The sequence below is a fragment of the Panthera uncia genome, chromosome B1, assembly GCF_023721935.1.
Source record: "Panthera uncia isolate 11264 chromosome B1, Puncia_PCG_1.0, whole genome shotgun sequence".
Taxonomy (NCBI): domain Eukaryota; kingdom Metazoa; phylum Chordata; class Mammalia; order Carnivora; family Felidae; genus Panthera; species Panthera uncia.
The window spans coordinates 13,829,128-13,901,216 of NC_064811.1; the positions used below are offsets into that span (position 1 = coordinate 13,829,128).

The following is a 72,089-nucleotide window of genomic DNA, read 5'->3' on the forward strand; positions in this document are numbered from 1 at the left end:
CAAATACCTTAGAATAAAATATTTCATCATTCAATATGGGTTAATCTCTTGTGTGGTAACAAAAATAGCATTTATTTTTCATTCATGTTGCATATCCACTGTGAGTCTGTACTGTGGACTGAACTGTGTCCCTCAAAATTCAGATGTTGAAGCCCTAAAGATGGGGCCTTTGAGAGGTAATTAGGTTTAGATGAAGGTCATGAAAATGAGACCCCATGATAAAATTAATAGCACTATAGGAAGAGACACCAGAGGGCTTGCTTCCTTTTTCTCTCCCCACCCACACCATTTGAGACACAGTGAGAAAGTGGCCATCTACAGGCCAGGAAGAGGGAGGGCTGTCAGTGGAAAACTTGATCTTAGACTTCGCAGCCTTCAGAATGCTGAGAAATAAATATCTGGTGTTTAAGTCACTCAGTGTATTCACTAGTCTGGTATTTTGTTATGGCAGACCAAGCAGATTAATACAGTCTGCTTAGGGGCTCTGGATATCAGAGGCCAATTGAGGCTCTATTTTATCCTAGGCTTCCATAATCACTGAGGCAAGGCAAACAGATGCATTGAATCCTATGCTGGTTCTTCAAATTTCCGTGGGGAAGTGACCCATATCTTTGGCCTCTCAGCTTTTATGGGTCAGAGCAAGTAATGGCCTTTCTTGCATTCAACTGGGTGGAGAACAGCTGTTGTATCACATGTCACTGAATGAGAGAACCAAACATTTCAAGCAGTCCCAATGACCACCACAGATAGAAACCTTTATTGGTATTGATAAGGTTTCATTTGATTTGATGCTCTTCACTTCTTGGATAGCATCTCCATTTATCATCTATCTTCTTGCTATGTGTTGAGGCATTTGCACAGCTCTTTCCTCTGCTTGGGTGCCCTTCTCCTTGGTTGTTTGCTTGACTGTCTCTCACTGCTCCTTAAAATATCAGTCAAAATGTTCATCTTTAGATCAATCTTAACAGAGGTTTCTTTCCTTTGTCTGAATTTTTGCCACTGTGTTAGTATATTTGTTTTCTTTCTATATCTTTCCTTTTAATTAACTCATGAATTAACTTATTTATGTATTTATGTATGTATTAGTTATTTTAGCAGCATGGCCTTTTGGAATTCCTCAAGTCTTATGTCTTTTTGTTAGTTTGTTCACTCATCTGTTTATTTCAGTTTCTGGGGATTCAAAGACAAACGACACTGTATTTACTCTTGAGGAACTCATAATGTAGGGGAGAGACAGACGTAAACACAAATCAATTTACAACCTGGAAAAGTAAGAAGTAAGCATGAACGCATCCAAAATGGTCCACATCATTAGCCATTAGGAAAATGTCAATCAGAGTCACAGCGAGATACCACTGCATACCCGCTAGCATGGCTGCAATAAAAACAATGGACAATACTATGGTTTGTGGGAATATGGCGAAATTAGAGCTCTCGTTACTGCTGGCGGAGATGGTGCAGCCAACTTAGCAAACAGTTTGACAGTTTCTCAAAAGGGTAAACAAAGAGTTACCATATGATCCAGGAATTCCACTCTTAGGTATATATCCGAGAGAAATAAAAACATACATTCACGCACAAACTTGTACATGAGCGTTCACAGCAACATTATTCATTGTAGCCCCAAAATGGAAACAAGCCACATGTCTACCAGCTGATAGATAGAAGAGCAAAATGTGGATATCTGTACAATGGAATGTTATTCAGCCATAAGAAGAGGTAAAGTGCTGACATAATCTACAGTATGGGGTGAACCTTGAAAACTGTATGCTAAGTGAAAGAAGTCAGACACAAAAAGTCACGTACTGTGTGGTCCCTTTGGTATGAAATATCCAGAAAAGGCACATCCATAGAAACAGAAACTAGATTAGTGATTGCCAGGAGGTGGGGTAAAGTAGGAATAGGGAGGGATTGCTAACAGGTATAAGGTTCTTTCTGGGCTGATGAAAGGTTTTGGAATTAGATAGTGGTGGTAGTTGCTGTTCGAGGAGGTCATTGAGAGGACGTGACCACCGGTTGACCCTGGAGCTGGACCCAGGCAAATCAGAAGCTTTTGACCCCCACCTTGTACTTAGAATATATGTTCTGTGCACCATTCCCACAGTGGGGTCCTTTTCAAGGATGCAGCCTTAAGAAAGTAAGGTGTTGTTGAGACCATCTGGATGATATACCTGACTAAGCCTCATTAAGGTCTCTATCAAATTTAAAGATTCTAGCCGTTGCGGCTGTCCAAAGCAAGCCGAGTAAGTTCCCATGGCTATTAAAACTGCTACCTGCCAATCTGGAGTAGCCTCTTTGTTTGGTCTCTCCTTGCTTTTCAAGTACAGGGACCAGTTTGCAAACAGTTGCAGAATTTGTGAAATACTAAAAACCACTAAGTTTTATGCTTTAAAAATGTGAATTTTTACATGTGAATTATGCCTCAGGAAGAAAGGAAAGAAAGGAGGGAAGGAAGGAAGGAAGGAAGGAAGGAAGGAAGGAAGGAAAGGAAGGAAGAAAAGAGGCAAGAGCAGAGTCGCTTATACACTGCAGACTGTAGTGTGAAGCATCTTGCACTTTGGGAAACCATTGGTGTTTACTTGTCCACACAGCATTTTCCTCTCCTGACAGTCCATCTGATAGCCATGCTTTGTAATGTGGATAAATAGTACTCTGCAAATGTTAGCTTCCTTTTAACTTAAAGCTGTATTTGCATAAGAGCAGTAGGAGGATTATATTTATATATTTTTTCATTTTTCTCAGTATTTTTTCAGGAGATTATAAAACTTTTATAATAAAAATGTACACAATTAAAAAGAAATCTCCAGAGCTCAGAATGGAGTATGAGGGCAGAGGTGGTCCTGGTCACAATCTTAGATGATAGGACTTGCCCAACAGGACAAAGAGAAGTAGGAAGTAGAGTGAGTGCTTCATGTAGAGTGAACAGCACGTGCAAAGAAAGGCCCAGAGGTGAGAAGGGCCAGCATATATCTAAGAGCTGGTGTCATCTTTGTGATGGAGACAGAGTGTGGGAGAGAAGTGCCAGCCAGGTGAATTGGAAAATTAAGTGACCTGGTCACTGGTTGGCTCACTGAGCTGGCAAGTGGTGGAGTAAGTAAGGGGAAGGAGAGTATGTCTGGGAGATTATCATAAAAAACATGAACAAATTCTGCTTAAGATCCTCCAGTGACTTCTCATTACTGTTGGAATAAAATCCAAGGACTTGAATAAATAGTGATGCGTCAGCATTTATTTTAAATTTATTTTAAATACATTAATAATATCAAAAAGGCCTCTGTGAATTTGTAAATTAAAGCCCAGTGATTGCAGGAGTTAGCTGACATATGGTGGCAATCATATTGCACTGTATAAGAGTATCGAGTCAACATGTTGTACACCTTACAGTTATAAGATGTTACATGCCAACTTTGTCTCAATAAAGTTGGGGGTGGGGCAGCAGGCAGAGGCTTACTTTAAGTTTTTAATAGTCCCCACATAACATAACTAATAGCTCAAGCCAAAACTGATTTACAGTGCTGAAAATGAAATTTTTTTTCTGACCTGAATATAAAAATATAACAATCATATCATACTGATATGCAGGCTAAATCCCTTATAAGGCGTTTGACGTAAATATCTTTTAATCTGTAACTCTTGGCAATGTTTGCATGAGGGTAGTGGGTTCTTTATGACCATATGTTTTACTTTTTACGTGACAGCATGTTGTCATGGGACTGGGTCCTGTCTGTCTCCAACCTCAACTCCCACCACGCTCCCCTTCCCATGCTGTGTTCCAGCTGCCCTGGCCTTGCTTCTGTTCTTCGGACCTCCCAGCAGGTCTCCTGGGCATGGCTTTTCAGAAGACTTCGCCTCCAGGCCTCTCTTGTCAGGTGACTTTCTTGTTCAGGACCTGGTTTCAATGTCACCTCTCCAGTGTGGGTTTTCAAGAACTGTGCATGGGAATTGTCAGCTGCCTTTATCTCTTACTCCTTGGCTCATCATCCTGTTCCTTATAGCACTTATCACCATCTGCAGTGATCTTGTTCATTAGTTCATGTATTGATTTTCCATCTGCTCCCAAAAGAATGTGTTTGAGGAGGGCAGAGATTTCGCCTTTCTTGCTTAGTCCTCTATCACCAGAATCTTGAACTCCACACAGCACTTCAGAGGTCTCAATAAATACTTGTGGATGAAATTACTGAATAAATACAGTCAGGAGTATGTAGTTTTGAAAACTTTCAGAGAGATAATGGGCTTAAGTTCTCTATTTTACCACTTACTTGAAGTGAGATTCTTACCGTTAGCCACTACCTTAATCTCTCTGCGACTCAGTTTCCTTTATTTAATGCAATTGTGCATTTAAGAAGGACCAGTGTACTGTAAAGGGCTTAGTACTATACTTGGCAAATAATAAACCTTTAGTGAGTGTTACCTATATGGCAAGTAATGTTAGGCTATTTCATCTCCCTATAACTTTTAGCCTGACCAATGGGACATCTTGTTCAACTTGTAAACAGTTCATGTATAACATATAATTTTGCCAAATGTCCTTCTGGGAGCCTAGAAACATGATTAGAAAATTAAATTAAATTGTAATATTTTGATTTTACCTTTTTATTATTACTTAAACCATAAAAAATTTAGTTTGAGTACAGGAATTTAATTTGATTTCTATTTTGATTAAATCAAAGCATATTAAAGATACTAGATACATGTGTTTACTAATTGGTTTCATCAAAGTTTTTTTTTAACACCTAAAATTTTTCAGCTTGAAATAAATCTCTGAGATCAGACCCATGCCAAGATAATGATAAATACCTTTTAACATATGGTTGTCTAATTGTACATATATGTTTTTTTTAATACTAGAAACATTCCTTGGAAGGAATTGTGAGATGGGGGATATTTTGAAGGTAAGTAGAAATTTATATTAGCACTTGTATTAATCATTTCCCTCTAAATAAATTATGGAGGGGATGTAATATATGTACAAAGAAGAATCAAGTTGTGAATGAATAAAAGAAAATGGAAGAGAAAACACATGGGACCTGAGTACCTGGGAGATTTGTCCAGGTGGAAATGTGTTCAAGTATAAAGTCAGAAAGACCTAGAGGAGGCTGAAAGGAGAATAGACGGGATATCAAAGGACGAGAATCTAGCTCAGCTTTGTCACCAGCTGGCTTGTGCCCTCGGGCGGCTCTAAATAACCTTTCTGCCTAGTTTTCCCATGTTAAATAGGCTTAATTTTATCTATCTACTTCACAGGATTGTGATGATAAAGTAAAATAATAATAATGAAAGGGTTTGGGAAAAGGTAATGCACGTCATAGATGCAAAATACATCCACTTTAAGTTCTAATATTTGGAATAAAAGTAACATTTATTGATTCAGAGTTGGTTTATGCTAATTTAATCTCTACACAATCCTGGGAGATAAGTGTAACTCTCTCCCTTTTACCCATGGCAAAACTGAGGCTCATGCAGACAAAGCAACCCCTGGCAGCTAGTAAACGGCTGAGTCAGAATTTAAGTGTAAGTCCGTCTGACCTCAAGGTCCCTGCACTTTGCAAGACACAATTCAGCCTCATAATATAAAACAGCAGCTGGGGGGAGTGGTCACCCGTGCATCAGAGAACCGGCCCTGCATGGGTGGGCTGGCATCCCTGAGACATTCTGCAGGGGATATACATTCCCCTCAGTAAACATGTATTTCCCACATTTATATATATATGTATATACATATATATTTATATTTATATGTGTGTGTGTATATATATATATATATATATATATATTAGAATTAATGATCTAATAATTTTTGACAATTTATAATCAAGTCACCTTCTAGTTTTCTCAGGGCTTACACCAGGTGTGGCTGGATTCTGGTGCAGTGTAAAAAGGGAGTATATTTTATTCTCCTTTATTTCAAACCCCTAATTCTGCCTGCATTTTGCCCATCTTGTGGGCTCATTCAGTAGTTGGATTGTTTTCCCACATGAAGACATAAACGTCCTCGATTTCTTAGGTGTGGCATTTGTGTCTCTTGGCTGAGCTTCTTTTCCTGTTACTTTCATGAATCTATGGGTCATGGTTATGTTTTGTACTTAGATGAAGAATCTCATGTTGGGTGACAGTAGCCCTTAGGCAAAGAAGTCCTTCCTCACCCAGCGAGGAGTAAACGTGAAGAATTCATGAACAAGGTCACACAGAAATAGAAATTTGAGAAGTTCTTAAATACAGACATTGGAAACACATCCCTAACAGAACACTAAGGAAGAGGACGATGCTAGAGATGTGCCCAGCTAAGGGTGGCTCTCATTGGAGGATAAGACCTATGACCAGTGTTCCCACTGCAAACCGGTTGGGCCCAGAGCAGAATCTCTTACCTTCTTTACTGATTATAGTAGATTCAAGAATAAATATGAAACAGCAAGAGTGTGTGTGTGTAAAAGCCAGCAGGAAGTTGGGCAGAAAATACAAGGTGCAATGGAAAATGATTCGTATTTGGAATCAAAAGACGATTTAAGTCTTTGTTGCTGCCTGTGATCTTGGCGGTTACTTTATTTCTTCAGGTTGTCCTTTGTAAAATGAAGATAATAATAATTATTCTTTATTTAACGTTTACTACATGGTAGGTACTGTGCTGAGTTCCCATAATAGCCTATGAAGTAGACACCATTATTATCCCCATTTTACAGATGGAGAAGATGAGGCTTAGAGAGGTTAAGTAACTTTCTCCAAGATATTCTGTTAATAGGTTGCTGAGCAAAGATTCTAGCCTGATTTTTTTTTTTTTTTTAATTTTTTTTTCAACATTTATTTATTTTTGGGACAGAGAGAGACAGAGCATGAACGGGGGAGGGGCAGAGAGAGAGGGAGACACAGAATCGGAAACAGGCTCCAGGCTCTGAGCCATCAGCCCAGAGCCCGACGCGGGGCTCGAACTCACGGAGTGCGAGATCGTGACCTGGCTGAAGTCGGACGCCCAACCGACTGCGCCACCCAGGCGCCCCTTCTTTTCTCTTTTTAACGTTTATGAGAGAGAGAGAAAGACAGAGCATGAGCAGGGGAGGGGCAGAGAGAGAGAGAGAGAGAGAGAAAGAGAGAGAGAGAGAGAGGGAGAGACAGAATCTGAAGCAGGCTTCAGGCTCTGAGCTATCAGCACAGAGCCCAATGTGGGGCTTGAACCCATGAACTGCAAGATCATGACCTGAGCCAAAGTTGGATGCTGACTGAGCCACCCAGGTGCCCCATAGCCTGGCTTTTATTTTTAATCTTTATACTTTATTATTCTACCCTGCGTGGAGGGTTGGAAAGAAAAAATATTTATAATTTTGTATGAAAGGTTTTAGACGTGAAATTCAAATTATTATTATTATTTACTCCATTGTCCAGCTCCATATGGATAAAAATCATTGAAATACTAAGAAATAAAACACACAATGAGTAATTTCTGTTATTGTTTTGAATGTCATTGGCTCGCAGGTATGAAAAATCTGCAAGGAGGGCACAAAGCCTTTTCTGATCAGCATCCTCCTCCGGTCAAGCTGGTCTCCATTGGTGCTTGGCAGATAGGAATCATAAATATTCATGGCACAGGGAGCTTTAGCATCTTGGGGCAGTGAGGTTCACACAGCACAGAGACAATAATGCAGAGCCTCCTCCTTCAAGGGTGGGGTACAGCTTCTGCAGCAGTGGGCAGTGTGCATGCATGCCCATGTGAGACAATGCTGTTTCCCACTTTTCCTCTGTGTGAGGCACAGGAGGAGACACCTTGCGTTGTTTTCACAGAAGAAAAAGGAGACCCTGATTTTATTTTTCATCAGTGTCTTCCTCTTACGTTGGTTTACAAGTTGTTTCGGTTTTTTTTTTTTTTTTTTTTTTTTTTAAATTTTTTTTTTCAACGTTTTTTATTTATTTTTGGGACAGAGAGAGACAGAGCATGAACGGGGGAGGGGCAGAGAGAGGGAGACACAGAATCGGAAACAGGCTCCAGGCTCCGAGCCATCAGTCCAGAGCCTGACGCGGGGCTCGAACTCACGGACCGCGAGATCGTGACCTGGCTGAAGTCGGACGCTTAACCGACTGCGCCACCCAGGCGCCCCGTTTTTTTTTTTTTTTTAGAGAGATAGCACAAGTTGGGGAGGGGAGCAGAGGGAGAGAGAATCTTAAGCAGGCACCACGCTCATGGCTCCAGCATGGAGCCCAACTCGGAGCTTGATCTCATGACCCTGGGATCATGACCTGAGCCGAAATTAAGAGTCAGACGCTCAAGGGCTGAGCCACCCAGGCGCCCTTACAAGTTCTTTTCTTATTTGCTATTTCATTCAGCCCTGGGCTCAGTGGTTAAATCAGTTTATATGGGAGCCAGCTGAATGGTGTGGAAAGATCAAGCCAGACAGACCTGGGTCATAGTACTTAGATGTATAATCTTTGAAAAAGGCACTGAATTTATCTGAGTCTCAGTTTCCTGATCTGTAACAGTGGGCATAACAACTCTTCACCTTCTCTGGCATATGGGCCACACCCAGTGGCTAGCAGCCACAGAATTAACATTTCTGGCTGCTCAGCATCTAATCCTTTCTATTTTGAAAACACCTTACCTGCTTCATCTCTGTCCACAGAATCTAGAGAGAAAGTGGTCTCTCTTTCCGTCACCTGGTGAAGCCAGAGCTTGGGCAGGGAACCTAGTCTGAGCCAATACATACATACATACCTGACTTCCATACAGGACTTTGCATACAGGACTTTGCAAGTGCTCCTAAGGCCAGGAGAAGTTGGGAGGTGTCATGGTGATACTCAGAGTGGGAGAGAAAACAATTCCTGTTCACAGGTGTTCGTATTCTTGATCCCATGCTGCCTCCTTCTTGCATGTATTAAAGTTATTGTCTGACACTTGTTAAAAGGTTAAGGAAGGCTCTATTCAAGATTATTGCAATAGAGGTCATGGCTGTTGAAATAGAAGGGAGAGATGGGGCCGGACTCTGAATACAACAAAGACAGCTGGGGATTTGTAGCCAAGGAGCAGGATCAGATGGGGTCAGTGGATGGAAAAATACAAAGCGAGACATCAAGGATCAGGAGTTTTTCTTGCTAAACTGACCTACCAGGATTCCTGATATAGGCAGGCCAAAGACGGGACAGGGACCAAGGTTGAGGACTACTTGACAACAGGACCGAGAGGAGCCTTATTAAAGTTTGGTCCAGAAGAGTCTGTTACCTGTCACATCTGAAGTCTGATTTTGACAATTTTAAATTTTGTGTTTCCTTGATAAACTTCTAGTACATCTTTTTGTTTTAAGAATAGCCAGTTTCTTTCTGCCAAAAACACAGATAGGTACGCTGTACTCTCTAATAGTATTATCTGGAGTGAACTGGGGATATTTAGTGAATTAAAATGTATTTTATCTAGTCTGTAGTCTGGCTTATTTTGAAGACAGGATTAATTTATGATACAAAAATCCCATTTCATGATTTTACATAATCGTTGTTATTATTTTTTAATGGGCTACCATCAGGGTAATCTTGGTTTGAGCATCCATTCAGTAAAGTATCAGTTTGCTTCATGCCTTCCAGTGTGTTTGAAATACACTGCTTAGGCTGATGCCTGTTCTACTCCTGTGAGGTAGGTCCTCTCCTCATTATCTCTATGTTTGGAGATAAGGTTCCATTGCTTGGGTGACTGGCCCAGAGTCATTCAGTTTGTGGTGGAACTGGGATTCAAACTCAGGTTTCCTGATAGCAAGCCCCAACTCATCTAGGAATATATTTAATGGCAAGTCTAGGACTCCGCCAAATTGAAATCATAAGCCTAAAATTTTATTTAATCAGGACTGTCTCTTCCCCTCAGGGAGCTGGTTTGTGGTGGGCCTTGTGGTTTTTTTTTTTTTTTTTTTTCAGATTTATTTTTAATGCCATCTACTGAGAAGTGCATCTAATACATTATGGAGATCGGGCCTAGGCCTAGATGGGGACCATCTAAGATTGCAGTTTGGAAGTGGCTCTTGTCCTACACTGTGTGACTGTCAGCTTAAACAAAATGAATCTGACTGGTGAAATGCTTGCTAAAGCTAATAGTTGACTGATGGCTTTCCACCCTCCTCCCCCAACCATTAACCCTGCCTAGGGGAGTTTGCTCATGGAGCTACAAGTAAGTGACTGGCAGGCTGGGGAATAGAATGGAGACATCCACAGAACCAGGCACCATGGGGTAATTTTTCTCATCACGACATGACTCTGACAGGTGCAGGGTGGATGTGTTTTTATCTCAATAATTTCCCAGTGACATTCTGCTCTGCAGAGAGAAAATGCCAGACGTACACACTCCTCCCATGGCATGCACACAGCGTTGCAAACCCAGGTTAACTGTTTCCTAAGATTTCTGTGTCAGGGTAACTCTGTTGTTTGAATTGATCTGGGAAGAAATCCCTAGTGGTGCTCTTGTTAATTCCAGCTAATCACCCTCTCCAGCAGGAGAACCGAAGGCCGGCTTGTTCCCTTGGTGTGTCTTAGATCTTTAAATGCTTGTGACTTCAAGTACTAACGAGCTAAAGGAAATCTTCCCCACACAGTTTAACCTACTGCTTCTTAAATGACAATCCTCGGGGTCTTTCCTTCACATTCAATCTCTGATAAGCTATTTTATAATTTCCTGATGACAGTTAAATTGAGTCTCGTTAGCGTAGTTACCCAATTTGCTTTCAATAATTCTGCCTTCAGAAACTTCTGATGAGGAGGTTGCAGAAGTGCCACCTCCAACAATCTCTGTGGGGAGGGTGGGGGTGGGGGCGGGGGCGTGCAGATGAAATAGTTGGTTTTTAAAACAAAACGGAAAGAAGTAGAGGAAATCATTAAAAAAAAAAAAAAAAAAAGAAGCATATCTGTAAATGCAGAGACCGTTTCCCAGGATTTTATATGGTTAATGAAAAGTCAGACAGCAGATGACATTTACCCTGCTAAATGTTGATGATTAAGAAGGAAAAGGTTATAGCCTGCTTTTTTCCTTCTGGAGCGTCTGTACGAGGGGGTCAACACAAATGTCTGCACAAAAGGAATTGCCTGTTTGTGAACAACCCGAGCCCAACTCCAGTATTGTTGCAATTGTTCTTGATGATGGTAATTACTTTGCATCCCTCCCTGGGTATTCCCTTTTCTGAATCTGGCCAGTTGAAAGCCTTGCTCCAGCCTCCCAGCCTCTGATAGCCAGCTCCCTCCTGGACACATGCCAGCAGCTGATAATTAAAGTGTTTTCTGGAGGGAGCGTCTCCTTGTACTACCCATTGTGAATGATGTCCTTGGAGTCTGGCTATAGTAATTGAAAAGAAATGAGACCTTTCCAATTTGTCCCTCTTTCTACAGCTCCTGCCCCACCCCTTTCCCAGGACAAAAACATTGTGAAATGCCACACAAGAAAGGAAGGATCCATTTCTGTGAATTTGAAAGCTGAAGCATAATACATCCCCTTCCCCCACCCACAGGACTGGATGTTTCAAGTGTAACCTTCCCATTACAATTATTCTTGCATGATTAAATAGAAACTGTCCTCTATTATGCTCTTTGTTGATAGATTAAATGTTCCAATGAGACATTAGACTGTATTATAATGAAACATTTCAGGAGCATCAAATTAAAAATTAGGTATGTCTTTGAAGATTACCTTCAATGATTATGTGATTGTTAATTCTAAATAATAAACATTATCAGCATTTTCATATATATATATATATATATATATATATATATATATAATCTCAGTTGATACTGATAATAATTTTATGAGGTATTCTGTACTGGTATTATAAATCCATTTTTTACCAGTCAGAAAACCTCAACTCAGAGGAATTAAATAGCTTCCCCTAGGTCCCCCAGCTAGTAAGTGGAACTGAGACATGAATCCAGGCTTTTGATTTCCAAAGTGAGGTTCTTTTCACCATACCATAAGATTATTTATAAAGTCAATGTTCAGAAAGTATATTTTGATTTTCTCAAAATTCTACAAATGTATCTCCAAATTTTAAGTAAATAAGATTGAAAAATTATAATGATTTTCAGAAGATAGAATTTTGATTGAGTTGTATTCTCTCCTACCAAGTGGCCCAAACACACAGAGGGAGAGCAATTATATTACCAACCTTGTTCTCAGCAATGCAACTCATATACAGAACTTGGAAAGGAATTAAAGAGGCTTGTTGGCTTCTGTTCCACAATAAACATGGGAAAAGAGATCAGTGTTTGCTTAATGGAAACCTTAATTCAAATTTCTAATTGAGTATAATGAACAAAGGAGAATGTCCCCAATGCTTGAGAACTGTAAACAGTACAGTGTTCTTTTAATGATCACACACTGATTATCTTAGTGAATCTAAATTACATGGGTCCAAATACTGCTGTGGGAGGCAGAGCTCCTCCTTTGTGTTTCCAATAAGCTCTGGGCTGTCATGGCAAGGGAATGTGGGGATGGGCAGGGTTCTTGCTTAGCTGTCATCATGATAGAGTTGCAGACAAGAGGACAATCACTTTTCAAAGAATTATAATAGAGGAAAACCTGAGCTATGACCTTGATTTCAGGATATTGGCTTTTGAAACTCATATATTGGAAATAAGTGTAGATCATGTTTAAATGAATAGGCTCCAGAGACTAGGCCACCTATACCAAAGATGCTCAGGAGTATTTTTGGAACCTATGGTATGGTTTGTCTACTTAGAGTTTATATTGACTTCCTTTAACTTCTTCAGGAGTTGCAAATCTTTGTCCACAAGAGACAATTTGATTTTGGAAAAAAAGTAATACTTTTTGGAATCAGAGCAGGTCTGGACAATTAAATGAAGGGATGAGTGGGGGCAAAGCCATGTGGGGTCAAAATGAAGTGTGACAAAGTATGGAGAATCATTTTCTTGTCTGCCTCTTTCACTATCTCTGAGTGCAATTCCAGAGGAGACATTCTTAAGTATTTTTGGTGGTAGAAGCATCATTGAAATAAGTCCATTCCTTAGATTTTTTAAAAATAAAATTTTTCTCATTATAAAAAATATATATACATACATATATGCACATAGATATACATATATATGTATGTACATGCATATATATATACATTCATATATAGACATATGTAAAATACTTATATCTATATTTTTTGGTAGAAAATTTAGAAAGTAGCTCTGTAGAAAGGAGAAAACAATCATTGGGATTACCAAGTAGCCATGACGGACCTACGGGTATCCACTCTCTGTTCTAATTCTCTTCACAGACATATGGTAGAACATAGTGATTAGAAGTTTAGGTGGGAGAATCAGAGACTTAGGTCTAAATACCAGCTTTATAATTTCCTAGCTCTGTGATTATTGCTAAGTTATCCAAACCCACTCAACTTCTTGTTTTTTCATCTATAAAATAGAGTTGAGTTGTGCCAAACTTATTGGGTTATTATTCATTTCCTTTTTATGTATTTATTCATTCATTAAACAAATGTTTACTGAGTACCTTTTATGTACTTGACTCTGTTTTAAGTCCTGGGAACAGTAGAGGAGTGGGCACAGTAAGCATCCTGGAACTCAAGAAATATACTGAGAAGGAGATGTAGACAAAAGCCTTATAAATAAATTAAAATACGTCATATATAAAGTGCTTATATCAGTCCCAGAGCCTTAATTCTCACAGGGCAATGGCAGGAGGGCCAGATAATGCCTGCACAAAAAGTGGTTGGCATTAAAGGAGAAGAATCATGAGCTTAAGGAATCCTGATCATTTATAATGGACAGTAAGTTTTCCTGAACTTTGCCCTGGAGAACAACATTGTTATCTTTATTAAACAGGATATAAATAAACCTGCCTTTTACTGTCTATCTCCTAAGGCTGCTCACTATACAAAATCCTTGGAAGGTAGTCCAGAAAAAAGGAAGCCAGTGACTCTGCTTGCGAGATGTGAGGAAACACTAGACTTGTGGAGAATTATCTCATAACACTTGCTAGAAATACAAATTCTTGGGTGAATGTAGACCTACTGAATCTGAAACTCTCGGGGTGGAGCTGAACAATTTGTGTTTTAACAGGCATCTAGGTGATTTTGATGCAACTGGAGTTGGAGATCACTGCCTGGGGAATGGACTGAGAACTGACCAGAGAATTTGGGTAGAGTGGATGGGAGTAGGACCTGAAGAGGCAATATCAATTAATGTGAATTGATCTAGAAATCAGGATACTGGGTTTCCACCATTACCTTTGCCATGGAAACCTGAGAAAATAATCTAGTTTTAATGACTTTTTTACATCTGAAAAAGATTTTGAAGATCACCTAGACCTAGGGTTCCAAATAGGGATTTTCTTATGTGACAAGTCTAATCTCCTGATCCGCAGGCTTTAGAGGGATTTATAGGTGTCTGCCAGGTTGACAGCTGGGATGTGGGGATACTTTTACAGCTGATATCACCGATCTATCCAAATTTCTTATTTTTCTTCAGGAAAAAAGAAGGCAATTATCTATCCTTTAGTAATTGCTAGTTCTCTGTTCTCTCTTTTCTTCAGGGATCATGCCAATGCTGGCTGTCTTTTACAAGCTTACTTTCTGTTACAATTTTGCATTGCTTTGGTGAATCATCATTGAGGTGGCTGGAGAAGTGTGGGGCACTTGGGTTCTTAGGCTGTGACTTTGTACTCAAATTCAGCCGAGATTGAGGATTTCTGGGGCAAAAGTCTTTGTCAGTTTACTTTTCTTTGAAGTATTGCTTGTTCGCAAACCAAATGGATTTTTTTTAGTGCTCCTGCAATCAGTAGCAACTAGAGAAAGAGAGAGAAAAATGCATTTGAAGTAGTTTCTTGGAAATCATTCAAAGGTTTCAACAAGTTGGATATATTATTTACCACCATGTGAGTTCTCAAAAACAGCTTTTGAACTCTTAGAATCTTATCTATTTTGACATTTAAAATTTTTTTTATTATTATTTTTAATGTTTATTTATTTTTGAGAGAGAGACAGAGAGACAGAGTGTGAGCAGGGGAGGGGCAGAGCGAGAGGGAGACACAGAATCCGAAGCAGGCTCCAGGCTCTGAGCTGTCGGCACAGAGCCCCATGCAAGGCTCAAACTCATGGACCGTAAGATCATGACCTGAGCGGAAGCTGGACACTTAACCAACTGAGCCACTCAGGCGCCCCTATTTTGACATTTTTTAATGAAATATTTTTAGTCAGCTAAGCACACTGGAAAAAATAAAATTTTCATTTGAATTATAGCCATTTCTTTAAGGTGAATCTTTAATTTTAAGTGCAACTAATACTTCAAAATGAATTTAAACAACATTGTGCGTAATGGTTTTGATCTGTTTCCAAGAAAAATGAATACTTCATAGCTGCAGATTTGTTACAGTACTAATTAGTTCCTGCACCAGCAAGGACAGTATTCAGAAGGATGAGGAAAAAAATGTGGAACAGCAATAGCAGTAGCCAGGGGAGACAGAACAAGAGAGGACATGAGAGAGGAGACAGGAGAGAGGAGAGGAGTAAGGAGAGAAAAAGGAGTGAGAGAAAGAGCGAGAAGGAAAGGAGACCAAGTAAGAGTGTATGAAAGGCAGTGGTCAGGCTCTCTCTACTCCACCCTTGTTAAAATTGTGTCATTTCCAAGGGATGAGAAGCTGCTCTTCAGTTTCAAGCTAATGCTTTCCCAGAAAATGTTTCCTTTGTTCCCTAAATTATTGATTGGGTGATTAGGGATCTAAAATGATATTGTAATTCATTGTAAGATTCTTCCCAAAGTGTGACCTCCTGGAACACACTGATTGAGTTGCTACACTGCCATCTGAGTAATTGAAGAGAGGGTAGAAGTGCCCGAGAGCAGGAAATAGATGTCCGTGGAAAATAGATAATTTCTGCAGGGTCCCCTGTTCAAGCCTGGCTCCAGGGGGGTTGAAGGGTCCAATGGAAGGTTGGAAATTGTTCTACACTGTCCTTTCTGAGAAAGAGTATAGGGTCTTCCTGCCAGTCCCTGTTCGCAGGGTGGAAATTGTCACTGGACTCTCTGTTTAGGAGTCAAGAGCACTCGCCCCTACCCATCTGTCACACCTGAACACAGAAATTGTTGACCCAGAAGCATGGGTTATCTAGTCATGAATCTGTCAAGGCACCGACAAGTTCTTAGAGTCTGGGAGGTGCAGTGGTATAGCTGTGGAAAGGGTGATATTTGGCATCATAAAGCCCTGAATTTAAATCCTTTCACCACCGCTTAATGGAAATCGTCTTGGAAAAGGTAATGTAATTGGTGTCTCTGTTTCTTAGTGTTCCCATCTGTAAAATGGAGATGATGAGAAAACAGTGGGGCCAATACATGGATAAAAAGATATAATATAAATAAAAGGCTTATTAGTATCATGCCGAGTAAGTATCTCCATAAATTTTAACTGTTAATTCATTTTGCAGTTATATTTATGTTGTCATCCTTTCTATTGTTGTCAGAGGCAGGATGATAAGGGGCAGATTGGGGTATTGGTTCACCAGATAAGGAGCAAATCAAAGGATCTGGGAACCAGTGATGTGTACTAGGACAGAAAGCAACCAGGTCTTGAGAAAAAGATAGAGTATGGAGACCAGAAACTTAAGCTAACACTTAACTTAGTATATTACCAATATTGGTATCCATCATTTACTGATTATCTGCCAAGTGCTACTCTTCTATTGTACTATTATATACAATACTATAGTGTTGTATAATCCTCATATCTACTCTCTGAAAAAGAGAGCATTATTTTCTTATTTGGACTAGTGAGAATAAAGGGCTCAGAACATTTACATAGCAATTGAGAACCCAAGTTCTCATTTCAAGGTCTGTAATTTTTCCATTGCACCCACACTTCAGGTGAATGCTCTTCAGGCCATTGTACATATCTGTGGGTTCTGATCTCTTTTCTACATTTTTCTTTTCTTTATCTTAATGGCTAGGATTTTTGGCCCCTGAGAAAGCTTCAGAAGTCTGCTCCTCCCCTCTATCTCTCTCCTCTCATCTCTTTAATTTCCTGGCTCCTGTTTTATTTTGTGTTATTGGTGGGTCTTATTGTTCCTCTGATTTTATTATGAGCAAAATACTTTGAAGGGGGACTATTTCAGTCAGACATTGTCTTTTCCCCCCCCATTACCTTCGATCAGGTCTTTATTCAAAATTAGCAGTCCAAAATGATTGGACTTTTATGGAATACACAAATTTAAGTTTTTATGCAGCAGGCTTGTTTAGTTCCATGGTGGGCTTCTATTTTTTTCTTTTCTTTTTCATGGCTAAATCTGTTTCTTTTCCAGGCAACTTTGACCATGTCACAACTCATCTGAGCCTTAATGTCTCCACCTACAAATGAAACAATAGATAATAAAGTATCACTGATTGTAATGAGACATGTAAAGTTAGAGCATTTTTCTTGACTGATATTGGAAGCTTTTTTGTAAAAAATTTACATACAAGTTAGCATATAGTGCAACAGTGATTTCAGGAGTAGATTCATTAATACTCCTTACCCATTTAGCCCCCCCCCCACAAACCCACCAGCAACCCTCTGTTTGTTCTCTGTATTTAAGAGTTTCTTATGTTTTTCCCCCTCCCTGTTTTTATATTATTTTTGTTTCCCTTCCCTTGTCTTCATCTGTTTTGTATCTTAAAGTCCTCATATGAGTGAAGTCATATGATAATTTGTCTTTCTCTAATTTCGCTTAGCATAATACCCTCTAGTTCTATCCACATAGTTGCAAATGGCAAGATTTCATACTTTTTGATTGCCGGGTAATACTCCATTGTGTGTGTGTGTGTGTGTGTGTGTGTGTGTGTGTGTGTGTGTATATATATATGGTGTGTATATATATATATATATATATATATATATATATATATATACACCACATCTTCTTTATCCAATCATCCATCGATGGACATTTGTGCTCTTTCCAAATGTCTTTGGCTATTGTCGATAGTGGTGCTATAAACATGGGGGTGCATATGCCCCTTCGAAACAGCATATACCTGTGTCCCTTGGATAAATACCTAGTAGTGCAACTGCTGGGTCTTAGGGTAGTTCTATTTTTAATTTTTTGAGGAACCTCCATATTGTTTTCCAGAGTGGCTGCACCAGTTTGCATTCCCACCAACAAGGCAAAAGAGATCCTCTTTCTCTGCATCCTCGCCATCACCTGTTGTTGCCTGAGTTGTTAATGTTAGCCATTCTGACAGGTGTGAGGTGGTATCTCACTGTGGTTTTGATTTGTATTTCCCTGATGATGAGCGATGTTGAACATTTTTTCATGTGTCGGTTGAAGAAGTGTCTATTCATGTCTTTTGCCCATTTCTTCACTGGATAATTTGTCTTTTGGGTGTTGAGTTTGATAAGTTCTTTATAGATTTTGGATATTAACCCTTTATTGGATATGTCATTTGTGAATATCTTCTCGCATTCCGTTGGTTGCCTTTTAGTTTTGCTGATTGTTTCCTTTGCTGCGCAGAAGCTTTTTATACTGATGAGGTCCCAGTAGTTACTTCACTGTGCAGAAGCTTTTTATACTGATGAGGTCCCAGTAGTTCATTTTTGCTTTTGTTTCCCTTGCCTCTGGAGACGTGTTGAGTAAGAAGTTGCTGTGGCCGAGGCCAAAGAGGTTTTTGCCTGCTTTCTCCTTGAGGATTTTGATGGTTTCCTGTCTTACATTTAGGTCTTTCATCCGTTTTGACTTTTTGTGTATGGTGTAAGAAAGTGGTCTGGGTTCATTCTTCTGCATGTCGCTGTCTGGTTTTCCCAGAACCACTTGCTGAAGAGATAGTCTTTATTCCATTGGATATTCTTTCCTGCTTTGTCAAAGATTAGTTGACCATATGTTTGTGGGCCCATTTCTGGGTTCTCTATTCTATTCCATTGATCCGAGTGTCTGTTTTTGTGCCAGTACCACACTGTCTTGATGATTACAGCTTTGTAGTACAGCTTGAAGTCTGGGATTGTGATATCTCCAGCTTTGTTTTGTTTTTGTTTTTGTTTTTCTCAATATTTCTGTGGCTATTCGAGGTCTTTACTGGTTCCATACAAATTTTAGGATTATTTGTTCTAGCTCTGTGAAGAATGCTGGTGTTATTTTGATAGATATTGTATTGAATATGTAGATTGCTTTGGGTAGTATTGACATTTTAACAATATTTATTCTTCCTATCCAGGAGCATGGAATATTTTTCCATTTTTTGTGTGTGTGTGTCTTCTTCAATTTCTTTCATGAGATTTCTATAGTTTTCAGTGTATAGATTTTTTTCCTCTTTGATTAGATTTATTCCTAGCTATTTTATGGTTTTGGGGACAATTGTAAATGGGACTGATTCCTTGATTTCTCTTTCTGTTGCTTCATTATTGGTGTATAGGAATGCAACCATATTCTGTGCATTGACTTTATATCCTGTGACTTTGCTGAAGTAATGGATCAGTTCTAGCAGTTTTTTGGTGTTCCATATAGAGTATCATGTCATCTGCGAAGAGTGAAAGTTTGACCTCTTCCTGGCTGATTTGGATGACATTTATTTCTTTGTTTTGTCTGATTGCTGAGACTGACTTCCAGTACTATGTTGAATAACAGTGGCAAGAGTGGACATCCTTGTCTTGTTCCTGACCTTAGAGGGAAACCTCTCAGTATTTCCCCATTGAGGAGGCTATTAGCATTGGGTTTTTCATACATGGCTTTCGTGATCTTGAGGTATGCTCCTTCTACCCCTACTTTCTTGAGGGTTTTTATCAAGAAAGGATGTTGTATTTTGTCAAATGCTTTCTCTGTGAGGGAGAATAGGAAGATGGCGGCATAGGAGGATGCTGGGCTCACCGCGGGTCCTGCTGATCACTTAGATTCCACCTACACCTGCCTAAATAACCCAGAAAACCACCAGAAGACTAGCAGAACGGAGTCTCCGGAGCCAAGAGCAGAGGAGAGGCCCACGGAAAAGGGTAGGAAGGGCGGCTAGGCGGTGCGCGCTCCACGGACTGGTGGGAGGGAGCCGGGGCGGAGGGGCGGCCCGCTGGCCAAGCAGAGCCCCTAAGTCTGGCTGGCAAAAGTGGAGGGGCCGAACGGAGTGTGTTCCGACAGCAAGCGCGACTTATCATCTGGGAGGTCATAAGTTAACAGCTCTGCTCAGAAAGTGGGAAGGCTGGAGGACAAAGGGAGGGAGAGTTGCTGAGCCTCAGGACAACAGAGCTCAGTTTGTTGGGGAACAAAGGTGCTCGCCAGCGCCATCTCCCTTGCCCATCCGCCAGCCAAAATCCCAAAGGGAACCAGTTCCTGCCAGGGAACTTGCTCGCTCCTCTGCGCAAACACCCAACGCTGTGCTTCTGCGGAGCCACCCCTCCGGCAGCGGGTCTGACTCCCTCCCGCTGCCACAGGGCCCCTCCTCAAGTGGATCACCTAAGGAGAAGTGAGCTAAGCCTGCCCCTCCTGCCCCTGTGCACCTTGCCTACCCACCCCAGCTAATATGCCAGATCCCCAGCACCACAAGCCTGGCAGTGTGCAAGTAGCCCAGATGGGCCACGCCACCCCACACTGAATCCCGCCCCTAGGAGAGGGGAAGAGAAGGCACACACCAGTCTGACTGTGGCCCCAGCGGTGGGCTGGGGGCAGACATCAGGTCAGAATGCGGCTCTGCCCACCAACTCCAATTATACACCACAGCACAGGGGAAGTGCCCTGCAGGTCCGCACCACTCCAGGGACTATACAAAATGACCAAACGGAAGAATTCCCCTCAGAAGAATCTCCAGGAAATAACAACAGTTAATGAACTGATCAAAAAGGATTTAAATAATATAACAGAAAGTGAATTTAGAATAATAGTCATAAAATTAATCGCTGGGCTTGAAAACAGTATAGAGGACAGCAGAGAATCTCTTGCTACAGAGATCAAGGGATTAAGGAACAGTCAGGAGGAGCTGAAAAACGCTTTAAACGAAATGCAAAACAAAATGGAAACGACAACGGCTCGGATTGAAGAGGCAGAGGAGAGAATAGGTGAACTAGAAGATAAAGTTATGGAAAAAGAGGAAGCTGAGAGAAAGAGAGATAAAAAAATCCAGGAGTATGAGGGGAAAATTAGAGAACTAAGTGATACACTAAAAAGAAATAATATACGTATAATTGGTATCCCAGAGGAGGAAGAGAGAGGGAAAGGTGCTGAGGGGTACTTGAAGAAATAATAGCCGAGAACTTCCCTGAACTGGGGAAGGAAAAAGGCATTGAAATCCAAGAGGCACAGAGAACTCCCTTCAGACGTAACTTGAATCGATCTTCTGCACGACATATCATAGTGAAACTGGCAAAATACAAGGATAAAGAGAAAATTCTGAAAGCAGCAAGGGATAAACGTGCCCTCACATATAAAGGGAGACCTATAAGACTCGTGACTGATCTCTTTTGAAACTTGGCAGGCCAGAAAGGACTGGCACGAGATCTTCAATGTGCTGAACAGAAAAAATATGCAGCCGAGAATCCTTTATCCAGCAAGTCTGTCATTTAGAATAGAAGGAGAGATAAAGGTCTTCCCAAACAAAGAAAAACTGAAGGAATTTGTCACCGCTAAACCAGCCCTACAAGAGATCCTAAGGGGGATCCTGTGAGACAAAGTACCAGAGACATCACTACAAGCATAAAACATACAGACATCACAATGACTCTAAACCCGTATCTTTCTATAATAACACTGAATGTAAATGGATTAAATGCGCCAACCAAAAGACATAGGGTATCAGAATGGATAAAAAAACAAAACCCATCTATTTGCTGTCTACAAGAGACTCATTTTAGATCTGAGGACACCTTTAGATTGAGAGTGAGGGGATGGAGAGCTATTTATCATGCTACTGGAAGCCGAAAGAAAGCTGGAGTAGCCATACTTATATCAGACAAACTAGACTTTAAATTAAAGGCTGTAACAAGAGATGAAGAAGGGCATTATATAATAATTACAGGGTCTATCCACCAGGAAGAGCTAACAATTATAAATGTCTATGCGCCGAATACCGGAGCCCCCAAGTATATAAAACAATTACTCATAAACATAAGCAACCTTATTGATACAAATGTGGTCATTGCAGGGGACTTTAACACTCCACTTACAGAAATGGATAGATCATCTAGACACATGGTCAATAAAGAAACAAGGGCCCTGAATGATACATTGGATCAGATGGACTTGACAGATATATTTAGAACTCTGCATCCCAAAGCAACAGAATATACTTTCTTCTCAAGTGCACATGGAACATTCTCCAAGATAGATCATATCCTGGGTCACAAAACAGCCCTTCATAAGTATACAAGAATTGAAATTATACCATGCATACTTTCAGACCACAATGCTATGAAGCTTGAAATCAACCACAGGAAAAAGTCTGGAAAACCTCCAAAAGCATGGAGGTTAAAGAACACCCTACTAACGAATGAGTGGGTCAACCAGGCAAGTAGAGAAGAAATTAAAAAATATATGGAAACAAACAAAAATGAAAATACAACAATCCAAATGCTTTGGGATGCAGCGAAGGCAGTCCTGAGAGGAAAATACATCGCAATCCAGGCCTATCTCAAGAAACAAGAAAGATCCCAAATACAAAATCTAACAGCACACCTAGAGGAAATAGAAGCAGAACAGCAAAGGCAGCCTAAACCCAGCAGAAGAAGAGAAATAATAAAGATCAGAGCAGAAATAAACAATATAGAATCTAAAAAAACTGTAGAGCAGATCAACGAAACCAAGAGTTGGTTTTTTGAAAAAATAAACAAAATTGACAAACCTCTAGCCAGGCTTCTCAAAAAGAAAAGGGAGATGACCCAAATAGATAAAATCATGAATGAAAATGGAATGATTACAACCAATCCCTCAGAGATACAAACAATTGTCAGGGAATACTATGAAAAATTATATGCCAACAAATTGGACAACCTGGAAGAAATGGACAAATTCCTAAACACCCACACTCTTCCAAAACTCAATCAGGAGGAAATAGAAAGCTTGAACAGACCCATAACCAGTGAAGAAATTGAATCGGTTATCAAAAATCTCCCAACAATAAGAGTCCAGGACCAGATGGCTTCCCAGGGGAGTTCTACCAGACGTTTAAAGCAGAGATAATACCTATCCTTCTCAAACTATTCCAAGAAATAGAAAGGGAAGGAAAACTTCCAGACTCATTCTATGAAGCCAGTATTACTTTGATTCCTAAACCAGACAGAGACCCAGTAAAAAAAAGAGAACTACAGGCCAATATCCCTGATGAATATGGATGCAAAAATTCTCAATAAGGTACTAGCAAATCGAATTCAACGGCATATAAAAAGAATTATTCACCATGATCAAGTGGGATTCATTCCTAGGATGCAGGGCTGGTTCAACATTCGCAAATCAATCAACGTGATACATCACATTAATAAAAGAAAAGATAAGAACCATATGATCCTGTCAATTGATGCAGAAAAGGCCTTTGACAAAATCCAGCACGCTTTCTTAATAAAAACCCTTGAGAAAGTCGGGATAGAAGGAACGTACTAACATCATAAAAGCCATTTATGAAAAGCCCACAGCTAACATCATCCTCAATGGGGAAAAACTGAGAGCTTTTTCCCTGAGATCAGGAACACGACAGGGATGCCCACTCTCACCGCTGTTGTTTAACGTAGTGTTGGAAGTTCTAGCGTTAGCAATCAGACAACAAAAGGAAATCAAAGGCATCAAAATTGGCAAAGATGAAGTCAAGCTTTCACTTTTTGCAGATGACATGATACTATACATGGAAAATCCGACAGACTCCACCAAAAGTCCGCTAAAACTGATACATGAATTCAGCAAAGTTGAAGGATACAAAATCAACGTACAGAAATCAGTTGCATTCTTATACACTAACAATGAAGCATCAGAAAGACAAATAAAGAAACTGATCCCATTCACAATTGCACCAAGAAGCATAAAATACCTAGGAATAAATCTAACCAAAGATGTAAAAGATCTGTATGCTGAAAACTATAGAAAGCTTATGAAGGTAATTGAAGAAGATATAAAGAAATGGAAAGACATTCCCTGCTCATGGATTGGAAGAATAAATATTGTCAAAATGTCAATACTACCCAAAGCTATCTACACATTCAATGCAATCCCAATCAAAATTGCACCAGCATTCTTCTTGAAACTAGAACAAGCAATTCTAAAATTCATATGGAACCACAAAAGGCCCCGAATAGCCAAAGTAATTTTGAAGAAGAAGACCAAAGCAGGAGGCATCACAATCCCAGACTTTAGCCTCTACTACAAAGCTGTCATCATCAAGACAGCATGGTATTGGCACAAAAACAGACACATAGACCAATGGAATAGAATAGAAACCCCAGAACTAGACCCACGAAGTTAGTATGGCCAACTAATCTTTGACAAAGCAGGAAAGAACATCCAATGGAAAAAAGACAGTCTCTTTAACAAATGGTGCTGGGAGAACTGGACAGCAACATGCAGAAGGTTGAAACTAGACCAGTTTCTCACACCATTCACAAAAATAAACTCAAAATGGATAAAGGACCTGAATGCAAGACAGGAAACCATCAAAACCCTAGAGGAAAAAGCAGGAAAAGACCTCTCTGACCTCAGCCGTAGCATTGTCTTACTTGACACATCCCCAAAGGCAAGGGAATTAAAAGCAAAAATGAATTACTGGGACCTTATGAAGATAAAAATCTGCACAGCAAAGGAAACAACCAACAAAACTAAAAGGCAACCAACGGAATGGGAAAAGATATTTGCAAATGACATATTGGACAAAGGGCTAGTATCCAAAATCTATAAAGAGCTCACCAAACTCCACACCCGAAAAACAAATAACCCAGTGAAGAAATGGGCAGAAAACATGAATAGACACTTCTCTAAAGAAGACATCTGGATGGCCAACAGGCACATGAAAAGATGCTCAGCCTCGCTCCTTATCAGGGAAATACAAATCAAAACCACACTCAGATATCACCTCATGCCAGTCAGAGTGGCCAAAATGAATAAATCAGGAGACTATAGATGCTGGAGAGGATGTGGAGAAACGGGAACCCTCTTGTACTGTTGGTGGGAATGCAAATTGGTGCAGCCACTCTGGAAAGCAGTGTGGAGGTTCCTCAGAAAATTAAAAATAGACCTACCTTATGACCCAGCAATAGCACTGCTAGGAATTTACCCAAGGGATACAGGAGTACTGATGCATAGGGGCACTTGTACCCCAATGTTTATAGCAGCACTCTCAACAATAGCCAAATGATGGAAAGAGCCTAAATGTCCATCAGCTGATGAATGGATAAAGAAATTGTGGTTTATATACACAATGGAGTACTACATGGCAATGAGAAAGAACGAAATATGGCCCTTTGTAGCAACGTGGATGGAACTGGAGAGTGTGATGCTAAGTGAAATAAGCCATACAGAGAAAGACAGATGCCATATGTTTTCACTCTTATGTGGATCCTGAGAAACTTAACAGAATCCCATGGGGGAGGGGAAGGAAAAAAAAAAGGTTAGAGTGGGAGAGAGCCAAAGCATAAGAGACTGTTAAAAACTGAGAACAAACTGAGGGTTGATGAGGGGTGGGAGGGAGGGGAGGGTGGGTGATGGGTATTGAGGAGGGCACCTTTTGGGATGAGCACTGGGTGTTGTATGGAAACCAATTTGACAATAAATTTCATATATTGAAAAAAAATGCTTTCTCTGCATCTATTAAGAGGATCATATGGTTCTTGTTCTTTCTTTTATTGATGTGATGAATCACAGATATTGAACCAGCCCTGCATTCCAAGTGTAAATCCCACTTGGTCGTGGTGAATAACTTTTTTAATGTATTGTTGGAGCTGGTTGGCTAATATCTTGTTAAGGATTTTTGCATCCATGTTCATCAGGGAAATTGGTCTATAGTTCTCCTTTTTTGTGGGGTCTCTGTCTGTTTTTGGAATCAAGGTAATGCTGGCTTCATAGAAAAAGTTTGGAAGTTTTCCTTCCATATCTATTTTTTGGAACACCTTCAAGAGAATAGGTGCTTAGTCTTCCTTAAACATTTGGTAGAATTCCCCTGGAAAGCCATCTGGCCCTGGACTCTTGTTTTTTGGCAGATTTTTGATTGCTAATTTGATTTCTTTCCTGGTTATGGGTCTGTTCAAATTTTCTCTTTCTTCCTGTTTCAGTTTTGGTAGTGTATGTTTCTAGGAATTTGTCCATTTCTTCCAGATTGCCCATTTTATTGGCATATAATTGCTCATAATATTCTCTTATTATTTTCATTTCTGCTGTGTTGGTTGTGATCTCTCCTCTTTCATTCTTGATTTTATTTTTTGGGGGCCTTTCCTTTTTCTTTTTTATCAAAGTGGCTAGTGGTTTATCAATTTTGTTAATTCTTTCAAAGAACCAGCTTCTGGTTTCATTGATCTGTTCTACTTTTTTTTTTTTTTTTTTTTTTTTTTGGTTTCGATAGCATTAATTTCTGGTCTATTCTTTGTTATTTCCTGTCTTCTGCTGGTTTGGGGTTTTATTTGCTGTTCTTTTTCCAGCTCCATAAGGCATAAGGTTAGGTTGTGTATCTGAGATCTTTCTTCCTTCTTTAGGAAGGCCTGGATTGCTATATACTTTCCTCTCATGACTGCCTTTGCTGTGCCCCAGAGGTTTTGGGCTATGGTATTATCATTTTCATTGACTTCCATATACTTTTTAATTTCCTCTTTAACTTCTTGGTTAGCCCATTCATTCTTTAGTAGGATGTTATTCAGTCTCCAAGTATTTGTTACCTTTCCAAATTTTTTCTTGTGGTTGATTTCGAGTTTCATAGCGTTGTGGTCTGAAATTATGCACAGTATGATCTCGATCTTTTTGTATTTACTTAGGGCTAATTTATGTCCCAGTATATCATCTATACTGAAGAACGTTCCATGTGTACTGGAGAAGAATGTATGTTCTGCTGCTTTAGGATGAAATGTTCTGAATATATCTGTTAAGTCTATCTGGTCCAGTGTGTCATTCAAAGCCATTGTTTCCTTGTTGATTTTCTGTTTAGATAATCTGTCTATTGTTGTAAGTGGGGTGTTGAAGTCCCCTACTATTATGGTATTATTATCAATGAGTTTTTTTATGTTTGTGATTAACTGATTCATACATTTGGGTTCTTTCACATTTGGTGCATAAATGTTTATAATTGTTAGGTCTTGGTGGATAGCCCCTTAATTATGATATAATACCCTTCTTCATCTCTTATTACAGTCTTTATTTTAAAGTCTAGATTGTCTGATTTAAGTACGGCTACTCCAGCTTTCTTTTGTCGACCATTGACATGATAGATGGTTCTCCATCCCTTTACTTTCAGTCTGAAGGTGTCGTTTAGGTCTAAAGTGGATCTTTTGTAAACAGCATATAGATGGATCTTATTTTCTTATCCATTCTGTTATCCTATGTCTTTTTATTAGAGCCCTTAGTTCATTGATGTTTAGAATGAGTACTGAAAGATACAAATTTATTGTCATTATGTTGCCTGTAGAGTTTGAGTTTCTGGTGGTGTTCTCTGGTCTTTTCTAGTCGTTGTTGCTTTTGGTCTGCCTCTCTCTCTCTCTTTTTGCCTTTTCTCCCCCAAGAGAGCCCCCTTACAATTTCTTGCAGGGCTGGTTTAGTAGTCAATTAACTCCTTTTTGTTTGTCTGGGAAGCTTTTTCTCTCTCCAGCTTTGCTAGATAAGCAATTCTTGGGTACATATTTTTCTGATTCAGCACATTGAATATATCCTGCCACTCCATTTTGGCTTGCCAAATTTCTGTGGATAGGTCTGCTGCAAACCCGATCTGTCTTCCCCTGTATGTTAAGGACGTTATCTTCCCTTGCTGCTTTCATGATTCTTTTCTTGCCTGAGTATTTTGTGAATTTGACTATGATAGGCCTTGCTGATGGTTGGTTTTTGTTGAATCTAATAGGAGTCCTCTGTGCTTCCTGTCTTTCCCCAGGTTAGGAAAGTTTTCTGCTATGATTTGTTCTCATAAACCTTCTACCCCTTTTTCTCTCTCTTCATCTTCTGGGATCCCTATGATTCTGATATTGTTCCTTTTTAGTGAGTCACTTAGTTCTCCAATTCTTAAATTGGGCTCTTTTGTCTTAGTCCTCCTTTTTTTCTGCTTCATTATTCTCCATAAGTTTGTCCTCTATAGCGCTGCTTTGCTGCTCTGCCTCATCCATCCTTCCCGCCATGGCAACATTCAAGATTGCAGGTCTGTTATAGCATTTTTTAAATTTCATCCTGACTAACTTTTACTTCTTTTATCTCCACAGAAAGGGATTCTAATCTGTTTTCAAGACTAGTTAGTATTCTTATTATTGTGATTCTAAATTCTGGTTCAGACATCTTGCTTGTATCTGTGTTGATTAAGTCCCTGGCTGTCATTTCTTCCTGCTCTTTCTTTCGGGGTGAATTCCTTCCTTTCATCATTTTGAAGGAAGAAAGAAATTAATAAGTTAAAAAAATTAAAATTAAAAATTTTAAAACAACACACACACAAAAATCAAATGATGCTAGATCCTAGGTGTGTTTTGGTCTGGTTGTTGAAAGGGGCTTACTAGATTAGAGAAAAAAGAGAAAGATAAGAAAAGACAAAAAAAAAAAAAGAAAAAGAAGAAAAGGAAAAAAAAGGAAAACATTTGAAAATTTGAAAAAATGTATGCAATGAAATAGAATAAAATTAAATGATGGAAGCAAAATATAATTTGAAAAATTTACAAAGAAGTAAAAATATATTAGAAAAAATTAAAGAAAAATGTTTTTAATAATAATTGAAAATAAAAATAATTTTTTCTCTTTCTGTATTCAAGAAAAAGAAAAGAAACAAAAAAGAAAAAAATTGAATAAATGGACCAGTGAACAGACTGAGATACAACTGAAATTACCTTGTTTTCCCCTAGCAGTCAAAGTATGAAGCACTTTATAGTCCGTAAACTAAGCAGGCAGAGAGACTTGTGGTGTTCCTGAAGAGCGAGGTTGTTCCAGTTGGGTGGGGCCTAGTGTAATGTCCATTATCCACTAGATGGCGCTGCTTAATTTACTGGGGTGGATTGTTGTGGTACTTGTGAGTATGCGCATGTGTGGGAGGGGTGAAAATGGCACCACCCAGCTACCCAGTCTCTAGTATGGGAACTCTGTTCTTCCCTATCAGCAATCATGCACCCATCCTTTGTCTCTGGCTTCCATCCACTCCCTACTTGTACCCTGTCCATGACCAAGCTATCAGATTGCCAGGCAGCACCTCCCTCCTGAATTTTATCTTGGATGCGGATGTGTTTCCCAACCCCTCACTTCTGAGAAACTGCGTCTTTGACCCACTCAGACCTTCGGGGGAGGGTCTCACCAAGCAATGGCCAGGTGCCAGCCTCACCCAGGAACATTTGCAGGACTGTGCTGCTGCTAATTCCCAGAGACTGTGGCTGGGTGCCAGCCTGCCCCAGAAAAAGGTGATGCGATTGCGTAGCAGCAGCCTTTCAGGGATTATGGAAAACCACAACATACATCTGGTGCCAGGCTTCACCCTTAACGTCTTTGTTCCAGAACCAGCAAATGTGGTTGTTCTCTGGGGTCTGCTGTGACCTTTGCCTGTGGGATGGCCACACAGCCTCTACCAAATGTCCTTCCAGCAGGGGAACCACCTCTGCCTGTGTGGTCCAAGGACCCCAAGGACTTCACTCTCTGCTTCTGGGGATTCACCGTTCCCACCAGAGCTCCACCAGGTGTCAAGCTGTGGAGTTTTAGACTCTGCACTCCCCTGTTTATAGAGTCTTAATGGAATTTAAACCCTCTCCTTTCTCCTTTTGCCCTGTTTTGTTCAGTCCTTGTGGCTGTTTCCACTTTTTCCACTTTCTCTCCAGCTGCTTTTGGGTGCTTTTCCCATACTCTCCCCTCATCTCTGTTCTCTCTCCACAAGCAAAAACAGCTCCCTGCCCTCCCTCCGCAGCTTCTGTCTCCCCCAGTTCACCTCTCCATGCCATGTACCTGCTGAGTTCTGTGGTCAGATTGTGCAGATTGTTGTGTTAATCCTCAAACAGTTTTCTAGGTGTGCAGGATGGTTTAGTGTTGATCTGGCTGTATTTCATGGATGAGAGATGCAAAACAAACTTCCATGCTGTTCTGCCATCTTGGCCCCTCTCCCATGGTGGGTTTCTTTTCTGCAGGCTTCCTCTATGCTTCTGGTTTCTTGGTAGCTGCAGGCTTTTTTCCTGCCAAAGGTTTCTTTTTCCTTTTTTTTTAAATTTTTTCCCAAAATTTATTCAAGTTATAACCTATAGTGTAGTATTGGTTTTAAGAGTAGAATTTAGTGATTAATCACATATAACACCCAGTGCTTATCCCACAAGTGCCCTTTTTAATGCCTATCACCCATTTAGCCCATTCCGTACCCACCTCCCTACAGCAATCCTTAGTTTGTTCTCTCTAGTTAAGAGTTTCTTATCATTTGTCTCCCTCTCTGTTTTTATTTTTCCTTCCCTTCCCCTATATTCATCTGTTTTGTTTCTTAAATTCCACATATGAGTGAAATCACATGATATTTGTCTTTCTCTGATTGACTTATTTCACTTAGCATAATACACTTTAGTTCCATCCACATTGTTGCAAATGACAAGATTTCATTCTTTTTGATCACCAAGTAATATTCCATTGTGTGTGTGTGTGCGCGTGTGTGTGTGTGAGTGTGTGTGCATGCCATATCTTCTTTATCCATTAACCAGTCAAAGAACATTTGGGTTCTTTCCATAACTTGGCTATTGTTGATAGTGCTGCTATTAACATTGGGGTGCATGTGTCCATTGAAATCAGTATTTTTGTATCCTTTCAATTAATACTTAGTAGTGCAATTCCTAGGTCATATGGTAGTTCTATTTTTAACTTTTATAGAGCCTCCATATTGTTTTCCAGAATGGCTGCACCAGTTTGCATTCCTACCAACAGTATGAGAGGTTTCCTTTTTCTCTGCATCCTTGGTAACATCTCTTATTTCCTGAGTTGTTAATTTTAGCCATTCTGACAGGTATGACATGGTATCTCATTGTGGTTTTGTTTTGTTTTGTTTGTTTGTTTGTTTGTTTTATTTTTTAGAGAGAGAGAGATCAAGAGCAAGTGAGCAAGCAGAGGGGAGAGGCAGGGTAGAGGGGAGAGAGAATCCTATGGCCATGGGATCATGCCCTGAGCCAAAATCAATAGTTGGACATTCAAGTGACTGAGCCACTCAGGTGACCCCTCACTGTGATTTCGATTTGTGTTTCCCTGATATTGAGTGCCATTGAGAATTTTTTTCATGTATCTTTTTCATGTAGCCATTTTTCATGTAGCCTTTTGTATGTCGTCTTTGGAGAAATGTCTGTTCATGTCTTGTGCCCATTTCTTAACTGGATTATTTATTTTTTGGGTGTTGAGTTTGATAAGTTATTTATAGATTTTGGGTACTAGCCCTTTATCTGGTATATCATTTGCAAATATTTTATTCCATTCTGTAGGCTGCCTTCTAGTTTTGTTGATTGTTTCCTTCACTGTGCAGAAGGTTTTTGTCTTGATGAAGTCCCAATAGTTCATTTTTGCTTTTGTTTCCCTTGCCTCCAGTGACATGTCTAATAAGAAGATGCTGCAGCCGAGGTCAGAGGGGTTGCTGCCTGTGTTCTCCCTTGGGGATTTTAATGGTTTCCTGTCTCACATGTAGGTCTTTCATTATTTTGAATTTATTGTTGTGTATAGGTAAGAAGGTTGTCCAGTTTCATTGTTTTGCATGCCACCGTCCAGTTTCCCCAGCACCATTTGTTGAAGATACTGTCTTTTTTCCATTGGATATTCTTTCCTGCTTTGTCAAATATTAATTGGCCATATAGTTGTGGGTTCATTTCTGGGGTCTCTATTTTGTTCCATTGATCTAAGTGTCTATTTTTGTGTCAGTACCATACTGTCCTGTGATTAAAGCTTTGCAATACAGTTTGAAGTCTGGAATTGTGATGCCTCCCTCTTTGTTTATCTTTTTCAAAATCACTTTTAGGGTCTTTTCTAATTTCATGCAAATTTTGGGATTGTTTGTTCTGGCTCTGTGAAGAATGCTGGTGTTATTTTGATAGAGATTGCATTGAATGTGTAGATTGCTTTGGGTAGTATAGACATTTTAACAATATTTGCTCTTCTAATCCATGAGCATGGACTATTTTTCCATTTCTTTGTGTCTTCTTTAATTTCTTTCATAAGTGTTCTGCAGTTTTCAGAGCACAGATCTTTTACCTCTTTCGTTATGTTTATTCCTAGGTATCTTATGGTTTTTGGTGCAATTGTAAATGGGATCAATTCCCTGATTTCTTTTCTGCTGTTTCATTATTGGTGTATAGAAATGCAACAGGTTTCCTTACATTGATTTCATATCCTGAACTTTGATAAATTCGTATGTTAGTTCTAGCAATTTTTTGGTGTAGTCTTTTGGGTTTTCCACATAGATTATCATGTTATCTACAAAGAGTGAAAGTTTGATTTACTTCTTGCCAATTTGGATGCTTTTTATTTCTTTTTGTTTTCTGATTGCTGAGGCTACGACTTCCATTACTATGTTAAATAGTAATGGTGAGAGTGGACACCATTGTCATATTCCTGATCTTAGGGGGAAATGTTCTCAGTGTTTCCTTATTGAGGATGATATTAGCTGTGGGTCTTTTATTTATGGCCTTTATGATACTGAGGTATGGTTCCATCTATTCCTACTTTGTTGAAGGTTTTTATCAAGAATGGATGCTGTATCTTGTCAAATGCCTTTTCTGTATCAATTGAAATAATCATATGATTCTTATCCTTTCTTTTATTAAGGTGGTGTATTATGGTGATTGATTTGTGAATATTGAACCAACCCTGTAGCCCAGGAATAAATTCCAGTTGATCATGGTTAATAATTGTTTTAAGTACTGTTAGATTTGATTTGCTAGTATCTTGTGCAGATTTTTTTCCATCCAGATTCATCAGGGATATTCATCTATAACTCTCCTTCTTAGTGGAGTCTTTGGTTTTGGAATTAAGGTAATGCTGGCCTCACAGGATGAATTTGGCAGCTTTCCTTCCATTTCTATTTGTTGGAACAATTTCAGAAGAATGGGTATTAATTCTGCTTTAAATGTCTGGTAGAATTCCCCTGGGAAGCCATCTGGCCCTAGACTCTTATTTGTTGGGAGATTTTTGATTACTGATTCAATTTCTTTACTGGTTATGGGTCTGTTCAAATTTTCTGTTTCTTCCTCTTTCAGTTTTGGTAGTTTCTAATCTTTCTTGGAATTTATCCACTTCTAGATTGCCCAATTTATTGGTATATAATTGCTGATAATATTCTATTATAATTGTATTTCCATGGTGTTTGTTATAATCTCTTCTCTTTCATTCATGATCTTACTTATTTGAGTCCTTTCTCTTTCTTTTTAATAACTCTGACTAGGGGCTTATCATTTTTGTCAATTCTTATAAAGAACAAGCTCCTAGTTTTGTTGATCTACTATTTTTTAAAATTTCTATATCATTTGTATATGCTCTCATTTTTATTTCCCATTTTCTTCTGGTTTTAGGTTTATTTACTCTTCTTTTTCCAGCTCCTTTAGGTTTAAGGTTAGGGTGTGTATTTGAGACCTTTCTTGCTTCTTGATATAGGCCTTTTTGCTGTATACTTCCTTCTTTTACCCTCCTTTGCTCCATCCCAAAGGTTTTGGATTGTCATGTTTTCATTTTCATTTGCTTACATTTATTATTTTAATTTCTTATTTAATTTACTGGTTAGCCCATCACAGTTAGTAGGATGTTCTTTAATCTCCATGTATTTGTGGTCTGTCCAGTTTTGTTTGTTTGTTTGTTTGTTTTTGTGTTTGACTTCAAGTTTCATAGCATTGTAGTCTGAAAATATGCATGATATTATCTCAATCTTTTTGTCCTGGTTAAGGCCTGATTTGTGACCCAGTGTATGATCTATTCTGGAGAAGGTTCCACGTGTACTTTAAAAGAATGTGTAGTCTGCTGCTTTAGAATTAAATGCTCTGAATATATGTTAGCTCCATCTGGTCCGGTGTATCACTCAAAGCCATTGTTTCCTTGCTTATCTTCTGCTTAGATGATCTGTCTATTGTTGTAAGTGGGTGTTAAAGTCCCCTAGTATTATTCTATTACTATCAATGAGTTTCTTTGTTAATTTATTCGTATATTTGGGTGCTTCCAAGTTTGGCACATAAATATTTACAATTATTATATCTTCTTGCTGGATAGACCCCTTTATTATGTTATAGTGCCCTTCATCTCTTATTACAATCTTTGGTTTAAAATTTAGTTTGTCTGATATAAGTATGGTTACTCAGTTTTTTTTTTTTTGTTTTTTGTGTTTTTTGTGATGTCCATTGACATGATAAATTGTTCTCCATCTCGTCACGTTCATCTGGAAGTGTCTTTGGGTCTCATGTGAATCTTTTATAAGCAGCATATCAATGGATCTTGTTTTTTTATGCATTATGATACCTTATGTCTTTTGATTGGAGTATTTGGTCTATTTACATTCAGAGTAATTATTGATCAGTATGAATTTGGTGCCATCGTATTACCTATAAAGTTGCTGTGCTTGTAGATTGTCTCCATTCCTTTCTAGTCTTTGTTGGTTTTGGTCTCTCTTTCCTGATCAAAGTGTCCACTTTAATATTTATTGCAGAGCTGGTCTAGTGTTTACATACTCCTTTAGTTTTTGATTGTCTTGGAAACTCTATCTCTCCTTCTATTCTGAATGATAGCTTTGCTGGATAAACTATTCTTGGCTGTGGGGCACCTGGGTGGTTCAAATGGTTAAGTGTCAGACTTTGGCTCAGGTCATGATCTCACAGTTCTTCAGTTGGAGCCCCACATCAGGATCTGTGCTGACAGCTCAGAGCCTGGAGCCTGTGTAGGATTCTGTGTCTCCCTCTCTCTCTGCCCCTCCTCTGCTCATACTTTCTCTTTCTCTCTCTTAAAAATAAAGAAAAACATTAAAAATATTAAAAGTATTCTTAGCTGAGTATTTTCTCCATTTATTTCATTGAATGTATCATGCCACTCACTTCTGACCTGCCAACTCCCTGGACAGGTCTGCTGCTAACCTAATATGTCTATCCCTACAAGGTTAAGGACCTTATGTTCCTAGCTGCTTTCAAAATTCTCTTTTTCTTTGATTTTTTGCAAGTTTTACTATGACATGTCTTGGTGTTGACCTGTTTTGGTTGATTTTGAGGGGGGGGGGTCTCTGTGCCTCTTGGACTTGAATGCCTGTTTCCTTTCTCAGATTATAGAAGTTCTCAGCTATGATTTTTCAAATAAACCCTCTGGACCTTCCCCTACTCTTCTTCTGGGACTCCTGTGATACAGATAATATTGTGCTTTATGGAATCACTTAATTCCCTGGGTCTATAGTCTTGATCTAATAGTTTTCTTTCCCTTTTCTTTCCAGCTTCAATATTTTCCATAACTTTATCTTTTATATCACTTATTCATTCCTTGGCTTCTTCCATCCTCATTGTGATTACAATCAGTCAGTTTTGTATCTCAGGTATAGCATTTTTTTTAACTTCAACCTATTTTTTAGGTCTTTTATCTCTGCAGCAAGGGTTTCTCTGGTGTCTCCTATGCTTCTTTCAAGCCCAGCTAGTATTCTTATAACTGTTCCTCTAAATTCTTGTTCAGATATATTGCTTATATCTTTTTTGAGAAAATCCCTGGCTGTGATTTCTTCTTGATCTTTCTTTTGGGGAGAATTATTTCATCTTGTCATTTTGTCTAGGTTTCTGTGTTTTGTGTGTTATGAAGTCTTGTTATGTTTCCTGATCCTGAGAGTAATGCTATAGTGATAAAGGGTTATACACTTTACAAAGCCTGGTGCTTCAGGAAATGGTTAAGATATATGCTGTGTACACTCTACTGTTATGATTTGGCTGCTCTTTGCCCCAGGTAAGTCGTGTGCAGAGTACCTCCTTGCTTGTAGTGGAGAGTGTTTGGACCTTTAACTAGTTGTGCTTTAATTTGTTTGTTTAAATAAGCCTGATTAAATATAAAAAAGTGCTGATCCAAAGAGAGAGAAAAGGAAAAGGAAAAAAAATCCCCAGATAAGCAAATAAACAAAAAAGTATAAGCCTCATTCCAAAGAAAAAGAAAGAAAGAAAACAACAATGACAACAACAACAACAACAACAACAAACAAACAAACAAACAAAGAAAGCCTAGTCCTATTTCCACCAGAACTAAAGCTGACACTTTGGAGCACTCTATGATCAGTAGACTTGGTGCATACAGGGGGTCTGTGCTGGTTCTCTGGGGGAGAGACCTGCCATGCTGGCTCACAGTCAGACCTGCTTTAGAAAAGATGTCCCTACAGGGCCCAGCATGGCGAGGTTTGGTGTAAGCGGCTCCACCCTCCACTGAGGGTGCTATGTTGTTCATTGAATGTAGGTGTTCCAAACATGCTGGCTGTCAGGGGAAGATGGTGTCACGCCACTCTCTTATCCCTGTTTAGGGGAGCTCATGCCCACTGCTGTTCAGGAAGCCCTCACAGAAAAGGGAACAACCTCCCTTTTTGTGTCCTAGGCTTCCATCAGATCCCTGCCCTCAACCTGTCTGTGCCTGGGGCCAATGAATACCCAGTGCCACAGTTCTCCTGTGTTTTATCTCTGGCCTGTGGCTGGGATTCAACACTCTAAATCGTAAAGGATCAGCAAGGCACAGACCAGATTCTCTTCTCCAGAGGAGGAGGTCTGTGCTGTGTCTGGTGCTGGCTTTTTCCCAGTGAAGCAGTTGCACAGCTGCGTAGGCACTTGGAGTTTATGGTGAAGCACAGCAAAAAGCTGTGATCAGGTTATCTGTCCTCCGTGTGCATTTCTGTCCCTTGCGGATGAATGGCTGCTCACTGGCGCCCACTCACTTTGTCCTTGGAGAGGCAGTATACCCTCTTCCAAATGTACTCCAGGAAAGGGAACATTCTCTCCTAGTGCGACCCAGGGGATCTCTACACCACACTGTCCTCTGTCCACTCTGTCCAGTGTTTGCCTTTCTCCCTAGGAGCACTTCTGCCCACCTGGTTTGACTCCAGCAAATGGTGCTGACTTCTAAAACCTCAGAATTTGAGTTCCATTGTTTGTAAAAACTTGCAATAGTCAGTTCCTGTTGATTCCCCAGTCAGTGGTTTGGGGGAAGTGTATTTCTTGCATGAACCCCATGCACTGCTCTCTCCTCCTCTCTTTTTCTCTGTCTTCTCTCTGTGAAAAGGGCTCCCTCTCCACTGCAACACCACAGCTTTTCTCTCCCCCATTTTACATCTCCGCACCTGCCACCTTCTCTTCTCTAATTGTGAGGATCGTTCTCTTCATCCTCAGATCGATTTGTTAGGTGTTCCAAATGATTTGATGTTGATCTAGCTATGTTTGAGGGATGAGGCAAGCCCGGGGTCCCCTTACTACACTGCCATTGTAACTCCTCCTCCTCTTCTGCTTCTTAACACTGACAGCCTTCTTTCCTTTCTTCCCTACCACAAGCTTCTGGCCTGGAACCCTTTTATCTGATTTGGCTTCTAATACTGCTCCTGCCTTATCCATCTGGAATTTGTGATTCTTGGCCCAGTGAAGAAAGGTGTTCTGGTGCATGGTCTTTTCACATGGGTGTAGCTTCAATATGATTCTCAGGTTTTTCAGTGAATACTTCTTCAGAACTCTGCACTGAATCTTCTTATGTGGTACTTGGAGGGCTCTTGGGATCTCTGGGCTCTTCAAGATTCTGCTAAGGTCTGTATTAAGCATCTTGTGCATGGGAAGATTGTAGTCACTCCTGAGGGAGGCATGCTTACCCCTAGTGCCATACAGAGTGTCTAGCTTGCAGAAAGCAAGCATTTCAATCCAAATGCAGAAAGGCCCCACATGCCCACCAGGAGTAAGTTTCAAAATGTTCTATGTGCTTCTATTAAGTAAAGTAATTCCACGGACGTTTCTGAAGGCCTTAATGTTTCTTCATTATAGATGATGCAGGGGTCCCTGTGCTGGATACAATGACAGTTGCTCATTTTGCCCTTGCCAGCTCTCATTCTCTGAGAGGCATAGACCTTTTTGATATCATTTTTCCTTGGTCTTTTTATAGCCTTCAACCACCAAAGAAAGTTCAGGAACTTCCTCAATACGAAGACTTTTAGACATGACCAGCACTAGTAAGGCTGAGGCAGCCAGGGCAGAGTGATGGCATATTGCTTCTGTGTTGTGTTCATTCTGTGGTGCCAAAGGCACCAAGTTTTGGTTGGTGCAAACATGTGGCCCCTATGACACATATTTCCAAAAGCACCCTGGACAGAATGGTGAGTTCCACCACTTCGAACTCTGGAAATTTGAGTCATGGCTCTGCCAGTCTCTCTAAGACTCAGCACTGGTTTGATGACCTGCTAGTTCACTGACACCAGATGGCTCTTTGCTGTTTTCATGCAAGTTGGTGTGAACAAAGTTCATGGTATTGGGTCGAATGGGAGCCTTGAACACTGCAGACAAAGTAACATTAATTTCCAGATGACTCCTCCTTCTTGGAGTATACAGATATCAATGGAGGAGCACAGTCCATCATAGGGAGAGGAGAGGGCCATACTCCTGTATCAGTTGGATATTGTGTGTAGCAATTAATCCCCAAACACCTATTTATTATTTCTCAAAGTCTGTGAGTTGACTGAGGGTTGACTGATCTTGGCTGGGCTTGGCTTGCAGGTGGCTGTGCTCCATCCTCCTGCTAGGATCGTCAAGCCAGCCCCAGTTTGTTCTTGACAGTGGCAATGGCAGAGGTTCAAAAGAGCAAGTGGAAGCATACAAGACTTTTCAAAGCCATCTTATTCTGTGGGCCAAAGAAAATCATATGTTTGAGCCCCAAATTAGGAAGTAGGGGTACCCTCATCTACAGTGGATGACACTACAAAAATATATGGCAAAGGATAGAATTAGGGAGAGGCAGGGAATTAGGACTATTGATGCAATTTATCACAGAGATGTGTCAACCAAGCAATCATTTTACAATCTACTGTTACTTGTTGGTTTCTCTTACTCTGACTTAAGGAAGGGTTAGCTCCCTTCTGAATCCTGACAACCATGGGAATCTGTTATCTTCTTGGAGGTGGTTGACTCTGAGTGTTGCTTTTTCCAGTTGCTTCCTCTGCTTCCTCTCCTCTGTGAAATTGTAAGCTCTGGAGTATCTTCAAACTTGAATCATTAAGTAGGGCACATTTGTGAAGTAACAGGTTTTTTTCCTTAAAAAGTCTTTATTTCCTTCAATAAGTAGGGACAATATGAGTGTGTACATTCACATTATAATCTGGTATTCTTGTATTTTAACTGGTATTGTATCCCTGTAACACTTTTCCTGGTATTATGGTATTTTACTGAACCTTGTAAGACATAATACCTTTTGTTTGCTAATGGCAGAATTTTAAGCAAGAAATAATACTGACTGAGTAATGGAGGGGCTGTGAAATTGAAATCGACTCCTGTATTTGGACATGAATCCTGATTATTGCACAGAATGGGTGTTCACACATGACCCTGATGGGCTGTATGAATAAAACTCTTATTTTTATTCTGCAAAATTCACCCATCCAAGGTAGGAATCTGAAACTTTTTGACCTTGTTCTTGGAAGGAGTTATAACATGCCATTTAAATCAATATTAACCTGGCCTCCAAAACCATGTGGAATCTGGGCTTTTCATTCTTTGCATTTTGCATTCTTTTTCCTTCTTTCCAACAACATTCTTACCAAACAAGCCTCTTCTTCCTTTCTTAAATACCAAGCTACTCCATGCCTCAGTTCTTTGTACCACCCATTCCATCTGCTGGAATGTTCTTTCCCCAACCAGCTGTCTTTCACCTACCTAAATTCCTGCGTGTGCATTGGGACTAAGTTAAATCCTAATTTATTTGAGAAGCTGTCCTGACCTCACAGTTGTGATTACCCAATCTGTCACCCTGTGCTAGAACTCTCCATCTTCCTTCCTAGAACTTTTCACATTTCTAGTGACTGAATGAATCATTGCATGGTTTTATTTTGTTTTGTTTTGTGTGTGTTTTCCTTTCTGGCCTCTTAGTTCCTTGAGAGTTAGTACACCTTGTTTCCCTAGCCCCTGGCCTATGGTGTTTGGCACAGAGAAGGTTGTGAGTTCTCATTTGTTGAATGAATGAATGAATGAATGTACAAGGCAAGTTTGCAGAGACATAGATACTCCGAACTGTAATACACTGTAAAAGTTCCCATCTTACGGCTTCTACAGCAACTCTCCTGGTCTCCAGGTACTGATTGCTTCTGCTTGAATGCTTCCCCCAAATGGGAACTCATTCTTCTTGATGCTGTCAATTTCATCTTTTTAACAGTTATAAAATTTTCATGTTTCCATTTCCATTAAACTAGAATGTGTCATCTCATAACTCTTATCTATTGATTTTATGTCAAGCCCCTTGGGATTTTACAAAACAACCTTAATTTATCCATTATTTGTCAGTGTTTTATGTATTTGAAAATAATGATTGTAATTCCTATGCATTTTTAATTGAAATACTCAATCTTTTATATGCACACTTTATCAACATTATCTCATTTAATTGTCAACATGATCCTCAATGAGTTGTATTATTATCCCCATTTTACAGATGAGAAAACTGAGGCTGAAAGAGCTTAAACAATTACCCAAAAGCATGGAATCAGTAAGTGGCAGAACCTGGATTTGAAACCAGGAACCATAATTTGTGCAATCCAGATTCTTGTTATGCTGAGGGGACTAATATAGATATTATATTTAACAAATGTGAAGGACTTTGTAGAAATTAACACACTAGGTTGCTGTTCCCTTACTTTTTGACCTTCATACTCTTGTGAATAGTGCTCTAAGATGTTTTTGTTCATATTTCATTCACGTTGGCGATCTTTCATCCCTTTCTGCATTCACCTGATGGCCACCATATAGGGCTGCATGTTTAACTAGATATCCATTCCTGTATGATGAATCCAATACCCTGAACGTTGATAATGGCAATGACAAGCATTTTTAGCCCTACGACATTTTTACTCCATTTTGCCATCTCTTCCAGTGTTTCTCAGTACTTGATCTCTGGCTTCATCCAAGCGACTTTAGCCCTGTACTTACTTTCTCCCTTCTATAATATCTAACAATGATCTTGTACTGACATTGATTCTCCCTTACTCTTTTTCATTCATGCCTGCAACATCTACCTTTTGTACCACTGGGGAACATCCTAAAATAATCTCTGTGTCAATTTAGTTACATTATGCTGCAGTAACAACCAACACCAAAATATTAGTGGCTTTCATAGAAAAGGCTTATTTTTAATTCATGCTTAATGTCCTTTGTAAGTTAATATGCAGACTGTTGATCACAGTTCCTCAGAGACTCAAGCTAATAGAACAGCTACTATCTTGAACATGACCTGTTGTTGTGACATTAAAAAAAAAAAAAAAGATGAGTCCTGTTGTCTCTTATCAACAATTGAGTGCTTAGCCTGGAAGTGACACTAGTCATATGACCCACCCAATCATAAGGGGGCCAGAGAGGACATTTCTGACATATGAACATACATTGGGGAACTAAGAAACATTTGGTTTATATTTGATAACTTAGTTTGTAAGACTAAGATTTGTGTTAGGGATAATTAGGTTATATTAAATAGAAACCTACTCAGTGTAGCTCATTGGGAATTTAAAATAGAAATTTATTATAAGGAATCAAAGGATTTTAATGGAATCCAAGAGTTGAAGTACAGTAACTGTACTTCATAAAGTATGAAGTACATAAATATGGATCTTCATAGCTATCATAAGCTATAGATTTTGAGAACTGGAAGGCTTCCAAAAGCTAGGCAGCAATTCCACTGCTCTCTTTGTCTTTAGAAACAAATGACCTCTCATCTCTCTTTCCTTGCACATTGGATCCATTCTCTCTCTCTTTTTTTCTGCAAACTAGCCTTCCCTGTTTATTTTTTAGCACATACGACCCTAAAATTGACCATCTCAGAATGGGAGGCTTAATTCTTAAGTCAACTTGACCTTATAATTTCAGGGCCTACAGCTTACTAACCCAGATTCTCTCTTATCCTTGGGTTGGTATCCTTCCATGGTTCAATTAATAACTATTATTGGCAGGGCAAAGATGATGTTAGATAGTAGTAAGTAGTCCTGTCTCTAGGGAGTATGGAAGAGGAATTGATTGGAATCTTTATCACTTTAGCCTTTTCTAGTACTAGTTTAAATGACCAATAATACAGTTCCTCAGAAAAGGGATTAGACATCATCTTTCCAAATAGTGTGGAACATCATGAAAACCCCAGTGTTCTTTTGTGTTGTCTTTTCTGAATGTCTTCTCTTTTCTGATGACTTCTGAAATCCCACATTACAATTTTACCTCTTAAATATTAAGATTTAAATCTCAGTTACATTTAACATTAGGGAGACCCTAACCATTCCATATATTCCATCAACTAGTTAACTAATTAGTTAAACAAATGATTATTAAGTGCCTATTAGGTAGAATGTGTGCTTTGTGTTGGGTGTAACCAAAAGGAACTGCCCTCAAATTGCATGCAATCAAATATTGACAGGTTCATGTGAATTAGGATTTTAAGGTCAGGTTTCCAAGGCTAACAGACCACAGGCACTTGTGGATGGAAAGATGTGAGCTGACTTCTATAGAATATCCACTGTGTACCATGCACCATGCGCTGGGCCCTCTGTGAATAATTTCTTGTAAATCCTTACATTACACCACAGAGATCAATGTCATCATTCCAATTTAAAGAGAAGCAAGATTGAAACTTAGGTCTTTTAGATTCCAAAGGCTGTTTTCCTTTCTAGGTCAAGCTGCTTTCAGGAATGAGGTGGTGATATCATCCACAGTTGACTAAATTGGGCTGGTCTTTGACTCTGTTCATTCTCTTTCTGTCTTATAGCACTACTTTAACAATTTCTCTTTTAAATCACTTCATGAGGAAACTTGCTTCTCATAGTAAATAACTGGGTGGTTTTGATTTAGGTTCTTTGTTCAGATCCAAGTAAAGCTTTATGATAAGAGGAAGAGCCTGAACCAGTGTGAGTTGATCATTAAAGCTGGAAGTAATGATTTCTGACACAGGTGGGAAATAAATTCTTATTAGCAACTAAGTTAACAATTGACCAGGTTGTCCCAGTATGAATGCCTCTCTTGTGAGGAAGCTAACCCTCTGGGAGGATGTAAGATCTGTTCACTTCGATTTCATCTCAGAGTTGATAATTGTCTTTTTTCATTTCAAAGTTTCATCCAGTAGTTTATTAAATGGTGCCCTCATGGCCTCCAAGAGCTCTGTCTTCTTCTATGAGTTCCTATCTCATTGCAGGGAAATTGCATAAGTTCTGGTAGAATACTACAAACTGTAAAAGCTTCTCAACTTCCTCTACTCTACAAGGTATTCACTAACAAGCAATAAACTAGGAAGAGGCACAGTGGAATGGTGGAAAAAGCATGGAGCAAGGCAAAACTGTGTTTGAATCTTGGCTCCTCTGCTTAGTAACCGTGTAGACATGGATAAGTTATTTAACCTCACTGTTAGTCAGCTTCCAGATCTGGATAGAAGAAGGTAACAAAATCTACCTCAGAGGCTTGTTGCTGGAATTAAATGACATAGAACCTGTATTGCATAGAAAATACTCAGTGCAACAATGCAATTATGATATATTTATACAGGCCTGCCATGAATGACTATGTAGGCCGGGTACTGCTTGACTCTAGGGAGTACCATTCAAATGTGGTCAGTACTGTGTGGCTAACAACCTTTATGACCATAGTCACCCTACTGAAGGACTTAGCATACTTCCCAGTGCAAAGACAGTATTTTTAAAAAGGCAGTTATCATTCTTATTACTCCTCCTGTGGAATTTTCAAACCTGGTGCTCACTCTTGACTTCTTCTTTTTGGACTATTGGTTTGGTTGAGCAACCTACCTGACTTCAGCTTCTTTTCACTCCAGCTGGACATTGCTTCTTCAATAACCCACTTCCATTTTGTAAACAGCAGACTGTAGGCAAATGATAACCTGGAATCTTGGGATTCTTTTCCCCATCCTGGAGCTAGAGCTTAGCTTTTCTGTTTGCCTGGGAAGTGGAATCAGAGACCATGGACAGAAAAGTAGGAACTGGGTTTATGATACAGAGAACATGCTTTTGTGGGTGAGGGTAGTGGCTTCAGACTGTCAGAACTTGAATTTGAAAATTGTGGTGATCTTCATAAACATACATTTCACTGTCACAGAAGCATAAAAAGGTCTCTGAAAGTGGTGACAAAGAGAGTTAAAGGATTAGGACAACTATGTGACTAGAAAAATTTGCACTTCTGTAGAGAATTTCTGTGGCACAATTTAGAATTGGATTGTCAAGCATTAATATAAATTTGTGAATACTGAGCCATAGCTGTAATGAGATTCTGTTGTTACCTCAAGGGAAGGCATTTTGTGGACCTTAAACTGTATTGGTTTTGAATAACTTGGTGCCACACCTGCATTTTTAACATGCTGATTTGCTTTCACCTTATAGAGCAATGTCTTACCCAAACTTGTAGATGTGCAGATTGCTCCATTCCTTTGAAAGTGCATCAGGAGAAAGGAAGGGGGGGGGGCGGGGAACGAGAAATTACACATATATGAGGATCATAAGAAGCCTTGGTTTTATCCTTTACATGCCAGTGAATTTATTTGAAATAAGTATTTTGTAGATTGAAATTGTACTGCTCAAGAGAAAGTGAATGGGTTGTGTGTAGTGGGCAAGGGAGGAAGAATGGAAACATTAATGAGGTATACTCTGTTCCAAATTCTTTGCACATTCATTTAATCATCATAATATATCCATGAGGCTGTGGTTATTATTTCTAGTTAAGAATGAGAAAAGTCAGGTTCAGAGAAGATGATTTGTTCCTACTGGTAGAGTTTGGGTTCTAACCCATATCTGCTGACTCCAAGGCAATTCCCCTTTCATTAGACCAAGATCAGCATGCATTTTTGGAAAAGAACTTTAGTAAATAGGTTTTGTGGGCTATAAGGTCTCTAATGCTGCTACTCACTGTGCTCAGGTGATACAAAATCAGCCATGGAGAGTACGTAAACATAAATGAGCACTGCTATGTTACAATAAAGCTTAATTTGCAAAAAGAGAGAGGGTGAGATTTGATCTGCAAGTCTCGTTTGCCAAACCTTGAAAGCCTTAGAATGAAAACCAAGGCAACAAATCTCTAAATGAAGAGAAAACAGTTAAATGAAGGTAGAATTTGGACAATGACACCGTTTTGAAAGGGACATCATAAAATTTACATACAGTTTTCCTCATATAGTGAGAGCAAAGGCCATTTCATATACACTTTACAACTGTATCAGCTACATGACTATGTCAGTCCTGGAAGGCAACGAAATTCTTCTTTAAAGAGATATGTGACTAGTGTTTTATGTATAACATCTCAGTTAACCACAAAAGACTGGGTCAGAGCATTCTTCAATACCCATGAACTGTTATAGTCCCTCTGCCTCAGTTTAGTTACTGGTTCCTTCTCTTGTCATTGACTAAATTTTAATGTAATTCTTAGATTTCTATAAACAAACAAATCATCATGTTGTTGGAACAATTCTAATATCATAAAGCTGGACAGGTAAAATTTAAGGTAAAACTATAATGTTATTTTCTCTACTGAAGATAGAATGAATAGCACATTTCTTTAAAAAATCTTTATAATTTGCTTATTAATTTTTGCATGTTAAATAGAGACTGGGAGGCCCCAAAACAGGATACTAAGTAAAAAATGATAAAAAGATATTTCTCTTCAAACAGCATCATAAATATTTGAAAAAGGTGAAAAGAACAGCTTCTCAACTCTCACTGAATTCCATAGAAAATCACCAACTTGTTCTGTTAAGAGTTGTGGGACACCTAATACTTGGAAATTACCAAAAACAGTAAGTAAACCAAATAATATTAACTGAAGAATACTAAAGACTCAAAAACATTTTGACATGAGGCCCCAGTCTGGTGGCTCAATACTCTGGTTCAGAAGTCCTCTTGTAGTGTTTCAGGCTGGGAAGGATGGAAGTCCAAGTTGAGACAGTAACTCCAACTGTGGCAAGGAAGGGATGAATATGAGAAATGTTTGTACCTAGAAATGACAAAATGTGTTGTACTATTTAGAGCTCATTATAGTTGTTGTTGTTGATGATGATTATGATGATGATGATGATGATGATGATGATGATTTTTGATGGCAGATAATGGAAACTGGCTGGTGGACTTAAGCTGAAATGGTGATTTATTGGCAGGATTCTGGGGTAGTTTACATAATTGAAGAAAGCTAGCACATATAATTGATCAAATCTTGGGAAGGCATAAGTCAGGGAATCTCTGGGGACATCAGCATTGAGCCTCCATATATCTTCTTTCTGGGGTGTTACTATAGTGTTATTGACTTCCAACCTGTGGTTAGTGGCATTAATAGTCCTAATTAAAGACCTTGTTGCATCCATGCCATTTGCTCTGTAACTGTATGGGCCTCTCTCATTCTGGTTCTGAAAATTAGCCCTGAAAGAGTAGCAAATGCGATGTAATCAGAAACCTGAATAGGCAGATTTCCACTTCTTTGTTTGTTTGTCTTTGCCATGAGAATGTGCCTGGGTTAGCCTACTGGATAGTACGGCACACGGAGAAGAGCTGAGTGATCCCAGCCATCTGAGCTGAGCCCCCAGCTATGGGAAAAGCTCATTTGAGAACTGCCTATCCTACTTGCAGCTGACTGGGATGCATAAATAAATCTAGCATAGATCAGCAGAACTGTCTACTTGACCCATAGACTAATGAGAAATGATAGGTTGTTGTTCATCATTTAAAATTTTGTGGCTATTTATTACACAGCAGTAGCTAATTAATACACAACAATGTGTCTTGGCTCAAGTTTTAATTTCTGTTTTTTTTTTTTTCAAGTTTTAATTTCTTGAATAAGAGGACCTATTTGATTCAGCTTGGTTCTTGAAGTCACTTAGCTGTGACTCCATGGGGCAGGTGGTATGGCTGAAAGGAGAAACATGGTGAGCTGTAAAAACACCACAATTGGTAATGTAAATTATGTATGGATAGCATGGGGGAGGGATTGGGATAAAAATGGAGAGTCAAAAACTCTTGGAATATTTGTAAATATTCTGAGTTTCATCAAACTCCTGAAAGGAAGGGCTTTTGGACTCCCACTGATAGTAGCTGTGAGTCAGCATTAGGGAAATTGCTTGTTCATAACAAGTCAAAAAGTGATCAAACCCATGGAGAACTTGATTCAGTGGGCAACATAAAATGGACTTGGTTTTCATCTCTGTATCCTCAGTGCCTAACAAATGATGGTGCCCAGGAAAACCAACATTTTTTTAGAGACAGATTGGGTATCAAAAGAATTTTCCAGAGTAAAATATCAGCTGTTGATATTAAAAAGACAGTGGCAGGGCGCCTGGGTGGCTTGGTGGGTTAAGCGTCCGACTTCAGCTCATGTCACGATCTCACGGTCCGTGAGTTCGAGCCCCGCGTCGGGCTTTGTGCTGACAGCTCAGAGCCTGGAGCCTGTTTCAGATTCTGTGTCTCCCTCTCTCTCTGCCCCTCCCCTGTTCATGCTCTGTCTCTCTCTGTCTCAAAAATAAATAAACGTTAAAAAGACAGTGGCCAAATTCTGCTGGCTTTAGATGTGTCAGTACCTGATAATGTGGTACCTATATAATATTAATTATTTAAAAAGTAGTAATTTGTACCAGAAACAAAAACATTAATGTTGTCATGTAATAAAAGTGTTTTTCAGGCAACCAGCTCACTAACTGCCTGCTTGTGGTGTTTATGGCTGTGCTTTTCTTCCTTGCCATAATTGTAGAATTCTAGAACTGTAGGGAAACTGAGACCCTCTGGTCCAGAAGGCCTATGGCATGGTGTGGGTACTTCTTGATTCACTGCCTTGGCACAGCCCCACATATTCTTCTTTTGTAGAAGGTTCTCAAGTGGCTTGTCTGAACCCCCATTCACTAGGTCACTCATTCATCCTCTGCTCAGTCAGCACATAGTTACTGAGCTCTAGCCATACCCCCTGCACACAGAAGGTGCAAGCAACCAGGGGCCAGGTGCTTCCAGCTCTGGTCAGTCTGTGATTAACATGATCCTAATCACAAGGAACACATTCATTTCCGTATTTTTATTTCTCATACTTTATAACCTTCTGCATGCACATCTAGGCTGTCTGTATATCCTAGCAGCTGAGCTGTGAGGAATGTATTGGGAAGAATGGCATGTGGGAGCACTTTTCCTCATGTGAGTTCTAGAAGTTAGTTGCATTTTAACTGTCATTCCCCTTCCTTCCTTCCTCCTTCTTCCTTCCTTCCTTCCTTCCTTCCTTCCTTCCTTCCTTCCTCTCTCCCTCCCTCCCTCCTTCTCCTCCTTCCTTCCTTATTCTTTTCCTTTTTTCTGTTTTTGCCCTTGAATAAATACTGATTAAGTCCTGGTGTTCAAAAAGTGGCACATAGAACTAAAGACACTTTGCTAACCTCAAGTTGCCCACAATCTAAATATTTTGTGAAAAAAAAGTAGAGGTTTTACTTAGTTGTTGGCATGAAAGATCTCACTTAATCTATACAGCTGTTCTATAAACTAGGTATTCTTATTCCTATTTTTAGATAAAATAAAGCTCAGACTGTCAGGTAATTTTCTCAAAGTCCTACAGCTAAGGCACGACAGAAGTGATATTTGAATCCTAGTTCTTCGAGTTGTGACTTCAAAACCTGTGCTCATATCTGCACATTGTGACAGTCCCATCACCCTTCAGCCACAGTCCCTGTCCCCAAATCAGACATAGTCCCTGTACTATTCAGCTGTTGTCAGAATATTGCTGCATAACAAACAACCTCAAGACCTCAAAACTCATTGGCTTATAGCAGCAAGTATTTAGTTTCTTCACTCATGGATCTGCAAGTTGCCTGGACTTTGATCTCAACTGGATTTGGATGGATTCATCTGTATTTGGCTTCCGCATGCAGGTTGGATGCAGGTCTACCCTAAATGTCTTCTCAAACTCCAGAGCCCTGGGCATCTTCACATGGTAAATGATCGCAAGAGAGTCATTCAAGCCATGCAAACATTTTAAAGCTATTGCTTACATTATCTTCATTAACTTTCACTGGCCAAAGTAAGTTACATGGTCAGCCAGACATCAAGGAGGCAGGGAATTATTCCCTCCTTATAGTGGGAGGAACTATATAAAGTTATATGGCAGAGTGTTCAGATGTATAATTCTATAATGGAGGGCAGGTGAAAAATTTGGAACAACAATTCAGTCTACCACATCCCCAAATCAGCAAGATGGCCAAGCAGGTGTGTATAAGTGGTCTATCCTTTAGTGGTGGTTAGAGGTTGAAATCCTGGCTTTGTCACTCCCTGACCATGAAGCATTTGGCCTGTCACTCAACTCTTTGAGCCCTCACCTGTGCTGGAATTGTCATTATATTCTCAGTCCCATATTCCTTTTAGACTTATTTAGATGTGAGAGAGCAAATGTGAACTTCTTTATAAACTTTACTGCAGTATTCAAAGTTAATTGTTAATATTGTTATTTATTATTTTTATCAATATTATTACCACCTTAATTAGAATATTTTAAGTCTTTTGGGGGACCACCTGACATTCCACATTTGGAGAACCAGGTGGTCTGTGGGCTGTGGCATCAGTGCTTATTTATTTTATTATTGTATCCATGGCTTGGTTTCTGGTATTATTAAGTCATTTGTTTATGATATTTAATAAAAGCAGGCACTGTCTCGTCTGCAGCTCATCAGAGGCAGTACAGCCTTTCACTTCCTGGGGAGTGGTTTTCATTTGGGGCAGCCCCAAGTGGGACTGAGGATGGTTGGTGGTTTGTGGGCATCCTCTGTTTCACCAAAGTGGTCTGCAGTCTGCGGAGCTTGAGAGCCCTACTTCCCATAAGTGCACTGTTTCTTGTGCTGAAAGCATTCACACAATTTCTATTGCTTCATAATGGGCTGAATTCTCTCTCCATCAGACAAACACAAATAGTGCTTGAAGCAAGAAAGGGCAGGAGGTAACCTCTGCCAGAATCAACTAGCTGTAAGTATGGATGCAAAATAAGATTTCCCTGAAGAAGGAAACCATAGCAATGAAGGGAGGAGGGGGAGGCAGAAGTTGCTATTATAAACCAAATATAAAATTCCTAAGATAAATCTAAACATATTTTTATAAGGTTTGCATGTTTGCTCAGTTCAGCTCAAATCTAGGAAATTCGATTCTCTGCAACTCAATTCAATCAATATTTCTGGACATTGTAGTACCAACAATCCAGAGATAAGCTCTAACTCAGAGATGAATAAAATATAGACTTTGCCCTTAAAAAATTCCAGCTAGTGGTGAACACACACACACACGAACAAAACATTAGCAGGTAGCAGCTAGGGTTTGAGAGTTAGGCAAAGCTGGGTAGAGTCCTGAAAAAGGTTTTGATCTTGCTGAGTCTTCGTTTCCTTATCTGTAAAATGGGGACAATAATAAATATTTTGTAGAGTTCAATCTATATCCATTGATTTATTTAAAAAATATTAGTTAAGTAGGGGCGCCTGGGTGGCTCAGTCAGTTAAGCATCTGACCTCAGTTCCGGTCACGATCTCACGGTTCGTGAGTTCAAGCCCTGCATCGGCTGTGGGTTCACAGCTCAGAGCCTGGAGCCTGCTTTGGATTCTGTGTATCTCTCTCTCTCTTCCCTTCCCCCACTTGTTCTCTCTGTCTCTCTGTCTCTCTCTCTCTCAAAAATAAACAAAACATAAAAATATTTAACGACATTTAAAAAATATTAATTAAGCCTTCTTTTGGAGTTGGGATGTGATGGTCTTCAAGGAGCCAACAGACATAGAGGGGAGGCAGATATTAAACTGTGCAATAACTTTGAAAAGTTTTACCAAAATCAAATTCAGGATATGTGAGATATGGGGTAGTGGAGGAGTAGGGTATAGAGTGTGGGGTATTTAGGGGACTTAACTCAGGCTAGACATCGTGGACTGCTTTCCTTTTTTATTTTATTAAAAATTTTTTTTTTAATTTTAATGTTTTTATTTATTTTTGAGAGAGAGAGAAAGAGAGAGAGAAAGAGACAGAGTGTGAGCAGGTAAGGGGCAGAGAGACGGAGACACAGAACCCAAAGCAGGCTCCAGGCTCTAAGCTGTCAGCACAGAGCCCGATGCAAGGCTTGAACTCACGGACCACGAAATCATGACCTAAGCTGAAGTGGGATGCTCAATTGACTGAGTCACCCAGGCACCCCGATTTTTTAAAAATTTTCTTAATGTTTTATTTATTTTTGAGAGACAGAGTGTGAGCGGAGAAGGGGCAGAGAGAGAGGGAGACACAGAATCCAAAGCAGACTCCAGGCTCTGAGCTGTCAGCACAGAGCCTGACATGGGGCTTAAACTCATGAACCATGAGATCATGACCTGAGCCGAAGTCAGACGCTTAACCAACTGAGCCAACCAGGTCCCCTGTTTCCCTTTTAAGCAGAATGAGGAAGAATGCTTGTGACATAGCAAGGCACAGGCATGTGTACATGCATGCACACACACAGCTCAAGTGGTGGGTTTCAGGAAGCAGAATGTTTCAGAGAGAGGCAATTACATATGAAAAGACTTTTTGGTGGGAGGGAGAGTAGCACTCCAGGGAGAAGGTCAGCATGGTGGGAGTGGAGTTGGGGGCTGTTGAAGAGAGACACAGGCCATGTGTGTAGAGATCATATTAAGGGTTTGGACTTTGTTCCGAGAACAATGTGAGGGTATTGTAGGGATTTAAATGGGGTGGTGATGTTGGTGGCAAGGATTAGACATGTTTCACTGTGGGAAGTGGGTGTGAGGAGGCCAGTTGTAAGTATACTGCAATCTCCCAGGGTAGAAGTGGGGTTAGCCTCCCAGCGGTGGGAGTAGAGATGAAGAAAAAGACAGTCTAGAAACAACCTTAGGAGGTCACCGTGTCAAGGTCACTAATGATTTCCATGTTGCCAAATTCAGTGGGCTATTTCCTGTCCTCATTTTGCTCTACATTTGACACAATTTGATCATACTGATCATGCCCTCTTAAATCACCTCTTCTCTTTGTTTCTGGGATGCCATTCTCTCTTGGATCCCCGTCATGTACTGGTCACTTCTTAATCTGTTTTGTTACATCTTTCTAATCTTCAAGGCTTATAAATTATGTTCTCTTCTGCAGTGGACTTAATGTTTATGTCCCACCCTCCAAGTTCATGTATTGAAGTCCTAACTCCCAATGGGATGGTATTAGGAGGTGGAGCCTTTGGGAGGTGATTAGGTCATGAGGGTGGAGCCCTCATGGATGGGATTAATGATCTAATAAAAGGGATCCTGGAGCACTCTCTCATTTTCTTTCCACCATTTGAGGATATAATGAGAAGTCTACAAACCAGGAAAAGGGCTCTTACCAGAACCTAACCATTTTGACACCTTGGTCTCAGACTTCTGGTCTCCAGGACTGTGAGAGATAAATTTCTGTTCATAGGCCACCCAATCTATGGTACATTGTTATAGCAGCCTGAGGTGACTAAGACATCTCCTTTTAGTCGCATACTTTCAAATTACTATTTCCAATCTAACTCCCCCCACTGATTTGTACATCCAATTGCTAGCTTTAGTTTAATATCTAATAGGCTTGCAAGGTATCAAATCCAACATGGAATTGTTAATTTTATCTCTTGTCCTCTACATTTTATGATGCTGTTCTTAAAGTTACTTAGAGGAAAAGCACTTGCAGTCATTCTTGACTCTTTTCTCATATTTTACATTCAGTGTCTTAGCACATTCTGGAAGCTTGTTATCAGTTGACTGCCTTACTGAACTCAGTTAATGATGATCCTGTATCCACATCCTTTATAATATAGACTTGCAGCTTCTCCCATGAAAATATAATCTATTTCCCCATCCTTGACTATGGGCTAATTTTGTGACTTGTTTTATCAACAGAAATGAGCGACCAAATACACAAATGGACAATGGCCAGATTACGTATAAAAACAGAACTCTGACCCACAACTGGCAGCAACCAGCCCAAGAAGCCAACCTACTATAAATAGTAATCAGAAATTCAAACTTCTTTTTGGAACAAAGAGTCCTGGAAGCCCAAACAATAACCTCTACAACAATTGGCCCCAAATGACAAGACTTAATAACTGACAGATTTTCTAACTTTTGCTCCCATTTCCAAATTAGGACCAACCAGAGAAATCTAAATAGGTACCCCTAACGAATCACATGGGATGTCCCCCTTCTAGTTATCCCACCCATATCTTTCCTATGCCAACAGCCTCCAATCAGAACATACTTGAAATCTTCTATTTTTTTCCCACTATAATGCTTTCTTCCTCTTCTGCCTGTCTTTGAATCTCTACCAAATGCAAGTGATAGTGACTGACTGCCTTGCTATATCAATCTCTGAAAAAACCTTTCTTGCTGTCATTTGGGGTCTTCATTTATTTCTACAACAATATGGTAGAAGTTACAATGTGGCCATTCTATGTCTATGCCTACATCTCAAGAGGCCTTCCACAATTCTGTTCTCTCTTGCCTTTCTGCTATTATCATGAGAACAAGCCTGGGTTAACCTCCTGAGAATTCAAGGGCCTGGTACAATTTGAAAGACTTTGTGGAGCAGAGCTCAGGTGTTCTTTTGAAATCATGTATACTTTGCAATGGAGCTGCTTGGAAGTAAGAAGCCCAAATAAGGAAGCAGAGAAACTTAGTGATTTGGGGGTTATTTGGATGATGGGGAAAGGCAAAGGATTTAGCTTTCCAGTTGATTAACAAACAAGCTGGCTGGGAACAGTGCTAACTTGGGTTGTTCTTTGGTGAGTACAGGAACTTAAGTAGAGGAGGCAGGCTCATTCCAGGAGGCTGAGCTTTGACATTGCTCCCAGTAATCAGTTAGCCGGGAAGGAACTGATCTTGAAGCTCTGAGTCCATCAGCTTCTACTTCGTGCTGACCTTGTGAGGGTGGAACCCTTTCAAGAGTAGAATAAGCAAAGCTACCATATTTCCTGGGTCACTTAAAAACATGGTTTAAATAAGAAATGTTTCTTACAGATCTGTGAGTGAGGACTTTGTGTGTTTATTGATGCTTAACAAGTATTATGAAAAAGAAAAGCAGATACACATTTATTCTGGGAAATATGCTAGGTGTGATGAGCTTAACAACCTCCCTAGGTTGGGGTTTCTGTTGTGGGCAGGTAATGCAAATGGACCCTAATGAGCACTCTCAAAGGTTTACAACTATGGCCACAATTTGCATTAACTAAACCACAGCTTACACCTTACCCTGAGAACAAAGGCACCAAAGAAATACTAATGAAATGGAATTTGAACCACATGGCCTAGGTTTTCAGCTGCCCGTATTTTTCTTTTTATTCTCTCTTTGTACAAAGAATACTTTGATTTCTAACCTGACATTTCTTTTTCTTTGAATTTGCGTTAAACACAGATGCCATGTACATGTTCTCTGTTTAGAGTCCTAGGGTTTCTATCTCCTTACAAGTCAGACCATGAGGACAGCATAGGCCCCAGTGAGTGCTGGAGTTGCTTGTTTCTAAGCTCACTAAGAAGTACCCAAGGGCCTGTGTGCAGTTCATTATTATCCAGTAGTGTCTAGTGACCTTTTGCCTCTGGCCTGTGGGTCCAACTCCGGTATTATTTCTAGGGAGTTCTCAACAACTTAGGGATCCTCAGAATTTTGGTTTTAGTTCTCTCTAGCAACTGAACACACAAGAGATAATGTTTATGTCATGTGAAAGACTTTGTGCTGGCTTTTATTGTTTTATTATTAAACAATGATGCCTAAGATTCTGTGGGCTAATATACAAAATAACTAAGGGATAACCAAAAATATATCAGGAATTGAAGGTTCAATTCCTAGCTGGGTGACTCAAGGCAAGTAATTCACTGGGCTACAGTTCCTTTAGCTTAATGAGACACAGCCTCCAAAGTCTTTCTACCACTACCATTGGAAAACTTCAACTATATGCAACTTCTAAATTCTGAATTCTGAATAAATCCTAAATCCCATTTATTGTGTACTTATTACACTGTCAAGTGATTTCAAGATATTCATTTAAAAAGCACTAATCATCCCTTCCTATGTATCAGGCATCCTTCCAGGTGCTGTGATGGGGCGATAAGCAAGACAGAAACACTTTCTGCAGTCTTTGAACAGATGTCCTAGTGGTGAAACTAGCCTCACTGTGATGAAATAATGAAGTCAGTGTCGAACCTAGGTCTATGTGACTCCAGTATGCTTGGTTTTATTCCCTAGGCTTTCTTGTCTCCAGATGATAGAAAGACCTAGACTTTGGGATCCTGGCTTTGTCTTGTAGGGCACACAAGTGTTACCATCAGAAAATTTTGTATGTATCTACCTCAAATGAGATGTAATCTGTTAATACCATTTTGGTGTTCAATAAATATTAGTTCCTTTCTTCCTCTGGAAATGAATAAATATCTACACATGTTATTATCACCAGCACCCAGAGGCGTAGCAGTAGGAGGGTTGAGCTGAGGGGAGCCTGTAGCCTTAGGGAATAGCTAGGTAAAGTTAAAAGTAGTTTAACTTCAGGGTGATGATCTTTTATCCATTTCTTCACATCTTTATGCTATACCCATTTTATAGACGGGGAACACTAAGGAACAGAGGAACTTGATTTATCCAGCATTGTCCTGGAATGGGAATTATTATTAAGAATTATTAAGCCCTAGGGGCACCTTGGTGACTCAGCCAGTTAAGCATCCAGCCTTGGCTCAGTGAGAACTTAACGGTTGGTGAGTTTGAGTGCCACGTCGGGTTCTGTGCTGACAGCTCAGGGCCTGGAGCCTGCTTCAGATTCTGTGTCTTCCTCTCTCTCTGCCTCTCCCCTGGTTGCACTCTGGCTCTCTCTCAAAAATAAATAAATATTAAAACAATTATTAAGTCCTAAGGTAATGAATAGGATGAAAGGTTTGTGGTCATCACTAATGATTTCTTTATTGTAGACAGCTACACTCAAAGGAGAAAACGTGTTCATCATAAGCTTTCCATCCCTTTCTGTGATGTCACTGGGGAGGGTATCTAAAAGATTATGGACAGTCCTTCAGAATCAAGTACTAACAGAGAAAAGCCAACTTTGTCTTTTCTTGGTCAAAGGTCACAGACGAAGTGTGCTCTTGTGATCAAGACACCAAGGAATAGACCAAGGTAAACGTACTAAGCAGAGGCCAGGAGACCTTTGATTCCCCTTCATACTATTGACAAGTATGGTTTATTTATTCTTATTTTTTTTGTAAACAGCTTTACTGAGGTATTGATATACAAAACATTACATAAAGTATGTACTTTGAACATATGCAGGCAACCATGAAACCATCACCACAATTAAGACAATAAACACAGAGGAATGGTTTCAATTGTGAAAAAAGGACAGTTGCTGAAATTGACACCAGCCTTCAGCAGATGTCATTTATGTTTATCCGTTCTTCCATTCATTCAAGCATGTGAACAAAGTTTGATCACTAGCTTTGGTCCAGGCACTATGTTAGACACCAAGTGTGACACAGAAATGAATTGGACATGTGCCTCATTCTCACAGAGCTGAGAGTTTAGCCAAGAAGTAAGCCATATGCTCACACAGCTCTCAGGTAAAGTAAGACATGATAAGTGGAGAGGCATGGATATATTTTCCCAGCATTGCCAAAGAAGGATGGTCATCATGAGTTGTGGGAATTGTGAACTAAAAGGACAGTGTAGGCCTGAGAAATGCCAAACTTTTCAACTTAGCTGGAGCATAAGATACTTTGATAATATTACTAACTACCAATTATTGAACATTTAATATGTTATGAACATTTATTGAACATTGAACATTAATATTGAACATTTAATATGAACAGGACATATTAACATGCCGCACTTTATATACTCTATTCCATTTAGTCAGAACAACTACATAGTAGATATTAATAATGTCTTCTGTAAATGAGAAACTCTAATGACAAGAAGTCAAATAATAGTTCTTCTGATCTAGAAGCCTGTGCTGTCAATTGCTGCTTTATGGTGGCTCTCCCATGCTGGGGGTGTGTGTGAAGGGAGCCAGGTTGTTAAGGATCTCTTATGCCCTCTATTAGGCAATAGAGAGCCACAGAAGGTAGAGAGGGATTGTGAGCCTTCTGGTCAGCATTAAGCTTTGAGAAAGGATGTAGTTTATGAGGGATTTGAAGGGGGCAAGATTTTAAGAGGGAAACATGAATTTTACCAAATAAAGGTGAATTAAGAGGAGATCGATGCTTAAAAATAAGAGATTAGTTGTAATTCCTTATAAACAAAGTATTTCTGTAGCTGACAGACTGTGGCCACAGTGGCTGTCTTAGCTAAGGTCATACTGTACCTTGTAATAAGCATGTTTTGTGAAAGACACATTTCCAAAAGCCACAGGAAAATTAATCTCCTTACCTAAGAGTCACAACGTATGTCTTAGCTCCAGCTGCTGTAACAAAATACAATAGACTAGATGGCTTAAACAACAGAAATTTAGATCCCCACAGTTCTGGGGGCTGGGAAGTCCAAGGTTAAGGTACAGGCAGAGTCAGTTCTTGGTGGTGTCCTGCTTTCTTGCTTGCAGATGACCACCTTCTCCCTGTGTCCTCACAAAGTGGACAAAGGACACTCTGGTGTCTTTTCCTTTCTTATAAGGGCAGTGTCCCCATCATGGGGTCCCTACCGTCTTGTCCTAATTACCTCCCAAGGCTTCACCTTCAAATAGTATCACATGGGTATTAGGGTTTCACCATATGAGTTTTGAGGAGACACAAACATTTAGTTCACAACACAGGTGTATTCAGTGTTTTTGATTTGTTGGAACACCCTGCAGATGTATCTGGCTTATGCTTTGTCAGAAGTTCGTTTATTATTAATTTAGATTTGAAGAGCATCAGGAAGGTTGTTAAGTTGTGGTGATTGATTTGAGTTGCAACTCAGGCCAGATGGCAGTAAGTAATTTATATACTTCTTTATGCTTAGTAAAGCACCCCCTTTTTCGTGGGATATTTAAAATCCACTTTACAGAAGAGAAAGCTGAGGCTCTGAGAAGTTATGTAAATTTCCCAAGGTCACATGCCTACTAAGAAGCTGGAAAGGAAATTGAATTCAGATCTTATGACAGAATCCTACATTCTTTCTAAGTTGTCAGAAACTTTTCTAGTGACCCCAAACTCCAAGTGGGCTAACCAATATCCTTGGAGCATAAAATATTTGATACAAGGGAATGTAAGACCATCTAGTCTCAACTCCATTTTGAGGTCCAGAGAAATAAAGTGATAGATCTCAAATTTAGGACACAGTAAAGATGAGAACTTTTATCTTTTGATTACTGATCCAAGATCTCCTTGACCTCAAAACTTGGTCAACAATTTTCACTCTAACAAGTACCTTCTCTTAAGTTACTACCTTTATTCTTCAAAACAGTCTTATAAAATAAAATAAGGCAGGTGTCAGCTCATTTTTCTGATGAGAAAACAGATGCTTTCTCAAATTGTCCAGTTGCTAAGAGGTAAGCTAGGTATTATGAACTTCTTTTTAATTATGAGTTAACTAATTTCAGATGAGTTATGCGATGTCTCCACAAAGTCAAACACAAACCCAGACCTTATGATTGCAAATCCAGTGCAATCACATCCTTCTTGCTCTGCACCCCTTTCTCATTAAGGCAGAGAGAGGGTGTCCCCTCCCATTTTTCCTGTCATTGTCTGAGTCTGATTGCTTCCCCAGAGTTGCCATGACAGCTATGGCTGTAAACCTGCTTCCCTCAACCTCAGACACCCTTTTAACCCTCTGACTTTCCCCACACATTTGCTCCATGGATCCTACTGTTCAGACAATCCATTTATAGAGGAGGGCATCTCCTTATTGTTTGTATCATGAACTGCCAGCTATGTCCCATCTTCCCTCACTTCTCATCTGTCATGCAGGCTTGTGTCAGAAGCAGGGTCAATTAACTTCCTACAGAGATGTTAACTTGGCAGACACAACTTGATTGATTTGTTTTAATCTGACCCATTTTTGCAATGAACATCCCAGGTAGGAGGGATAGTCAAGCCCTGGAAGTGGAATGAATTTGAAGATTGATTGCTCTTTTATTTTAGAAGAAACACAAAGTAAATAGAAGATGTGTGCAGATGGCAGATTTGTCTGATAGATTGGTGTCCTCAAAAGCCTGAATGGATTGTTCCTCCTTGTAGTATTCTTGCTTTACAACATCAGCCTCCACTTCTCCATGTCATCATTGTTCTCTTGAAGACAGCACCTGTTCTATCTTGGTTATGTCCTCACTATTCATCTATGGCTCAATCCAGAAGCTAGAAATTATCTTTATCAACCTCCTTACCCTCCCTACTTTAGCAAGTCATTAAATCACATTGGTTCTACCTCTGAAACATTCTCAATCCTGTCCCTTTTTCTACCTCCTAATCCACTTAAGTATTTCAGGCTATCATCTTATCATTGCCATTACCTCCTAACAGGTCCTCCGATCCTAACTTCTCTAATTCATCCTCCAATCCAGTTTTGATTGGAGACCAAATTTAATCATGTTGCATTTCTACTTAAAAGCCTGAGTGGCCCCCAATGCCTACTGAATGAAGTCACTTTATACATTTCATATAAAACTCTCCACTGTGTGACTCCTGCACACCTCTCCAGTGTTATGTTCACCCATTGCCTTCTTTGAAGCAATGCTTAATTCCTGCTTTTCCATAAATATGCAATCATGTTTCATATAGTTAATACCTTTGCACATGCTCCCTTTGCCTGAAAGAAACTTTCCTTTTTTTTGTCACTTTTCCTTATTCATCTTCAAGACCCAGTTCTAATATAATACTTTTAAACCAGTCTTCCCTAATCTCTAGGTAGAATTGAATGGTGTCACCTGTACCTTATACTAGACCTTTATTATAGCAGACATTCTGCTGATGGACAGCTATTTATTCATATGTTTGTTTCTCCTACCAGCTTTGAACTCTTCAGGAAGAGAAATCCTGTCTTACAGATCATTGTGACGCAATTACTTTGCAAGGTAGTGGTGCCTAAGAAGTTCTCAGTAAATTGTTTTGGAATTAAATACATTGATTGGCCCTCAAATTCTATTGCAAGCAAAGACTTAATAAGAGCTCTCTAGATGCAGAGCTCAGTTATTTTTTCTGGTATTTTATATCTCTGATCTTTTGAGCATGCTTCCTCTGCTCTAAGTGACCCTCCATGCTGTCACTTAAGAAGAAAAAAAGAAACAGAAAAACAAACAAACAAAAAGTATGTACTCCTTAAATCTCAGCTCAAACATCACGCCTCATTGAAGCTTTTCCTTACTTCCTCAGGCAAAATCAGTCACCTTTTCCTTAGAGTTATCTCAGTTGGACTCATACATTTATTTCATTCTTTCTTTTATTGTAGTTAGCTGAATGTTTTCTTAAAAATTCTTTGAAAAATTATTGAAAAGCAACAGATGCCCATTCCCTCCACTCTACTAGAATTAGTTGTGGCTTCTTTTGTGTTTGCATAACATTTGTTTCTAATTCTGGTCCAGCATTTGTCTTAGCATATAATAGTCATTTGTTTACATATCTGGAAGATTTTAAGCTCCTTGAAGGAGGGATTGTGTTTTATTTATCTTGCTTGTAGATTTACTCATGACCTTTTCTTGCTGTTTGCCCATGATCCAACTGTATAATTTCTGGTCATTGATTCCAGGTTTTAAATAATTTGTAAATATTCGATTTCTATACAACTTTATCATTTACCAAAAATTTAAAAATCTCTGTTCAGCTGTTAAGGCTGGGATCCAGATTTAGTTTGATAGGCTTTTCCCTGTTTTTAGTTTTGTTTTGGGTTTTTCAGTTCATGAGTTTTATTTCTGTGTGTTGATAAGACATATAAGAGTGGAATGTTAATCAATTTCAGTTTAGTTCTATAATGTCGAGGATTTAAAAATTATAAAATAGATTTGTTGAAAACCTGGTAAATAGATGCTAAATAATTATATGTCAAATTGAATTGAAATGAACCAAAATGTAAGTTTTTTGAGGATAGTGATTTTTTATCTTACTCTGTTTTGATTTTGTCAAAGTTGTCACTGAGAGGAAATAAAACAAACACTTTGGTTGTACCCACATAACAACTCAAAACATTTCTGAAAGAAAAAAGAAAAAGCCTGTATTACTATTTGTCTCTAGAATGTCCCCAAAATTTTAATAAATATATTTCCTTGTTATATGGTTCCTATAGCTAGAGCTACATATTCCTTCTGATGGGAACTTATAGATAGACCTTGCTTATACATTTCTTGTAAAGTGAGTGGATCACTATGAAAACACAGTGTTCAAATATGCAAGCTGCTTTCTCAGGCTGTAGAATACTCAAGAGGTGATCCTAGTGTATCACATCAAAATTAACCTGCATCTTTTTTTACCGTAGGATAGTCCAAACACTTCAGTAGCCCATCAAGAATCAAAATGATTTAAGATCAAACATGATTCGTAAAATATAATCAGAGTAGATTATTGCCACAAAGAGACAGCACAGCATAGTGGTTAAGAACATGGACCCTGGAAGTGGAGGCTCTGTGTTCAAATCTCAGTGCTACTGGTTTCTAACAGAGTAAGCTTTCAGGTCATTTAACCACTTTTCTTCATCTGCAAAAATGGTCAACTTTAGTCAGTTGGCATAAAGCTTAAGTGAGTTAACCTTTGATAAGTCTGTCGAATAGTGCCTTGATCATACTAAGTGCTATGTAAATATATATTAAATTATTTCCTCCTTGAGAGGTTTTGTTTGTTTGTTTTGGCCTAGTTATTCTGCCTGAAATGCTCTTCTTCATCCTTTTCTCTAGTTGAGGGATTATTTATAGTTCATTTCTATTTTAACCTTGAAGACTTTGATGACCAAGGCTGCCCTCAGTCATATCTCCCACATGTGGACTGTACTCTAAATCATGCTAATTCCACGAGACTCTTCATCACATAACTCTCTACTGAGTGCCAAACAATGAGTCAAGGTATACCATTGGGTATTGTGCCATGTGTCAAGTCAAACACATGGCATTTTGTAACTTAAAAATCTTGTATGTAGAGATGTTCTATAGGTCGTTGGTTCAAACAAAGACAGAACTTCAAAAATACCTCAAGAAAGGTTAAACATATGTAGGTGTGTTCTTAATCCTCCCCCATCCACAAAGTGTCTGGAAGGCTATGGGAGCTCATTAATAATGTAGGCTAACCCAGTAAGATTACTTTGGATTAAAAAAAAAAGCTTTGTTTAGTAGTCTCGTGTGGACTTTGTCTAAGGCAGTGAAGAACGAAAAGAAGCGTGAATCTCAGAGGATTGCAGAAGGACCCAATTGCCTCGTATGGAGAGTGGAGCCATTGTCTGAATGTAGTGGAGGCACTCGGTTGAGATTGAGGGTGTGTATTGTCTATTTGGACTGTTTAAGTTGACTTCCACAAAGCAGAATGGATGATATACCTTTTAGTTTCTGTTTACAGTCCATGTTCCTTTAACCTGCACTGTACAATATAGTAGCCACTAGTCATGGTGGCCAGTGAGCACTCGAAATGTGGCCATTTTGAATTAGAGTATCTCATAAGTGTAAAGGATAGACTGGATTTTAAAGACTTAGTCTGAAAAAGAAGTCAGAATATCTCATTAACATTTTAAACATTTTTAATAACATGTTAAAATGATTATATTGCAAGTACATTGAGTTAAATAAAACATTAAAATTAAATTTACTTGTGGCGCACCTGGATGGCTTGGTTGGTTAGGTATCCAACTTTTGATCTCGGCTAAGGTCATGATCTCATGGTTTTTGAGTTCAAGCCCTGCATCAGACCCTGCACTAACAGCCCAGAGCCTGCTTAGGATTCTCTGTCTCCCTCTCTTTCTGCCTCTCTCTCTCTCTTGAAAACAAATAAATAAACATTAAAAAAATAAATTTACTTGTTTCTTTTTTGAGAGAGAGAGAGAGAGAGAATGAACAAATGAACTGGGGAATGGAGAAGGACAGAGAGAGAGGGGGGAAAGAGAATCCTAAGCAGGCTCCATGCTTTCAGTGTGGAGCCTGACACTGGGCTGGATCCCACAAACAGTGAGATCATGACCTGATCTGATACCAAGAGTTGAATGCTTAACTGAGCCATCCAGGTGCCCTGCCTGTTTCTTTTTATCTTTTTTTTTAGATAGCTACTAGAAAATTAAAAGTTGCCCATGTGGCTCACACTATATTTCTGTTGAACATTTCTCCCTTAGAGTGTAGTTTTGAAAGGTCACACACACACTTACTGAGCACATGCAATCTACTGGGCAAATTGCTGTGATAGAAAAGAAATAAATGAGATGAAGATTATAGTCCAGAGCAAGAAACAGCTGTATAAACACCTGTCCTTCATGCAGAGTTTGAGTCTTGCATTTGGGTGGCATATTGTATGGATAAAAGATAATAGGTTTGGGTCGTATTGGGCTGAATTTGAGTTCTAATTCTTCTACCTCCTGGTTGAATAAGTTCATTTACAACTTTGATTCTCAGTCTCCTTATCTGTATAATGGTGCTAATTATATTTATGTAATTTATCTGTGGTTAGTATTTGCATAACTCATATTAGGTGTTTAATAAAACCAGGGTTCATGTCATTTGATTATATGATCCAAGTTTTGTGGTGCTATGGGAGAAGAGAAAATGAAGGGTCTATGATACCTAACAGTGATAGAGGAAGAGAGCTGACCCTTAAGAAAATGCCATTTGACTAGAGTCACTAATGAAGGGATGGCAAGAGTCAGTAAAAACAATAGAAACAAATGCTTCATACTGTATACCAGGCAGTGTTCTAAGCACTGTGTGTATAATAGCTTTTAAGAAATGCTATGTGCTAGGCACTTTAATTATATTGCCATTTTACAGATGAGAGGACTGGGCACAAAGCAATAATTTCTCTCAGGTTACACAACTAAGAAGAGGTACAGCTGAGGTTGGATTCATGCACTTAGGCTCCAGTGTCCAAAGAGAATCTATCAAAAGTAGGGCTGTGGGAGAACCTGGTGGACCATCTACCATGGCTGGAATGTAGCATATGGGAGGGTAGAAGCTAGAAGAGGATGGTGATTGCCTAGAGGTGAAATGGAAGGTTAGTGATGGTTTATTATTGAGGGGCTTTGATTGCTAGGCTAAAGAATCTGGACTTTATTCTGTCAACAGTGGGGAGCCGTAGAGGATTTCTACATTGGGAAGTGATGTGATCAGAGTTATATTTTGGAAAGAAAATTCTGGTGGCAGAGTGGAGAGTGCACAGGAGCAGATAAAGGTTGGAAGCAAGGAGACTACTTAGGAGAATACAAGAGTACTGCACCAGTCTAAGCAAAACATGTTTCTGGCTTGAGCTAGGACAGTGGCAGTAGGGATGTATCCAAGACATAGTGTCCATGGACTTGGGTGGTAGGAATCACATTGTGTAGGTCATTATAATTTTTATTGTTTCCTTCTCCCCAATTGACCGTGCTTTCATAAAGCTGACATATGCTTCTTAGTTGGTCCCGGTTGAGTTTTTTTTTTTTTTTTTTTTTTTTTTCATTTTTCTTCCTCTCTCAAATGGTCTATACACTGTTATTTATATTCTGGAGATTATAGCACATGATAATTATTATGCTTCAGGTTACAGCTCCATGTAAAATACAGTGTGATTATTGTTCCTCTGTGTTTTTTCCCTTAATGCTTAATAGTATATTTTTACCGGGCACCAATAATCATCTAATTGCTATGTAGTTATTGAAATCAGATACAATGCTCTGTTAAAGATTACCCTAATTATGAGGCAAGGTTATTAGATCCTCTCTTCGCCTAGTTTTAAGCCTGTAGGATTTTCAAAAAGCAAAAGATTGAATAGGCATTGAAATCTCAATACTCTCCCATTCAGTCCCCTTCTCATTTGGCTCTTAGGGCAACCTTTGTACACAAACTGGCCGACCCTGGTCACACTCACAGCTTTGATGAGACCAGGCAGCATGAGAACCTGTAATAATGCCCTGAGGCATGCTGGGAAAACCATTGTTGCCTAAAATGAGCACTGTCTGATAGGACATAAGACACTTGTGCTTTTGTTTCTAGTTAGATTTTTAGGCATAAAAATATTTCTTGTTCAAATGTACATCCATGGATTTCTTTTTTTAAGAATTTATTTAAGTAGATTTTTGCTAATTTTTCTGGCACTAGAAATGATAGTAGCAGTTTAACCATCCATTTATTAAGCAGAAATTTGAATGTAGCTTATTCAGTGCAAAATGTAATGGTCCAAAAGAATGAATTTGAAAATAGGCAAAGAATTACAATTATATTTCTATGTATGAGATAAGGTGTATTCCAAATCAGTATAAAATGTACCCTTTACCCATTCCTGTTCACTCATAAAGCCATGATCACATAGAAGGCATGCATTGTCAAGTCACGGATCACTCACAGCTGTAGGGAAAAGAAAACATGTGGGCCATCAGATTAAGGATCCCAAAAGATCTTGATTGCCTGGGGCAGTGAGTTCAAACTAAGATAGCATTTTAAGATGCCTTTACTTGGTTCCAAAAAACCATTCACACTAGTAAACATTTGGAGAGAAGAGTCTTAAAGGCTTTATGCAAAAGAAGGATACAAATCCAATCCATAGAGTTATAGTAGAGATGGCAACTTTAGTATTTTAAGGAATTGGTCAGTAAGGGAAGAGTAAAAGAGGGACTGGTAGCTGAAGAGAAGGATATTCTTCTGCTTTTCCCACCTTTCCTGGAAGCATAGAGCTATAGCTACAGGCTAAGGGGAGAGAACTGTTAGTCTGAGATCTAAGATGCTGGAAAAAGAAGAGAATCTGATTACCCTATTCTACTGGGTGGGATGTGAGGCCAGTGGGGATAAAAGAGGGTGAGATTAAGACTGTAGTTGAAGCATTAGCCTAGAAAGGCATGAAGGATATACCTTGTACTAAGACAGGGGAGGAGGAAGAAAGCCCGAGTAAACACAAAGCCATGTTAAAGTTATGAGGATTGTGTGGTGATAGGAGCAGAGGATACGAAGATATAATGAAGCTGGGAAACCTTAGCTTTCTTAGAGACAGTAGATGAAGTCATCTGCAAAGTGTAAAAAGGGAGCATTTGGAGCTGGAGAACTATGAAAAAAGGAATTGATGATCTGGTAAATATCAGTGCAGGGTGAGGGGTAACTTCAAGTTTAAAGACATGAGATCTTGTTGTGACTTTGTTAAATAAAAATCGGATCTTGTCCCTCTCCTGACTTAAATGGTACAGTGGAATCCCATTGCTCTGTGTGATGAAGGTCAAAATTCTTAACATGGTGCACAGTTCCTTCATGATCCTGCCTGACTTCCTCTGCAGCCTGACCTTGTTCTGGTCTGCACTGTGTTAAATGACCTTTGTTTACTCCCACTAGGCCACCAGGTGCTTCACGCTCAGGGCTCTGCCTGGGATGTGCTTCTCCCAGTTGGTAGGCCTCCTTAGTATCCATTCATCCTTCAGAACTCAGAGGGAATTTGACCTTCTTGTTTTTTTTAATGTTTTATTTATTTTTGAGACAGTGCAAGTTGGGGAAGGGCAGAGGGAGATGGGGGGAGAGGATCCGAAGCAGGCTCAGTGCTGACAGCAGGGAGCCCAATGCAGGGCTTGAACTCATGAACTGTGAGATCATGACCCAAGCCAAAGTCACACACTCAACAGACTGAGCCACCCAGGTGCCTCAGGAATCTTATCTTCTTAAGATGGCTTCCCTAACTCCTCTGACTACACATTGCCACAGCTGTTCTCTTTTTCCTTATAAAATGCTACCAATTGTAATAAATAAACCATTTTTCAAATAAATCAAGAGAAGGCTGGTTTGAAATTAGAATGAATTTATGTGACCTCAGCACTGGCAGTATAATTTGTGGGGCCCAGTGCAAAATGAAAATGCAGGCACCTTGTTCAAAAAATTATTAAGAATTTCAAGACAGTGACAGCAGAACATTAAACCAAACATGGGGCCCTACAAGCATGGGCCCCTATGCAACTGCACGTGTCATCCACCCATGAAGCCTCCCTGTGTGTTTCTCCTGCAGGGACACAGGGACTATGAAATCTGGATTTATTAATCCAGTTGAATTTTGAGGGATGACACTCTACAGTGCTAGTAAGGGCAGTGTTGAAATGATGAACCATTGTGTTTAGAACAGAATGGTCTACAAAAAGAAGTCAGAATAAGGTTGATGGTCTGGTTGAGTAGAAAGCAGAAAAATGTCAGTGCAGTGGAATTTTGGAGTGATAGATGATATAATAGAATGTCTATTCATTATTTATTAATGCATGAAGTCAGCATTTAATTTTTTAGCTCCTACTTTCTGTTGACGGGAGGAATGATTGAATTTTTCAGTCTCCCCAAAAGTAAGACCTTGAGAAATTTTAGAGAGTGGAAGGTGTGGAATCTGAGTGATTTAAAGAGCAGGTTCTAGAGCCAGATGGCTTGTGTTTCAAGCTCACGTTTACCAGTTATAAGCTCTGTGACCTTGACAGTTACTAACTTCTCTGTGCTTTAGTTTTTTGGGGGAGAGTATAAAATGGGGATAATGTTAATATCTCCTGTGGTTGTTTAAGGGACAAATGAGTGAATGAATAGTGCTTGATTCATAGTAAGTTCTTATTATAATTTCACAGTAGTGCACTCTTTGTTTCCTCGTCAGTGCTATTTTCTTTCAGTAAGATAGTTAAACTCAGTCACAGTGCTGCCATATATCATACACAGCTAAACCTCACTATTGGACTTAGGTGGATGCAAAGAATGTATTAGCATGCTTTGTGAAACTTGTGATAGCATGCATTTAAACAAAAAGAATATAATATATAAGCTAATTCATCTCCCTTATAGTGTGGGTAGGTGCCAAACACCTATCTGGAACACAGTCACAACTTAGTGTGTAATATATTTCAGTGAATCCCAGCATTTTATATTTGTTTCTCTAGGGTCAGAGAACCTTCCTTTGGGCACCTTCAGGTGATGACCCAGTGTTGGAAATTGTGGACAATGAGCAGGTTTTAATGAACTATGGTTTTGTTTTCTGTTTTTGTAATTCATATGAAATTAAGTCAATGTCTATTGTTTATTGAACATATACTATTTTTCTTAACTGTTAGGATGCCATTTATTTTAGGTTACTCTGCTCTGGAGAATGAAAATGCAGTTTCCAAATCAATTCCCAAATCAATTATCCCAGGTATCTTCATTTTATGTAGGGCTGTCAACAAGGTCATCTTTGAGTGAACCCTATAACAACCAGCAGCTTCCCCATCTTCATCTCCAGCCTATCTCTCTTTTGTGAGTTCCAGGTCTGAATCCACAATTATCCGCTTATTATTTTTTTTTTTTACCTAGGTATCTCCCAACACCTCAAACTCAATTTGTCCCAGACCAAAATTATTATCTTTTCTGCAAACCCAGATTCTTCTCTTAAACAACTGCTTTTCTGGCTGACTCCTACAAAAAAGTCCCCTGGTGTTATAGAACCCACATTATTTATAATTCCTGAATCCATACTTCTCTTTTTACTTCTTTTGCCTTTGACTTAGCTCAGATCCTCATCATGTCTGTCTTTGACCCCTGTGGCTGCCTGGCAACCGTGCCTTCCATTCCAGTTTTCCTTTCCTTGAATATGCTCTGCTCACAGATTAATCAGAGAAGTTTCTCTAAATCACAGATCTGGTCATGTTTTTAGTTATTTCCCTGTTCATTAGATAAATTCCAATTTAGCGTGAGATATAAACACTTGCACAGTCTATGCCTAACACTTCTTTGCACCAACATCCTGCCTGATGGTGAAGGTGGATGGAGAGAGAGATGTAGTGGGGAAGTGCTGGTGGAATAATCAGTTTTTGAAGCTGTCTCTGACTGCTGCATTCACAACAGGAGTGGAAGGTGAGCATGGTAACAGGGAGCTCAGTTAGGAGGTTCTTGTAATTGCCTACGCTGGAGTTGATAGTGGACTGGACTATTCAGTCATTAATAAAACATTCAGCACCTACTTTGTTCAGGCCTTTTCCTTGAGATTGAAATATGCTAAGGTACTACCACTGTACATAAAAAGCAAATCCTTTATAGAGGAGAAAAACTCAAAATCATCTCTTATAGGACTTACACATGCTGTATAAACAACATGAAAAATGAGCTGAAGCAGCTAAGAGAAAGGAATGATCATCCTGCGGTAGGTGCAATCAGTAGGCTTCACAGAGATGACAGCAATACCTAGGTCATGGTCTACAAAAGTTGATAAGATTTCACAGAGGGGTAAGAAGACCATCCTTTGCTGTTGTCCTCTGTGGTAGGTGGCTACAGTAGAGGGTAAGTTCTCAGATCTTGGTTCTGGACAGAAAAACTGAAAGCAGGGAGCGAAAGTAGACAAATGCAGCTAGTTGTACATCTTTCACAGTCTAGTTGTCATCAGCTTCAAGAGCAACATTTTTTGCCTGCCTTCTGATTTTTTGTTTTCCTTACTTGACATAGGCATTGGCAAGGAGACTATTGCTAATGAAGTCGAGCTGACTTCATAACCCCTGATGATTTGGCATGCTATTTTATGGCAGAGGTTTCCACGTTGATTGGATAAGACCCAAAACAAAGAGTTGACTGCTTCTGGTGATTAAAAGCTCCCTTGACAATTTTTTAAAGGGATTGTTCAAAGCTTTTAGTGCCGCTGGGTAGAGAATTACACTTTGCTTCTGTAAATCTCCTCCCACAGTTGCACATGGACACAGCAGACTTCTTTCCTGCTGAACAACACTACTGAGAATTTTCTCTTCAGAGTAGCAGCCTTTTAGAATGAGGTTTAAGTGATCCCTGTATATATAATTTATAAGACACTTGGAGCTTTTTGTATGAAAGCACAATGGAAAAGTAAAATCATTATTACTTATATTGTTATTAGCTTTTTTATTCCTGTTCTCATATGAGACATTAGTTTCTGAGCTAAATATTTAGAGTAGAACTGTTGATCATAAAAATAAGAAGGAATAGATTAGACAACCATGAAAATTAGGGGTGAGCAGTAAAACCAGATTATGATGAGCATTGTATGATGTTTGTTTTCCCTTGAATGGTATTCTTTGATAAATGTTGTGTAACCATTTTTTCTTAGGTTTCTATATGGAAAGGATAGTGAGAATGGTGTGAATTTATTGGCATATGTACACAAGCACACCCCGCTCCACAATACCTAAATCTACAAATTGTTCGAAACATCTGTTTTACTTCTGCCTCCATACATTTGTCAAATAAATAGTCAAACTGCATAACTGGAATTGTGATGAATTTGAATAATATATAGAAAATAGAATAATGAACTTTTGCCTCTCTGCCTCCCATCAAAGAGCTTGTCCTAGTTATCGGTACCTTGTTGGACTTTAGACATTTAATATACCCAGGAGGTAGGAATGAGAATGGAAGCATAATATAAAGTTTGATTAATGTTTCAATCACTTTAGGATAAAAAAAATCACAGGTTAAATCAATATTTTCCCCATTATTAAGTCACATTAATTACAATATTCTAGATATATACTTTGTGTATTTATATTAGGATTAGACTTTGCTGCATACAACAGAAAGACACTAAATAGCAGGGGCTTAGGTAAGAAAGAAGTTTCTTTCTCAAAGTATAATTAAATGTCAGTGGGGCTACATCCCTACCTGGTTGTTAGTGCTCCCTGGTTAGTAGGGAACCAAGGCTCCTTCTGTCTTGTAGCTCTGCTATTCACAACAGATTGTGTCTTGGTCCAAAATGGCCATCAGGGTTTCAGCCAATATATCAGCATTCCTGGCAAGAGGAAAGAGGAAAGGCAGATGAGAGGTATACATCCTCCCTTTTAAGGAGACTTACTAGAAGTTTTACTAAGCCTTCCTCTTGATAGTTAATTTGCCAGAGATAAGTCACATAAATATAGTTTTTGTGATAATGTACCCAGCTGTAAGCTTACTTTTTGGTTACTAACAGAGATAGGAAAAATGGGTATCAGAAGGTAGTTTGTAATTTCTGCCACAGTACTTTCTTCAGCTTGATTTAAGTAATTCTTTTCCTGAAGATGGGGAATTTGACTTAGTTTAGGTTTTGTTGATTTTATTGGGTGTAAGAGTTGTGGTGTGCCGCAGTGTGATGGGTACTTGAGTCCTGGCCTCTAATTCCAGCTTCATATGACATTTGGCTTCAGTATCTCACTCAAAATAAGGAGTTTGTGTTATAGGCGCTCTCGGAAGTCTTCCAATTCTTATTCCCTTATCTGATTACCAAAATTTTACAACAAAGGTAGATATGTATGTTTATATACACACATATATAATTGCATGGTATATATTTTTTATAGAAATAAAGATGTACATATATGACTACATTAGCAGAGAGTGGCTTGATCAATATTTTTTAATTTTCATGTTTCTTCCTCTTAATAGAATTGAACCTTGTGTGGGAGTTAAAATGCTTAGAGATTGAAGGGAACCATAATTGTTCTCTTTCAAATTGGAAGTTAACTTTTCATCCCAAAGAATAGGTCCTTCTTTGTGTGTGTGTGTGTGTGTGTGTGTGTGTGTGTGTGTGTGTTTTAACATGAAATTTATTGTCAAATTGGTTTCCATACAACACCCAGTGCTCATCCCAACAGGTCTTTTTTGTGTGTTTTGTTTGTTTCCATTACCATTGTGTTTTGCCCATCACCTTTTGTAGAAGCCCATTACCTGGCAGAAGTGGAATTTGTGTCCCTAAATATATGATGTGACCAACTCCATGGCATGTTGAGATGCTTGGGCATATTAATGCTGATCTTCCTGGGGAATAATAATGTGGATAGTTCCATTCTCTCTGTCTTCTGTCTCCTACTCAGTTTCATTTGACTGTGGTTCTTTGGGGGCAGCTGTCATACAGCACCAGGTAAAACTCCTCCAA

At 39.3% G+C, this 72,089-nt stretch overlaps 1 pseudogene; it reads right to left on the reverse strand.

Moving 5' to 3' along the window:
- Window positions 1-2,129: 2,129 nt before the first annotated feature.
- On the reverse strand, window positions 2,130-38,588 carry LOC125922320 (60S ribosomal protein L4-like; annotated as a pseudogene).
- Window positions 38,589-72,089: the final 33,501 nt, after the last annotated feature.